The sequence below is a fragment of the Diadema antillarum genome, unplaced genomic scaffold (genome assembly GCF_040938485.1).
Source record: "Diadema antillarum isolate AM-2024a unplaced genomic scaffold, OU_Dant_1.0 seq00001589_RagTag, whole genome shotgun sequence".
NCBI classification, from domain to species: Eukaryota; Metazoa; Echinodermata; class Echinoidea; order Diadematoida; family Diadematidae; genus Diadema; species Diadema antillarum.
This window is the reverse complement of record NW_027272306.1, coordinates 31104-103192: the sequence shown is the minus strand read 5'-3', so window position 1 is coordinate 103192 and position 72089 is coordinate 31104. Positions and strand designations below refer to the sequence as shown.

The 72089-nt window shown below is 39.8% G+C and overlaps 4 protein-coding genes across 4 annotated transcripts; 1 reads left to right on the top strand and 3 right to left on the bottom strand.

The window, feature by feature from the left end:
- Positions 1–22700: 22700 nt before the first annotated feature.
- Positions 22701–23825, bottom strand: LOC139710930 (ras-related protein Rap-2b-like). Its single transcript, XM_071622855.1, has one exon. It carries the CDS (start codon positions 23416–23418, stop codon positions 22861–22863), a length of 558 nt encoding a protein of 185 aa, XP_071478956.1. The 5' UTR covers positions 23419–23825; the 3' UTR covers positions 22701–22860.
- Positions 23826–28900: 5075 nt separating this feature from the next.
- Positions 28901–39706, bottom strand: LOC139710933 (uncharacterized). Its single transcript, XM_071622858.1, has 5 exons — positions 39643–39706; positions 33134–33288; positions 31577–31849; positions 29374–29664; positions 28901–29101 (listed from the first exon to the last, which is right to left on the bottom strand). Exons 1-5 carry the CDS (start codon positions 39704–39706, stop codon positions 28901–28903), a joined length of 984 nt encoding a protein of 327 aa, XP_071478959.1.
- A 2173-nt stretch (positions 39707–41879) lies between these two features.
- On the top strand, positions 41880–44538 carry LOC139710931 (centrosomal protein of 19 kDa-like). Its single transcript, XM_071622856.1, has 2 exons — positions 41880–41929; positions 43806–44538. Exon 2 carries the CDS (start codon positions 43899–43901, stop codon positions 44397–44399), a length of 501 nt encoding a protein of 166 aa, XP_071478957.1. The 5' UTR covers positions 41880–41929; positions 43806–43898; the 3' UTR covers positions 44400–44538.
- Positions 44539–56679: 12141 nt separating this feature from the next.
- On the bottom strand, positions 56680–69684 carry LOC139710932 (retinol dehydrogenase 11-like). Its single transcript, XM_071622857.1, has 6 exons — positions 69458–69684; positions 64014–64160; positions 61399–61590; positions 59657–59935; positions 58391–58592; positions 56680–56806 (listed from the first exon to the last, which is right to left on the bottom strand). The coding sequence occupies exons 1-6, from the start codon at positions 69498–69500 to the stop codon at positions 56707–56709; spliced, it is 963 nt and encodes a 320-aa protein (XP_071478958.1). The 5' UTR covers positions 69501–69684; the 3' UTR covers positions 56680–56706.
- Positions 69685–72089: the final 2405 nt, after the last annotated feature.

Here is a 72089-nt window from a genome sequence, read left to right as displayed (position 1 = left end):
TGCACTTCTTTTCTTCTCTCTTTTTCCCTTTCTCTCTCTCTTCCTTCTCTTTTCGTCTCTTCTCTCTGTCAATAATTGTATGCGATAGACGAGTTTTCTAAAGATCAGTTTTAAACATACACTATGGTCAGCTTAAAGGGATCATAATAATTATAGTTTTGGTTGAGACCTACAAGCTGTAACTTCAGGCTTCTAACATTTTTCGGTGAGATAATTTGAAACCTCATATGTAATATGAAAGAGCATGTAATTCCAAGACGGATTTAATGTTTATTTGAAGAAAACTGGTTTTTGAAATGGCTGAGAAGTCCAAAATGTCATTTCAGAGCAATCCTAATGAAAGGTGGGACCCACTTTTTAATAGAATCACTTTGTTTTACTTTGTTTTTGGATGTCTCAGCCATTCCAAAACTGATTCACATCAAATAAACTTTGAATTCCCCATAGAATGGTATGCTCTGTACTATTTCTCGAAGTGGTTGTTTCTTAACATCTCACAAAAAGTTTAAAGCCCAATATTCATATCCATCCATATGTATACCATCCCTTTAAGATTCGAATTTTCCCAGCAACTATACCTTCACAACTACAAATTGTAAGGTAGTAGAGTTCACAACCAGAATGGTTGTCTAGGACTAGCCTAACAATGAGAGTATTAAAACTGATTCCATCCATCAAAATGCATTGAGTAGTCACAGACAGATGGAACAGCTCGTTATCGGAAAAAGTATTCAGTAAATTTATAGAATACAACAACGGAGGTGCCTCTTGAGGCTATTGAGTACTTGGCACAATTCTTTGAGTGAAACTGAAAAATCATCTTCGCTGCACTGTAAGTGGTGTGTGCAATCTGAGCAGCTTGGGATGCCATTTACTTCCAAGAAATACAAACTGTACGAGAAGGCCTACAGTACATGTACTATCATACTAAACCTGTTTCGTACATCGAAGGAATAGGAGTCACCTAACATGCTTTTCACAGATTGAAAGGAATGCTCATTTGCAGCAGGCACTCTTGATTTTGTCTCGTTTAAAAAATACAAATAAAAATCTAACGATAAAAGGAAATGATATACATGGTACAGTAGTAATTACAATCTTGTACATCATTTGATTTGATTTCACATCACCAAACTAATTGATACTCCACGTGTACATATTATGTAGATTAAGGTCAGACATATTTAGAAGTCATATATAAAAGATTTACAAAGTTGGTAGAATCAGATGTTGCAAGTCTCTGTATGGTACTTGTAATGTTGTATACAGAAATCTTGGGCCAAATACTGTACAGTGGGCCATATGGCAGAGCATTCTTTGCTACATGATCGGTGTTTTTATGTGGGGGAGATTGCCTATTATATAGCAAAGAAAAACAATTGTAGCAACTTCCAGTGGTTACATACAATGCCATTATATGTAGGCCTATAATTAAAAGGGCATTCGAGATGGTTTACATAATTTCACATTATGTAGTAAATTCATACACGTACAAGTCATACAATACAAACATTTGTGGAATTTATTGCTTTCCTTGAGCAGATAAACCAATACTCTGAAAAATCTCAAACATAATAAACTAAACAAGGTTGATGACATACATTGTAGGAGGCTCACATATTCCACGAAAGTAGCAATGTCATTCCATTACAATACCACTAGCTTTTTATTATGTTCACCCGAGTAGAATTTATGCATGCTCTCTTCTTTTGTTCTGCTTCCTTGAGCACCCAATCATGCATTCTGATGTGAAGCTGCTACAGTACATGTATGTCATCATCCTTGTTCGCTGTCATTTCTTTTGAATTTTGAAAACATTTTTGAATATTCCTAAGCCCAATCACTATAAATTCTGAAACTCTGTGTTACCCTGTATAACCAAACTTTATACAGTAGCTGTTCAGATGCAAACATCTAAAATTCATCTCCAGGTCTCCTATGATGCACACCAAGTTCCTGATAAGGAAGCATTACTTGCATTAAATCGGAACCCTACACCACTTGAAACAATCTCCCATGCAACTGAGTATAATCCTGGCATGAGGACACAATACAACATGCAATGGGGAGTATCCAGTACAAAGGCACCGAGTGTACCCGACCAAGAATGTTGCAGTTTTTTGCAATAGAGTCTTCCGCGGATTGATGTGTGCATTCAAAAATTGCGCTGTACCTTTGCCAATTACACTGTTTTCCATGCTTAATTCAGAGACGCTGAGAATATCTGCCCCACTACGACCACGTTATCAGTCAGTTCTCTGCTAAAGAAAGACACTGTGCCGCAACCGACATTTCTGTCATATCCAGTTGATGTCAAACGCATGTCCAATTATGTGCGTACAATGCCCCTTTGTACCGCCCAGAGATTGGGTGATAAAAAACAACACAGAGTCAGTACGCCACTTCAAGAATACATTGTACCATGGCCACTGTCGACTAGCTTTCATACTCGATGTCCGACACAAAAAGGGCTGTATGTATACACTACACATACAGTGAGCGTCCCCAGTCAAAACATGCCAGAGCCGACATTTCTGTAATGCCTGCCGCATGGGAAGTCACTTTTGTCACTTTATTGTCACCTCGTAAGCGAACACAGCAGTCCTGAGTGAGCGAGTATCTCTGAAAATGAGGCTGAGGTGGGGCTGAGGCTATAACAGAGACAGCTACCAATACTATTATGTGCAAACACCAGGGACCCGTTGAGCAGAGGAATGGAACTCTATAAATAATCCATGCAGGACACACTTTCAGGAGAGAAGGCTAATATCAACTCTAGGGAAATAGAGAGAGCAGGGTACTAGAATAGAGAACCACAGGGATAACAAAAGTGACCATTGGATCTTCTAAGCAATATAAATGAGCATTTGCTGGTTCACAAGTAAAAAAATGTATGGGGCACTTGCTCAAATACCCACCAGAGCAAATGGAAGAATATAGGCCTATAATGTAATGCCCTGCATTGGAAGCACAGCCTGTTGGAGAGTGTGAACACATCCTTCCACAGTTAATTTTGTAGTAGGTACATGTAAGTGTGAATTCAGCACTCCATTGCCACTAATGCCAGAGCAATACAAGATTAAAGGACAAGTTCACCTTCACAGACATGTGGGTTGAGTGAATGCAGCAATATTAGTAGAACACATCAATGAGAGTTTGAGGAAAATCGGACAATCCGTTCAAAAGTTACGAATTTTTGAAGTCTTTGCTCAGTCAAGGCTGGATGAGAAGACTACTATAGCTTGTGATGTCATTATGAGTACATCGATATATAAAGAAAGTATAAAGAAAATTCAAGATATTCTCACTTTTCTCACAAAACAAAAGAACACTAGACTTCTCTCTTTCAGAAGTCAGGGGGAATAATATTACCCCAAACATACATCAGTAACAAGTCGAAGAAATGCGTACTTTATTCAAAAAGTCAAGTTTGTGAAATTCTCTTTTCATTTTCCTTATATCGTTGTACGCATCTGACATCATACACTGTGGTAGTCTTCTCATCCAGCAGTGATTGCGCAGATACTTTTAAATTTCGTAACTTTTGAACGGATTGTCGGATTTTCACCAAACTTTCACTGATGTGTTCTACTAATATTGTTGCATTCACTCAATCCACATGTATATGAAGGTGAACTTGTCCTTTAAAGGGCGGGAACAGCTGCGGAACGGAGAGAGATTCAGAGACTGAAATTAAAACACAAGCTGGCATTTTGAAATAGGATAAGATATATAGGAAAATTATAATACTTGTAGACCAAGTAATTGATAATGAGAATAATCAGATTAGAAGTACAGTTTACAAATGCGGAATTCAATTACGCAAAGAGAATATGGAAGAGAAACATCATAATGATCGACAACACCTTATCATTAAAATCTTCTAATGTGATGGGACTTGTAATTAGCCATCATGGCTTTGCAGATCAATAAACAAACTGTACACATGTACACACACAAATCAATGCTCTTATGTGAATCCAAATTGCAGTTGACACACAGCACAGTAATGAGTTTAATGCTGGATAATAGTCAATTACGGAAAGCAAGCTGCCACTACGCATTATATTGAAGATGATTTTGAGACAGCAAACAACCAGTAGAAGATGCACTTTGCCTTTGTCGGGTGGAAATAAACACACTTAGAAGATGAAGAGTTATAAAACAATGTTTTGATTACGCTCTAAAAGCAACGTACAATATAGAAATGATTCTACATGTAGATGTACCTTCCAAGCTCATTTCACGAGCTGCAATCATTTTGCATGTTGTGTTAAAAGCTGTGACAACAGCTTGTACATGTACAGCGAATCGCCCTGGCTTGCATTCGTCCGACGAGAGCTCCTCTAAACTTTCCCTTGGAAATTCTTGCATCCAACACACACACACACACACACACACACACACACACACACACACACACACACACACACACTATGGCATGGGGGGGGGGGGGGGGTATTGCATTCCGCTGCGACTTTATGCCCTGCATACTGGCAGCCCAGATTAGAAAGTTCCGCGTGTCATGGATGGTAAAGGAGGACACGGCGGAGAGCGTAGAGCGTAAAGGAGTCAGTGACTCCATCTAAGATGGCAGATGATGAGGGGAGGGGGGATGGGGAGGGGGGACGGGGAGGGGGGCAGGCAGAAGGAGGGAGAGGGCAAGAGGTACTGACTTCCTGTACGGCGTTTAAATTTACCCATCAAGCATGAGGCCGCTCACTTCAGCCTTCACCCATGTCTCTGCAACTACTCGCCCGGGTAATGGAATTCTTTGGGTAATTACCTCAATACCAGCACTACTGCCTAATACAGTTGTGCGCTCTGGCGCTTTTATCGCAAACGTTCGACAAATTGATTACAGTTTATCAGTCCTAAATCACAAGCCGCTTAAATCACACACAGTTAAAACAATCCAGTGTATTCTCACCATTTACAAATTAATGTGTACAGCAGGAGATTGCAGAGTATCCCTTCCATAGAGTTATAAATGTATTGCATGTCAATTTTGAGTTTCTACCATTGTGCACCACCACAAAGAATGTAAAAATTTACAATCGGGTCCTACATGTTCATTGCATCATTTAACATTGATAGCATTCTGTAGGCCTATGCCTACAATCAAACCAAAATATCACTGTACACCTGCCATACAGCAATACAGCACATTGACTCTTTTCGCGGGTATTGTGTACCTGCTGTGTGTGCTCTGTACAGTGATGGTTAAATGTGCAAATGTACAGGGACATCCGCAGCCAAGACTAAGCAAACAAGTCCTTGAATTAGCTTTGCCATTGATGTCTGTGGCAAATTACAATTGTATAGAGGGAGATAAAACAGTAAGTAAATGGACTATATAAATATTCTATCCTGCACAGTAGTAAGACTGAGAGTGAACAGATACACTACCATGCTCTTACAATCTTGTTGTTAAAACTACAAGGACCGTAATGCATGAGTGATTACATTGACCAGAAAACCCGACTGGTTTCAGGTTACACAGTACCAGCATGAATAGCAAAGCTTTTTAATATTTAATAGCTTTGGACTAAACTTGAGGTCACTTCCACAGAAAATCTCCCAGAAAAAGTTGTCAACTGCCATGAAGGTTCTCTTGCAATTTGCAATGTGCCCCTACAATTCTCAGGACATTATGAATGCAAAATTTACAATCCCCCAAATATTAATAAAGTTATGACATTTCACTGTTCAAACCCCTCCCCCCCCCCCCCAAAAAGAAAAAAAGAAAAAAAAAGGGAATGAAAATGTGGTCATGATGAACAAAGTACAATTTTCCATGCATCGTTTAATAATGCAGCCAAATATGGATAATTTGTATAAACTTGAAAGCATATCATTCAACAGTTTTGGGTCTTCACGGTTTGATAACTTCAGTTACTATAGCAGCACAACTTGAAAACACCCAATCAGTTCATGAGCATTTATAACGTTGTAGCCAGGTTACTGCATTCTTGCAAATTGCAATTCAACTGCCAGCACTCGAGCCATACCACTTGCACGCCTACATGTACTGTATGGAATGGGCCCAAAATTTCTCATACTACATCATTCCTAATTAATGAAATGATAAATGTGTGATGATTGTTCAGTATTCTCTCAGGCAAACACACACACACACATACACACACACACACACACACATGCAAAACAAACAAACAAACAAACAAACAAACAAACAAACAAACAAAAATGAAAAAATTGACATGCTCTTTAATTCATGTCCATAAAAAAATATTTCATGATGTCGTAAATCCCAAAAGCTCTATACAGAAAATAACAACCAATATTCGACTAGGTTTAGAGTTCCTCAAACGAGGTACTTCTTTACACATTTTACATGTACACACTCTGTGCCAGCACCTGGGAAAATGGGAAAAATACAAAATAAGCAAATAAAGATTATGGACAATAAAGAGCACATTAAAAGCTGTTTGAATATCCTAATATTACATCCATCAAACACGCACAAATTTGATATTTCCATGCCTGCAAGAATCAGTCATACATCTTCACAGTCTTGACACATATATGTAAGTCAAGCACTCAAAACGACTATACTTGTAGGTAAGAGGGCAAAGGTCAAAATGGAATAGTCAAAAGTTATCTCAGTTGTCGTCACCACCCACTGACCTGAAACTCCCCCATCACAATTTTGTAGACACAAGGTGGGTGACACATGAACTTGAAGGCAAATTTAACCCACTGCAAATACTGTTTTGAATGAAAGCACTAAGGTACAGCCATTCATACATGTAGATAAAAATAAATGGAGATTACAAAAGAAGAACAGTTGGTAGCCCCTCCCCTCCCCACTCGTTCCCCCCCCCCCAAAAAAAAAAAGCATATTAAAGTTTACAGCAAGTCATGGAAATGATACTATAAAAAAGAGATAGGACAGTAAAAGTCATTGTAAAAATAGCTTTAAAGACCACATGGTAGTCATGTGAAACTTGATATAGATTTTTTTTTTTATAGTCAAGAGTACATTTTGCATCATCACGCACGGCACAATGTGCCGTACACTCCTAGTAACATTCAGTGTCAGTACTCAGTGTGTCAAGCTCAACGAGCAAGATTTTGCAATTTCCCTCATTTTTAGCCTGCTCATATAATCCATTTCACAGCTTTATGCTGTATCATCATGATTTTAGAATATTCCAAATTGCAATGATAAAAAAAAAAATAGAGGGATTGTCATTGTAATTGGGGGTGTGAACAACTCTTTAGAATATTCTTCTGTCTGTGTCGTGAGGCGTCTTGGAAACTCTTGAAAAAAAGGGTGAATTGGACCAGTGGTTGATGCCCACTGCAGAGTCACTGAGGGAGTCCAACAAATGGAGTGTCGAAGATACGGCAAAGGTACGTTTCATTTAACATGAAAGCAGCATGAGAGGAAGCGGCCAAGCAGGAAGACTTCATCTGCAGCTCACGAGAACTCATGCATAATTCAGACGCAAAACGCACTGCAGATCTGTATGCGTGACGGCATCCCTGCTATCACGACAACTGATCTTCCACTCGGGAACGCACACACGGGGCCGCGGCGGGACGCCTCCGGTCCACAAGCATTTGCGTCAACGCAGATGGGAGAGCCAGACCTATTTACAAAACACATTTTCCAAAGGCACGCAATTTGATAATGAACCCCGTGCCCTGAATATCGGCACTGCCACAGCCCGCCGTATTGATTGCGTAAGCTGTGACGCATGTCCTAATGCTGGTAATTGAGACAAATGCACCTGGAATTGGGTGAACGTCAAAAAATATAAACTTTTGCTAAAAAAGAGTTTTTGATTTGTGATCCTAAAATCTTAAGATGCAGAATTCAAAAGAGATTTATGGACAGTCAATATCCTTCTCAATTCAACTCAACAGGCCATATTCATTGCGTATGAGGTTTCCAAACACATTGCCATGGCAACCAAACTGCTCACAGCAGTCTCTCAAGTCAAAATTGCATCCGGGTTGGACGAAGTAAATTGCCACTTTCACTGAAGAGTTCTTGATTTTCCAACAAGATGTAGAATCCACATTTCTCCATTGAGGAAAGGCGGTAATCTTTCCTAATATTTATTGAGTTTAATAACTAGTAACAGGTCACTTTATTTAATGCAAGTTTCAAACATATTGTCATGGTAACTGAAGATCTTGCAAGGAGCTTTAATTCTTCCAGCTTATCAACCTAAGTATAGCAACACCTACATGTAAATAGCTAGTTTCATCCCATGACAAGGGGTGAAAATAATCACACAAAAAAAGAAGAACATAAGTGGGATTCACACTGTCGTGAGTTAGTGAGATACAAATCTCAACATTTGCATCATGAATTTGCATTTGCAGCAAAAATGGCTAAATCAGCATTGCCATCCAAATCTGGAGAAATCTCTTTATTATTTAGGAATAATCCTAATATTTTGGCAAATAGCACAATAATTTGCATTGTGGCAAGTGTGTGAATGCTGGAGCTGGATGCTGAATTTATTTTCACATCAATCAAACAATTCACAAACACAGAGGCTATGGTCATCATCGGATAGATTTCAGGCCTGCCTAGTTTGGTCCACAAATTATCGTGATCAGCAATTAGGCAGATATTTCTGTCTGGCTGAACAGCCAGGTGCAAAAAATCTCGGTATTTGGATGGTGATTGATCTTCTGCTTTTTTGTCTGTGTGATTGACACAAATTTATGATGTCTCGGGTCTCCCAGGAATATCAAGAATTGAAATCATCTTGAGGATTTGAAATTGGATAAATTGACTAGCTAAACACTCAGGATTTCATGGCTTTATATTGTGTAACACCATGATTGTATCTCTGAAACTCCCAGATTTTCGCTTGCAGGGGTTGCATGGGACGATAAGAAAATGGAATGCAAATCTTATACCACATGACAGTTCATGTGCGCAAGGCAATCGCGGAAAAACAGATTACCCGCTCGCTTGCATTACCGCTCGCATCACTTGTGAAGAGCAGAAAATGGCAGAGAGTGACACGCAGTGGCAAATAAAATGACTGCAGTTCGATAATTGGGTTGCATTGGGGGGGATCGGTGTCACCACCTTGGCGTCTGTTCCTGTCCAGAGTAACTCCACGCGAGAGCGACACCGCGGGGTCGTCGCAGTCGAGCCACTGTGCGAGGCGTCCAACGAGCCCGAACGAAACGTTTTGGGGGACTCAATTATTGAAGCCCGACCTATTCGGCTTGTCTCCCTCGCCTGCCTTGAGGCCATCACGGCCGAGCTCTAACCCCCCAGGGGGGCCCACGGTGTCTCTCCTTGAAGCATCCCGTAACTGACCAAGGCATTAATTCAAATATCACTATTTGTCTATGAGGTCGCCACAGGATAGTCCATTGAGACTAAATTCCAAAAAAGATGTAACACCTCCACAGACGAGGCACATAGGAAATTGTACACCTAAACTCAACAACGACGACAACAAGAGCAGGCTTGCCGCGTGCTGCTGCAGAAAATGTGAAAGCCATGCATCTTGTTTTTGTCAGCGCAATACACAAAGATAATTAATTTTCAGTCTTTCGGGGATACTTGCAATCAACAAGAAACGAATGCAATTCACTTGAATACTGCGAGGCAAGTTACATATTGTACATGTACATACATTTGTAGATGTTGTTAGGCTGGTACCAATGCAGGACAAAGTACTGTACCATCATTTACCATTCTCCTCTCTCTATTAACAGACAAATCTTGAATGGTTTTCTTTTTGTTTTCTTTTTTTGCTGCATGAATAAAAAAAAAGAAATCTTGTGACCTTTGCCTTCTAATGTTTGTTGAAATAATAATCTACAAATGACAACCTTTTTTTTGGGGGGGGGGGGGGAGGGGAGTGAAACAATGTTAGCTACTATACAGAATTCTCAACCCAAAACACGGCATTCTGTGCGAGAACAAATGGGGGAGTTGGAAGTTAATTATATCACCACCTCAGCTAATTGTTGTATGCAAGAGAGGTTTCAACAAATCCCCCATTGCTGTTTGATACAGTAAAAACAAAATGTGCACCTTTAAATTTCAACGACTTCATTATTGTTTTTCTGATTTTCATGACACATTCAACATTCTAATTTGTTCAAATTTTTTTCGGTAGAGTCATTTTCATCAACTTGATCACGACACGGGATTGCACTTTGGCAAATGCCCATCACACACACAGCACAATGTCAATATGTGTGTGGCCCCGCCAATCGTTGGGGAAACTCCCAATGGCAATAAGCCAGTCTGTCACCATCTCACAGTAATGTCTGTGTGTGTGTCTGTGTGTGTGTATCTGTGTGTCTGTGCATTGCATTGCTTAGTCCCACACAGCAAGATATTCGTTTGTGTCAAGAGGGTGACGGACAACAGTGTTCAAACCCAGCACAAAAACCATGGAACAGCTTGCCCCAATGACTTGGCTCATTGCTCTAAATCTCTCCCTCTCTTCTTGCTTGGCAGGGAAGCAGGGAGGGTGGGGCTGGGGGGGGGGGGGGGGGGGGGAGGGGAGGAGGAAGACCAGACAGCCAGACAACCATGACAGAATTAAAAAAGGCAAGGGCCATGTTTTTGCTTGCAATACCATAGGCCCCTCAATGTGGAATAGTTTTTCTATACATTTATTTTTGCATATTTTGCGTAATGTGATAATAGCATGAAAAATATACATCATGTGCCCGTATTTTCCTTTTACTGTGCTTTATCCTTATGAATTTACAAAATGTCAAGAAGCAGAAAGATTAAAGACATTTTCAACATTTCAGAAATGCATTTCTAAACCATAATCAAAACAGCTTTGAGTTTATCAACTACCCAAAACTCCCTGAAAGATGTTTAGAAACCTTAATTCTACACCAGAAGCTGTAAGTTGATAAACGCACATACATGTTTTTGTGGAGACCTAAAACATCGTGTAGAGAAACAATACTTGAGAGCCTGAAGGACAGGCTAATAATAACACCAAGAGATACATTTTATGACAATGCCATCAAAACAAACCCCAACACCAGCAACAAGAAGACCCCATATGTTTCATGGGATGTGTGTGTAGGGGGGGGGGGGGGATGGGAGTGGCTGTGGACACTGAAGTGCACAAAACCTTGAACACATTAAATATACTGCTTTGCAAAATAGAGTAAGGAAGTATTTTTGTAAAGAGTCTAAGAGGTCACTTGATTTCCATGAATCAGGATACCAGTACAAACCTTCTAAACATCCAGTTTTTAGACTGCTCCACGTAGGCCTATACCACAGGTAATGCCTGAAAGAAATTGTTCCATCATACAGAGGTCAAGGCCTTTGAAAGCATCAGGTACAGTATTGTAGCAAAGGGAGAGGGGGTGGGATGGGTGGGGTCCAAGGCAAGGTCACTTTCCGAAACCAGCAGGTGAGGAAAGGAGGGTGCCAGTTCTAGGCCATGTTTATCGACTTTCCCATGCTTTAAACTAACAAAAGGCGTTTGCAATATCGGCCCTATGCCTTTTAGATTGCATTTATCAATTCTGTCGTGAGTTGACTAGGAGGCCTTGCCACTGCACAGCTCTATTGCGCAGTTTGTCCCCAGGATCGGGATATCAGTACAAACCTTCAATCATCCGGTTTTAACACTGCTACAATATCGTGTGGGCAGGTCTGAGCAACAGTATAAATTGTTGCATTTCAAAATGACTTTGCATAAACTTGTCAACTCTACAGAGTTGTGCTTGTGCCTAAAATGTGCCTGTGATCACACCTTTATTCGGTGTTTCAGAAATGCGTTGCACATTGTACCATCCCTGTAATCAAAACAGCTCTGTGTCTGCAAGCACTCTGGGTTTTAATAATATGTCATAGACCCACAATTGATCTTTTACTTCTCTATAACCATCACTCCTCAGAATTGTATGTAATGAACAGTGCATAATATACAGTTGTAGGCCTACTGTACACTGAAAATCCAAAGCATTTATAAGCCAGACTGGGTTAATTCATGAATGAACTGAAAGAAATCAATAAACATGAAGGAGAAACAAAAGTGTGTAATGTGTGTGTGTGTGTGTGTTTGTGTGTGTGTATGTGTGTGTACAAGGCGAGGTGAAGAACTATAAAAAAGAAGGGGGAGGCTCAGGGTTGCAAAGGGAGTGCACACAAATTTATATGGGTACGAAAGGTTCAAGAGGCTTGTTGCTGGCAGAAGTAATGAAATTCCATCGTCTTCTTCGGCCTACCCAATCTGAGACCATTGCCGCAGACATGTTCAGACGTGCACATCTCTCTCTTTTATAGTGTGGATCTCCCTTTTTTTTCTCTAGACATCACAATCTACTGGAAGAATGTCTTCATGTTTGCCCTCAATGACTGGTTAATCCTCTTCCCTATTTTCTTTCTTCTAGGACCACTGGACTTGCTTTGCATATCTCACAAAAAGGTAGAGATCCATATGGTTTCTTACAAGTAGGAACCCTACTCTGTAGGGCCTACACATTGTACATCCTCTTCAAAAAGCATCACAAAAAGAAAGAAGTATAAATATAAAGTGAAAATATTCTACTAAAATATCATACAACAAAAAACACATACACAGAAACACACAAATTTATAAGACCAAAAACCTTTAATCTAAAACAGAATCTCTATATATATGCAAAATCTGTGTTTAGTTGGGGGAAGGGGGAACAAACTTAAAATGTGTTGAGGAAACAAGAGAAGCATCTTTACAAATTCAAGGGAGCTATAAAAACTTCAGAACAAAACAGAGAGAAAAAAATAGATAGTAACAAGCTCCGAGAAGAAAAAATCCTATATAATTACCTATCCTACTAAACCATATGAACAACAATTTGAAGTTAGAGCTAAAATATAAAAAAGACATTTTAATGTACCAATTGTACATGTACACGTGTATGTACGCTGTATGGTGAAATGTTCTATGCAGGCCTGCATACACATGTAGATCAGTTAACGATGTACAATATGCTGTACACTGTGTGTGATGTCATTCTATTTTTATATGAAGTTGTGAAGAAAACTGAAAATTCATTTTTCATTAACATACAATGTATATTATTTTATTCCAGTGTACCGGTTATCTGGTATGTAGGCCCCATGAAATCCTCCAGCCACCCCCCCCCCCCCCCCCCTCCCCCTTGGTAGTACAATGTTCAACACAGCTCATCTTCACTATTCTGTTATTCAGAAGTGATCAAACCCTTGCTTTATACAATGATGATAGAGCATAATGGAAAGAAAACTGTCCTTAATAATTTGGGGGGGGGGGGTGCCAGAAGGTACACAGGTATTCCCTAATAAAAATGCCAAAGGATGAGTGTTCTAATAGCATATAAACAGTTAGATTTGTGTAATGTCTATCATACAGTACCTGTCTGTGAACTCTGATTATCAGCGGGTGATACAAATTATCCAAATATTAAAGTTCAATGAGACTCCTGCGCCATAGCACATTCCTCATGTCTGAAGAGCGAGGGGGCCTACTACATGTACCTACCCGTTTAAATATGATTGTGGTGCTATGTGCAAACATGATACATGTAAGCCAACACACTGCATGATGTGTACTGTATACACAAAGAGAGTCTGGAAAATGTCATCATTTCCGGCATTTGACCCGAATATCGTCCTCCAGTGCAGGATGTGACCTCCGGTGAACCAAAGTTGACACGTTCATCTGCTTGACTGTGGCAGGCATGTGGGATGTGGATGACATGGATACTGCCCTGCCCACCGTCTCCGATGTTATAAAAGCACCACTGCTGGGGGGAAACTTCGTCTGAGGTTTCACTTCAGCTTCCACGAATATCAGAAAAAGGGGACGGAAATCGATGACGGGGAGGGGGACTGCACAGGGAGTGATATTATGTTTCTCTTCTGTAGGCAAGGTGTCATGGAATCAAAGCCACACTGTGTACTTCACAGCCAGTATTATGTGCGGCAAGACAGTGCAATACCCTTAACTGTCGGGGGAACATTTTCCCTTGTTCCAATCTGTAAAACTCTGGTAGCCAATTAAACATTACACCTCTGAATCGTAATTACTGGCAGGGAGCTACAGATCACATCTAGACAGGGACAGACAAAAGAGATAAAGAGATTGAGAGAATAAAACAACGACATTATGAACACACACGCACTCATGAAGCAAACTCTGCCAATCTGTTGTCAAAATTCTTCAGAGCACGAAGGGGAAATTAGCCATGAAATATATCTCATACTGCTCCCAAATGACGGCTTCATAAAAACACAGGCTGTGACCGTGCATAATGCATGGCCGAGTTCTGTACATCATGGGCCTCCCGGGGTCCGAACAAAATTTGTCGCGGCTTGAAGCAAGCCAGCCGGGCCTGCCGTCATCAAGCCTGTAGATGATGATTATGTGTTAGTTCATGCACTTTAGATGACCCACTGCACCTCATCACCAGTCACTAATCACCAATCAATATTACGAACCCCTTGTCCCTTGGCTTCACTTTAAAAGCATTAAGACAGCTAAAGTCATGTCATCCTCATGTCTTCATTACATTTAACCATTAAGAATTCTTACTGAATGCAGAAAAGGTGGCCACTTGTCCTTTTAGTACCAAAGTCTTGATGCAAGCAACTGGGATTTCAGTGTTCTAGTGTATTAGGGTGCTTCAAACGAACACACTCAACCACTAGCCCAGGGCAACAAAAAGTCTTTACTGCTGGACAAGGAAAATGACTGGGAAATTGCTTGTTATTACTGTATGGGGCCCTTTTCTCCCCTTGCATATTTGGGCAAGAGGGGAAAATAGTTTCATAGTGCCCTTACCACACACATTAAAAAAAATGCTAAAAGCCTACTAGAATATCCCATTCGTGTAGGGACCATACAAAAAAAAATGAAGTGTCCGTTCCTGCCTTTTGAAAGGACGTTGAGTGCTCAGAATTTTAGACCATAATTCTACTATTCTGGTAGTTTCTCCCTGGTTTTAGGTTTTTACAATGAAGAAAGAAAGATCCAACATCATTGCACATTTGCAGCATTACTTGCACCGAATCATAACACAAGTACACTTGTGCAATCAATCATATTTGAAGTGAATTCAACTGCATGAATTGTACGTGTACGTACATGTCAATTCTTGCGTAGGGCCTATTGATATGGTACATTTGTGTGTAAGTATTGATCATGAAGTGTGTACATGTATAATTCTGTTTTTGTGACATCTATTAAAATGAGTGTGTAGACAGTACATGCTGTGCCTACATACAACAGCTACTCATGTAGCTCAGTTGACTGGATTTTTTTATCACATCAAACATTCACAAACAATCCATGGTCATGTTGCCACGGAGACATTCCTTGGTGCAGAGCTCTGATGTCAGAAACAATAATCTAGGTACACTGTTGTACATGTTGTGATTCAATGATAACAAGTGCGGGAGGATAGTTTCACTACAAGCCACCCAAGTGCATCGTTGATACAGCCCTGGGGTTATTCCTTCTCTTGTGTTGTGCTAATAAATCAATGTCTCATTTTCCAAACACATCTCCTCGTCAGTTGTCAAGATTATGAGCTTCCTTTTCTTCTTCTTGCAGTCTGTGAGTCGGCAAAAACTGTCTAGTGCTGTGGTCACAGAAAGCATCAGTCTGGTTTGATCTGCAAATAGACTCTCCTATAGTGGCATCAATTATGTGCAGGTAGACAATAAGTATCCTAAAATATGCAGTTTTAAATAAAGGTGTCAACAATGGGGATTATTCTGGACAGTAAGGGAGGCCTTTCAAAGGGGCATTATTCCTACTGCAGCTCCATTTGCAAGACAACAACGTACATTACACATTGGCTCGGAAAGCCCACACAGCGAGGAAACCCTCTCTCGCTCAAGACATGGTAGGGGAAAATATATGATGAGTTGACCTGGGTCATGGGGGCTCCGCCAGACAGCTGTCAGGAGACCAGCAGTGAGCAATGGACCAGGTCCTAGCCTTCCTTCAAGACGCTACTTTCATTAAAACTCCCCCCCCCCCCCCCCCTCTGTTTCCCCTACAATGCACACACACACACATTTTCTTTTGATGCTGAGTGTGGGAGAGAGAGGTTTCCTGTTTCTACAGAGAAAGACAAGGCCCCTTCAATTATCTCACGAACAACTTTTGTAACTTACAGATTACATAAATTTGTACTGTACAGTATGTGTTGCATAAACACCAAATGCAAACTCCATTTCAATTTTAATAGAAATGAAATTCCTCTGTTACATACGTGTAGAAATACCCAAGCCTCCATAGAATGAAAATTACTGGGTTGCATTCATTTATGACCTTGATTTTCCATACTGCACATCTACTGCAGTGCAGACCATCGTACACCAGGAAATGCAAGTTTGGGAAAGTCTCCAGCAAGGTTTTGGGTTACTGCCAGTTATCCAGCATGGTTGGCATAGTGTACAAAATGTCCTATGCCTCACTGCTTGTGCAGAATAAAACTTTCCCTGTGGTAACACAGAGTTCAAATATGAATCATTGTTCATACAGACTTCTGAGCAGTGTCACATGAAAAGAAAAGAAAAGAAAAAATAAGCCACAAAGTTTACAGTAGTACATCTGGCTTTGTCAAGCTGCATACAGGACAATTACCCTGTAATTGTGACTATGCAAACATCTGAGAAGAGGCTAGGCCATCATATTCATTTGTCATTTATGCCATTGTACGTGATGGGAGCCACCCAAAGATAACGGCACATAGCCGAGGGCCAAACTGTACGCGGGGTAAGACTTCAGTGCCAGTGACTGAGCCTGTGTGTGGCGGTGACTTCCCGAATAGTTGCACTTTGAGTCACTGGAGTCGACTTCCACTTGGAAAACAATCTCACGCTACCCTTGTGTGACTAATTCTCTTGTTTAAGGCCAACACTTTGTATCTGAGGCGCACAGGAGTCGTGCTGTGCAGCACCAAGATAAGTTACAGGGAAAATGTACAGCTGTACTACAGAGCCACTAGCTTCGCTTGTTGGCAATGTCCACACCCACATTCACTGGAAATCACTAGGTGCACAATGCATACCTTTCCTATTATGCAAACAAACAGCAACTAAAAACTTATTTGTGTTTCATCCTAAAGTGTGGTAGGAGACTCACCGAGGCTAGTGCAGAAGTACAATTGTACACATTCTGTCACACAACTGTGCCCGTTTTATTTCAATGTGCAAGATACAGTACATAAAAGTAAAAATTGCATCCCACACAAGTGTAAAGTGTACAGTTTGTACGTGGGCATCCTATTTTTCCCTCATTGGCAACTGCAGTGGTGAGACAATGGTACTTTCGCACACAAAGACATTGTGCTCACTGGAATGTCTGATGTTTTCCACGCAAAATAAACATGTGATAATTTGAGGTACTACAATGTATACAAATTAGGTATGTTCATTACTATGTGTACACCACGCAGGCCCATCTATATATTCTTCCTGAATACCACTGAATTCCTTCCTGTATGAGTGGGCACCTCCTTTATCCTGGTAGCAGTAAGTGCATTATTCTGAGCATGAACATGAAGTTGGCCCATATACAACGTACATGTAATTTGTGAAAAGCGTGCATGGTTTTATGTACTGTAACTCCATGGTTTCATACTGCATCATACAAGTTGAACTTGTGTGCCAAGAGAAATTAACAATGGCTATTATTTAAAAAACTTATGACAATATACATTTTTGTACAACTTGTATGGCAAAATAATGACCTTGACCCACTCTAAGAACCTGCATAAAACTGAAGTACCCTGCAAATTGTGCTCCAATAAACTAGTTTTAATCTCATGAAATAAAAAAAATAAAAATTGAAGCATGCATTCAGAGGTTAAAGATGAGTTGTATACAAGTTTGTACACCACTGAGCGACTACATACACTCGTACATGTAGTATAAATTATGATCTCTCACAGTGTAGGCAGCAGCTGAAGTTGCCATAATCCCACAATGACATTCCCTCGTGTGTGTTTGTTTCTTTGTTTATTTCTTTAATGCATCTTCCTTTTGTAATACAAGCATTACTCATTAGCAAAGTGAAAAACCCCTGCTTAGGATCTGACAGACATGCTGTCACCCCATCAATGTGTTGATTAACCCACTGCCTGCGACATTCATCTCCTGTCCATTACAACTGTATGTTTGTTTGTGAAATTTGTGCACATTTGACTCATTACAAAACATTTATTGGAAACCTTTGTCTGGATTGATGACAATGGATTGAAGAAATATTCTAATTTTTCTGTATACCTGTCCATCTTACAAAAGCACAATATGAACCAGCCGCCCTTACAAACTGCAGAAATTAATGTACTGATTGAATCATAAGTGTCAAATACAATATACTGCCAGGTGTCCCATTGATGCAACATATTGATGTGTAATGTTCATGTACATTGTAGGCCTACACCATGAACTTTACCGTGTCTGGCACTCATTTTCAACACTTAAATACACTTAAAAACATAATTTGGTGTAGGCCTACAATATGTAACTACATTGTATTAAACCCATGACCTTCTTAAAGTTGTGTGTGATTTGATATAATCTGATCTGTGATTTTCCACACAATGGCTGGAATGTGCATTAATCAAAGGAGTACATGAGTAGGTCCTATACTTTTCACAGGCAAGTGCTAATACTAGTTACCGCCCAACAGTGAGATCAAGTTGCCTTGAACAAGCAGACAAGTTGGTTTGCAGTGCTCAATGAGTGATACTAATTTAATACAGTACTACAATTTTAGAATGTTTTAACCACTATGCATGCCTGACTCTGTGTTCATTTTAGAGTACGCATAGACCCCGTTTACAGTGCGAGGCTCGGCCGCGGCCGAGCCCACCTTCATTTCAGTGTAAACACGCAAAAGGCCAAATGCGAGGCCAAAATTGGCCTCGCATTTGGCCTCGCTCTGGAGGTGGTCTCGGCCGCGGCTCGGCCGCGGCCAAGCCCGGCCTTTTCTCAGTGTAAACGTAAACTGGGCCAAATGCGCGGCCAATTTTAGTCTGGCTTCCAAACCCTCTGCCTGTACTCTTTCGCTGTTCAGGATATTAACCCTCTCAATGTCGAAAACTAGTATAGTTTAAGGTGGTTTCGTCCTGCAAAGGATTTTTTCCTTCGGCAAAGGCCTTTGCCCGAACGGCGACTTCGTCGCCACGGAATTCATCGGGCAAAGGGTCTGAAAACCAGACAATACCAAATTGCGTTTGTTTACAAGCAGAGCGCCACTACGACAAAATATTGAAAGGTTTGAATTAAAAGCGCGGCAGAGCCCAGCAGTGTAAACGGACAAAATTGCGAGGCTTGGCAGCGCAATTGAGGCCGGGCTCGGCCGCGGCCGAGCCTGGCCCCGCACTGTAAACGGGGTCCTAGTGTACAAACTAATATGCTAATACACTACGTAAACTACATGCTAATACACATTGTATAATGTTCCACGTACATGTACCCACTCTGGCACTTGGTTTACAGTGCACCGATAGCAATACATACATGTAGACAATGTACATTAGGTGAAATGTTCTGTGGGTAAACTAATTCATTAGTTTTGCTTCAGAAAAAAAAAAAAGAACCTCACTCTATCGGATGAGCATCTCAGGACTAGACATAAAACTGAAAGCACACTGGAGTTTTTGAGGCTTCAATCTCAATAAGGTGGTTCGTAATGAAATCTACTTGTACATTGTCGTACACGGCCACTTGCATACTGACAATGCAAACAAAAGTACGGTATACAGAGAGTAAAAACAATATAGAGTGTACACTTGTACATCCAGAATGTACAATGTATTACAATCGCAAATCATACATTCATGGACAGACAATTTATACTGCAGGGTAACTATTCCAACCCCTTAACCCCCCAATCTTTGTTTTTCCTCACAAAGTACGAATAAACAACCTCAACACAAAGTACAGTATTGGGATATTGTCTGACCTTCAAGCAGGAGGGTTTAGTATCAATCAAACACTATACACTCAAGTACATGTACGCCTATAGCATGAGCATTGATCAAACTGATTGGTTGAATGATCATGGTCACATGACCTTGGCATCAACTAGTCTCTCTCCAGTCATATTGTCACATGCTTGCTGACACTCCAATAGTGGCACATTTTCTTTTGACTATACTATGAGTACAGTCAAGGGATTATCTTTTCCCATAATCACCCGAGGTGTACAGGCCTACAGTAATGCTTTTTTAAAATGTCTGGACACAATAAATGTTTTCAATTTTTGTGCAGATGTATTGGCCTACAATTTACATGTAGGTACAGTGTACATGTATACTGTAATGACAGTCTATGGATTTTGTAAGGAAATTCTTTTTTTTCTTCTTCTTCTTCTTCTCAACTTTCTATTTGCTATACATTGTACATTGTATGTTGGTTTCAACATGTTATACAAATATTACAGGAAGACAATGACCTGTATATTGGTATCATAACCTATAAACATGAGAGGTCTGAACAAGACTGATATTTAAGAAGTGTGAATGTTTTCAGGTGGATAATCCCCCCCCCCCACCCCACGAAAGGCAGAGCATTTTCTGTTGAAAGAAATTTTGCATCGCTAAAATTAATGAGGCAAGTTCTACATGGCTGCTGTTGTGGGTGTGTACAATTGTAGGCCCTCTATTGCATTGGGCATTAGCCAATACTGCCTGCGTGCACAGAAGTAAATAAGGAGAAGAGGTCAATGTTTATCCAAGCTGTTTTTTTCTACACTGGCTTACCCCAACAGAGGTCAAATTATGAACTCAAAATGCAGGACTGTATAAACTATAAATCATTGCAGTGTACATAACAAACCTGTTTACTTTTTGGCTCTTCACGCATAAATGTACAGTATCAGTATCACAATGAATTTTTGTAGGAAACAGTCTGCACTTGAAGTACCGGGTATTTAAAGTGTTTGTATTGGATACTAAATTCATGTTCATGCTTGCTTGAGTAATTGAAAGTAACCCATCTACATAGAGAATACATTCTCATCAGTTAAAGGATTTGCATTGTTCATGGATACAGTACATGCTGATTAGTTGACCTCCACTCAAATGACCCTACACGACCTTGCTTTATAGTACAGTACATGTGAGAACAGCCCTGGCTATAACAAATTAATTCAAATTTTGCTGAAAAATGTTTGCTAAAAATTACTGATTCAAATCTAGACATGTGAGACATGTACAAGCTTATTTTCCTGAAAAAAACCCAGTAACTTTATAATTCACATGTTAAAAAGTTACGTAACAGCACTGATATTTATTGCCTGAGCTCCATTCTTGCACTGTGACATCTTATATTACAGCAAGTTTCATAATCTTTCACCCAATCATATATCAAGGTGATACATTGTACACAAACTCTTTCAAGACTCTAGTAGGGCAATGAAGCAAACAGCCACAGAAGCTACAAATGTAATGGATGATTACAAAAATAAAAAATAGAAGCCACAAGCACTAGATACCTTTAATACATGTACCCATGTCATGTGCTTTCCAGACTTCATAAAGAGAGAATAGGAATTGAGATGTCAGAACGTGACCAAAGGATTAAGCAGCAAGCGCATGTACAATGTACACGGCATGTTATCCTGGGAGCCCTAAAAAGGCTTCGTGTCTGTAATGACAATGCCTAAGACTAAGAGTCTCTGCAGTATTTTTCTTCTTTCTGTTTAAATTTTACTCTGTCAAATGTGCATGGGGCTGGCTGGTTCACCTCCCCCCCCCCCCCCCCCCATACATGTGCAAACATGAAATATCCCTCATTTTATAGCATGTTGAGACAAAGTCACCCTCAATCAAAAAGCACTGTATAATACACTCTTCTTTTGTTGACTTCCTCCAGTCCTGGAGAACTGCGTTTGATTCAGAGAAAGAAATTTTAGCGATACACTTGTCGTCATGTACTAATGTGGTCAGGAGTCAAGCCAAAGACAACAGACAAGAACTAAAAGAAAACAAAAGCAAAGAGCAGAAGAGATGAGGAAGACAGGAGTTTGATCATGTAGCAGGTATAAAGAGGTTTAAAAGTCATAGATGATCTGTAAGACTACAAACACATTTTTATGTGTGTCATTCAGTGGCAATGTTTCCAATGACCTGCAATCTGACTGTTTCTCTGTGATTTCTCGACTATTAAATTGGGAATACCAGCTTGTTGACATGTCTCTTTTAAATGATAATTCTATGATTGTACATGTTCGTGCATCTGTGCATAAAGCAGATAAGCTAATATTAAGGGTCAGGTAGTGAACAGTGGCAAGGAAAAAATGGGGGGGGGGGGGGAACAGGCATAATGAAGTGTTTCCATAGTCTTAGATTGATATGTTTCAGTAATTCTCCAGTGCTATAATTTACATTGTACATACGGGGTAGTTCAGAAAGTAATTCATGTTAACATTTTGTTGTGAAACAGTAGTCCACAGCCTGGTCCTTTTCATTAGTCAACCATCCTTGCTGGGATAGCAATATTACCGTCATTCACTGCACTGTAATGGGAAATTTATTTCATATCTGTATGAAAAAACTCGCACCAAGGTTTGACCTCCACCTCCAGTGCCAAAATTTGACTGCACGCAAACGCAGCATGTAGAGTTCTAGCTACATAGCCGGTGGTCAAATTTTGATTGAATTACAGGCGGCTTGCTTGCATTACAAGAGAGCTTTTATAATTAATAACAACCTTTCATTCAAAATTCAATCATAAATTAGACCTCTCTAAAAATTTTTCCTTCATTTTGCTGTTTGTCTTTTTTGTTGGTACGTACAGACAAATGAAATATTTCAGATCTAGAGGTTGATTAAAAAAGCTCACATTTTGAAACTTACCTATCATTTGTGATTCCAAAATCACAAAATAACACACTTTGAACAGCACCCTCCACTGCTTGGTTTGTGTGGAGCAAGTATATGCATGATCTCCACAACACAGTCTGCGAATACATCGTTTACATTCAACGTGCTCTTAGCGGAGCTCTCATAGAACGGCACGCCCCATCGGTTGGCGAGGATCATCCCTTCGCTGGTGGGCACCTGACGCTCGTGCTCCAAGTCCGCCTTATTTCCAACAAGAACCATGGGGACCCTGTCTGTTCCTTTCACCCTCACTATCTGCTCCCGAATATTGAGAACATCTCCAAAGGATTGTTTACTCGTAACACTGTAAACAACAAGAAAACCCTGTCCATTTCTGATGTATAAATCTCTCATCGACGCGAACTGTTCCGTTCCAGCCGTATCCAAGATTTCCAAAATCGCCATTGTATTTTCGACCTCAATGGCTTTGCGGTAGAAATCCTCGATTGTGGGGTCGTATTTCTCCACAAAATTGCCCGAGACAAACTGGACAGTTAGGGCACTTTTGCCCACACCTCCACTGCCAAGAACCACAACTTTGTATTCACGCATTTTGGATTAAATCCTTGCCCGAGACGAGAGGAAAGTAGGATAGATAGCGTGCGACAAGGGAAAGGCACGCCAAGTATACACAAGCTCGCTGATGTTTATAGTGTTGAAATGCCCGTGAGATTGCACAGCTGTACGTGGAAGCTCCTCACACAGTAGGCGGCTGTACAAGGCGATGGGCAAAGTTAGTGAACTGTAGCGATTGTCCCTCCAGAGTGCAAAGTGAAACTTTTTATGAAGAAGCTGCTGATGATATAAAGTTCCACGAATATAATCCACAGGAAAGTAATATCGCAGTTGATACTTTCTTCATTTGTTATTAACTGTCCTGATTTCGGTAATGTTGTCTGTAAAATTCCGCCATAATTTAGTAGAAACGGCACTTTCAGATCCGGAAATCACGGCAACCCAGTCACATTCTTTGGGACATACGTACGAACGCACGGCCACGGTATTCACACTGAAAGCATGCAAGCATAGCGCGAGCGAGGCTGCGAAATGCACAATGCGTACGTTCTGGAACCGTATTGAATGAATGTTGTGCATGCAGCAGACAGTTTCGTGCCGAGTTTTAGCTGCAGAGCACAGAAAGCCGCCTATGTGTTTACAGTATGTGTATTATACATACGCTGGTCGCGCGTGTGATCCTTTGCCCTCAGTCAACACGGTGGTACATGGAGTATACGTCGCATGCATGCAAGGCATATCAAGAGCAGGGAGGTGGCACGTCCCAAATCACAGACAGGCATGGTGTATTTCTCTGTGTCGTTACAATGAAGCCATACTAAAAGAATTTATCATGCCTAAATGAAATGAATTATATCGGGTGTTTCTGTCGCTCTGAAGAGTGAGAATTAAAACAGGCAAATAATATATTCATATTATGTATTTGTTTTCCGTTTTCTTGTAGCCGGATTTGCTTTGCTTATCGTGACGAGGACTTTCTCTATCAAAGTGGAGCTAGTGAATGTGAAATGAAGTACGAGTAAACTTTAACTTTGAATATCATAGACCATTGTGCAAATTAAGTGTAGACAGTTTTTGCATGGGTATGTAATAGCCGTCTGACGGTAAATTTACTTCCAAATATTGGGCATCTACTGAGTTGTAACCATTCATGATTGCGCCAAAATAAGGCGAAAATCAGAGGGTTCCCCTCCTTATCATTATTTTGGGAACTTTCTGTCGCGATGCGACATCCCTTTTGTTAGAGGGCGCTGTGCAATTTTCTGCTGTGATGAGACATCGAGTTTGGCTCTCCACCACACTGACCGAACTCCCTGGATGTACACATGACGTGAGTTCGTCCGCTAACGCCCGAAATTTTACGAATCGAGGAGTGGTTTGAGTGGGGTCCGAAACAGAACACGTCACGAGACAGAACAAACAAACAACCTCTAAGATGACAAGTCATTTTGGGATAATGTTAAGTCATTCAAATCGTGGTACTAATCTCAGTCGTTTGACATTCAACCTGCTGTATTCATGCCAAACGCAATGGGAGACGCTATGACTTCGCCCTACTGGGTGACGACAGCAATGACGGATAATAAAAGGTCACGTCTGTTCGTATCACCCACAACTCCCTTGGTTTCACAAGAATAAGCGATGAGAAAGATAGTCTCAAATAACTCAGTTCAATATTCAGGGCAAATCATCTTGTCCCAGTTTGATTTACAAGTAATTTGTCTGTGAATTAGCTTCCTCCGTGCTAATGTAGACCTACTTGAAGTTCAGAAATAGGTAAGATGCAACCCTTATTATTACATTGTAGTCTCATTGGCACAATAAATGTACATTGATAAAGTACCTACCATTTTCTCTTCCTTTCTGCAATATGAAGCTCCACCCGTAAGTACATGTATAACTAAATTTTACCAGGGAGCTCAACATCGGCACCCTCTCGGCTTATTGCAGGTCGTGGTTCCAAATCTCAGGTGACGAGAACAACTGGCTGCCTTCGTCCACAATCAAGCCAATTTTGGAACCGACTAGGATAAGGCATAATTGTTCTCTGTATACGCTCCGGAAAAAACAAAGAGTCCTTTTCAACGGTGTCTCTTGCTTTCGTTCAAGAATAAAAAGTCGAAATGCTCTTGTAGTGTCTTGAAAGCGCGGAGCACTGCACAAAATACACCTATCAATCGCTTGTCTATTTTTATGGCCTACTGTCTTGGAGTTGGTTATATTGGTTGGTTATATTCTCTAACCGTCATTCAGGTCGTACAAAGTGATGTAGCAAGGTGTGGAATACATACCGCGTTTATAATGCATTCGATAATGAAGGCATAATTAGCATTCCATGTCTCACTAATGACAACCTTAAACCTGTCGGAGATTTGCCTGGCATGGCGACATGTGATAACTGTCATACCACTCATTCAGATGGTTTAAACTTTGTGGATGTCTGTTATAAGGCTGCATTCACATAGAAGTATTCGCTATTCGCTATTCGCTATTCGCTATTCGAGCACCGAATACACCATCACCCGCACCGTTAACTCACCATCCCATGCAGTGAGGATTTCTTCCTCCTACATCCCAGCAAATCTTATTAACAATTTCTAAACCGCATCAGAATGTCAGTCTACATGCTTATTTTTGCTAAAGGGCAAATCCAGACCAAAAGTGTCATTATTTCATAAACGAGTGACGGTATACGCTGCAAGAAAATCGAACAAGCTCGATTCCCACTTTGCTATACTTTTCGCAGCTATTCGTACTTTCGAATAGTGCCCTCCTATGTGAACCGGTGTGAGGAAATCCTATTGTTCGATTCAAGCTATTCGCGTGCCCTCGAAAAACGAGCCCGAATACCCGAAAAGTATACAATTGTACTTCTATGTGAACGCAGCCTAAGAGATGAGAAAAATGACACATTGGCTGGCTTTAGTCGCCTTGAAACGTGCATATAATATTCTAGATTAGATATGAATGTATCAATAATTTTGTTTGATGTATAGAAGTATTGTTGTTCCGTCCTACCAGGGAGGTGGGATGCCATCATTGCTTGTAATTGTATACGATTGTGTATGTCTTTCTGGACAGTTGCGTGAGACACACTTCATACACACAGAGAGGTGGGGGAACCTAGAGGGGGATGTGGGGGATGTGTGGGGTGTGTGTGTGTGGGGGGGGGGGGGCTATACTGCGTCATTTGGATGTTTGTTGGTGTAAAACTATGATGTTTACACGGTATTGCTCTTTGCCATCCAAATCTAACGACTGGGCAATTCTTCTTTCTTTCTTCTTCTTTTTTAAAGAGTGTGAAAAACTGCCAATTTTCCGTCACAGATGTTCCCAACACCGACAGTCATCACTCAATACTCACTCTGTTTTTCTTTCAATATCACAGCTCCGAGACGAACTAGCTAGGTTTTGAATCCGTTCGATCTCAAAACTCCTTGGCCTATAGAGCGCCAGAGACGGTCAAGCACAGCAGCCTTCTTGGTGGTGCAAAATATCCCATCTGGCTACTTAAGACGCAAAGACATTTCAAGGTATTTTCAAGATAATACATGTAAACAATATTGTCAGTAACTCCACGCTTTCAATAACATTTCTGTAAAAACGTGTATGGGGGCGGCTACTACTACTCTGTCTTGCTTTGCTGTTGTGGACCACATTGCCCCGAGGAGCGGAGGAGTGTATAATACTATCTGCAATAATTATGTACTGTCTTTGTGTATGGTGTACTGGTAGTATGGTTCGTAATCACTGATCTCGAAAGGGAATTCGATATCAGTGTTCGTAATGCTCCATGTGAAGCATTTTGATGAACTATGGAACGCGAAGTTCGTAAACCGAAGAATATGATACATTCTCTTGATTGTAAGCCACGCTCTAAAATAATTGTGTATTTTGAAGATTCATGACCTACATATCCTTCATACTGCAAAACTTGGATTTTTTATATTCAAAACTCATTATCTGTGAATGTATCAGAGACGTTTGGTATAAACAGTAGTATTCACCATTATAACACCCGCATATGTAATTATTTTCATTTGTTCAAAGTTAATTTATTTCGGCTTACACAAAAAGATCTCTTCGTTTTAGCTTTCCCATTGTTTGGAATTCCATAACAAGTACGTTCATGCTCAAACTTACGATTATTCAAAAAAATCTCTCAAAATTCCCTCTTGCTTGATTAAATACTGATTGTCTGATGTTTTCACCATTTTCTCCAGTAGTGCGTGATATGATGTGTGTTCTGTATAATTTAGATTTGTTGATTGTGCCTATATTATGCTGTCTGGATGGTTTTTCCCCCACACGGCCTCTTGAGACTTTTTGTTATGTTCTTGGTTTATTTCACATTTCACATCGACTTTAAACAGAGGCGTAATTCAGATTGTAAGAAAAAGATGATTAAGTGTATTGAATGCATTGTATTTGTTGTATGTTTTTGTTATTTGAAATGGAAATAAATAAACGAAACGAAACGAAACGTAAACGAAACGAAACATCGACACACACACACACACACACACACAAGCACACACACAAACGCACACACAATTAGTATTACCGGTCGGTAGATCATGCAAAATAAATGACTTGAGGTTTCAAAAAAAAAAATGGATTTATTTTTTTCTCATCGTAGACATATTACACATTGTATCACTAAGGCCAAACTAAAAATAAGGCACATTGCTGATTGATTGACATGATTTTGGGCATTCCAGCCTAAAAAGGCCTTCATACATTGATAAATCTGTCCTGAAGTCTACATAGGGCCTAATACAATCCGTTTCACCACAGCATCAGCTGTTACTATGGCAACAGTGTTATTATCTGAAGGCGTATACATCCTACATTATAACTACATTAAAGCACTGATCTGAAAGAAATTATTCACGACCCGTAGTTTCGTATCAGCTCTCGGTCTGTTGGCAATCGACAATCATTCATCGGCTGTTGTTGTCGTTGTTTTATTTCCAATGCTCGTCATCGTCATCCTCGTCATCCACGAGTACAAAGTTTCAACACATGACCCATGTCATGCCGATGTCATTATCATAATGAGTGTTGAACGAAGCAAAAACTGTCATAGTTTATCAAATCAAAACCCATTACGAAGAAGTGCATGTCCGCTGACGTCTTAAACTAAAAGAACTGGATGGTAGTATACATGACAATCTAACATCTTTAAAGGAAGCACCACAATGTGCGTTGCAAACGTCGTCTCCTCGTGTAATACTGCGTGAAAGCCTATTGCAACGTTGGGAGTATATTGCCATTATTGATGCGATGTACGAAGGAGAAAACACAAATCGTAGGGCTTTTGCTATGACATCATCATGTACCAATCCATACTACGATGACGTGACGTCTGAAATTGTCTTTGTTTCGTTCCGTGACATCACAATGAGACTTTGTCCATCACTCGTAAGACGGCATTCACGGCATTCACGAGCATGAACTATTCATCAGAGTCAATACCACAACGCCACGGCGGATTTCTTCGGCGAGTGGTTCTCTGCTATACTAGCTTCAGTGCAGTTAATGACAGAGCTAGGGCCATGGTTGCTAGAAGTGCACTCGGCGCTGTGGACCGACCTACCCGGTTGCACAAGTTTCCTTCGCAGCAGTACGTGCACGACCCGAACATCCGGCAGCCTGGTTCGCAATCCCTGAAGTTATGAACACACGACCTCTCGATCGACGAACCCGACACCACTTTCTATACATGGGACGAGGAAATATAATTCAGGAAGAAAAAAAAAGTGAAAGAAGATGATGTGAATATGGCAATGACAATGAAGAAGGTTAAGTAAAAAAAGAATGAGGAGAATAAGAACAATAATGGCAAATACAAAGAAGACGACGAAGAAGAAGTAGGAGAAGAAGAAGAAGAAGAAAGAAAGAAAGAAAAAGAAGAAGAAGAAGGAAAAAGAAGAAGAAGAAGAAACTTCTCTACGGAATTCAAAACAATGGTTTTAAAATTCAATGTACCTTACACATCCCCGAGCACTGGACGAGCACAACCCCCACGCCGCTGGGGTCGAAATCCGTGCCGCAAGCTCCACTATCGGCCACCTCGAAGGCGTTGGGGCTGTAGTAGCACGAGTAGCAGTCCTGCGTCAGATTGGACTGGCGCGCAATGACATCGGGCGGAGCGTCGTTGCAGTACGATCCCTCGCAGCAGAACGTGCAGTCCTCCTTGTCGTCGCAGTCGTTGCAGTCTTCCTCGCTGAGGGCGCACCCTCGCATGACTGTCGTCTGCTCCGAAATGTAGACATTCATCTGTGACGGAAAACAGAACAATCAAAACTATTAGCGATGATGGTGGTAATGATGATGAGGATGAAGATGATGATGATGATGAGGATGATGATGATGATGATGATGATGATAATGATGATGATGATGATGATGATGAACAGCATTTGGGGACATTATCTTTGGAACATTCAAAGGTGCCCGGCACCCATGTCTTCAGTTCAGAAAACTATTATTGCTTTTTGTTTTGTTTTGTTTGTTTCGTTTAATAGTGTTGCTTTTGTTTTTAGATAGATAATTATTTCCCCTTTCTTTAAAGACAACAAATTTCCCTAGATTCAAATCGTAAGCGCAAGCGCACGCGCGAGCACACGCGCGAGCACACACACACACACACACACACACGCACAAAAACCTCAAAAACTTCATCAACACGTCCGGTAAGCATGTCTCAATTATCAACACGTTTGGTTGCAAGTGTTCCAAATCCAAACACACACAAAACTAAAAGAAAACAACTAATTTTTCAAGTCCAGACTGGTAGAAAGATAGTCTCGTTGGTAGGTTGTCACAGATTTTGTTTCTTCTGATAGTAGTAAATCTATGGTCGGGTAATGACTTCTCTCATTTAGACTTGATTGTTGCCAAACACTACACACATTGTTTGCAAAGCCCCGAGTGCCTCGTCATAAACACCAAGAAGGTATAATACCTCCATGGGTATATTTTTTTTCATGGATAGGGCACACAACACAACTGCCTACGATAATCTTCAGACGTAAGGACGTAATTGACTGACGAGTAATCCATCTATACACGGAGTAACTATGTTCAGCATTATTACTGTATTATATTATTTTGTTAAGCCCCGTGTACTTCATTGATCATTATCTGTATGACATGAGGCACTAACCCATCAAACACAATGAACACAGACTTCAGTCTATTAGTTTAGTAAAGGTGAGTCACATCGGAGACAAGATGTTTACAACAAATAAACTGAGTTACACGGCACAAGTATCGAACAAGATCACAACAGTTTGAAAAACGTCACCAAGCATGGCCCCATTCATGTGCACCTCAAAATAAACGTCTTGGTCAGGTGACAATAACGTCATATCCGCAAACACCATGCAGTGACAGGAAATGACCTTTTCTCTCTTAAATACATGCATAGGGAAAGTAACTCCTGTATCACGTTGAAGACATGTATGTACTCACAACCCTATGCATAGATTCCCCTATCTCATAGACGTGAAGAAAGCCTTCTTCTAATATAATTGTATTGGTATTAATGACGGGAATTGCGCATGAGCCGTCCAAATCACGTAACCAAGAAAATCCTTTTGGTATTCACTGAATGTTTGCTACATGAATTACCGACAATGTCAAATAGTCGTAAATCTCCTAAAAAGTGCTGAATTTGTTAGATTGTGCTCAAGGCTCAAGGTCTTTTTAGTGGGTCCCTCCATTTTTTCGAATTTTGCATATTGTTTACTTCCCTCTGATCACTTGAGTTTTACGACAATGTATAATTATCGTAAGGTTATAAACTCTTTTCATCTTACATAGTTTTACGCACCGTATTTTCTGTTACCAAAAAAGTGATGTCTATATGTTTTTGTCGAAAAATGAAAATAAATTGAATTGCATTGGATTGAATCGAAGGCTCCACTAAACCGTCGACCTAGAATCAATACTTTCATTGCTTATATAGTTGCTGTGTGATTGCGTCTTTCATTTTTATTGACAGTATTAAAATTTGTGTGTTTTTTAAAAACATTATCATGAAGTGAGGAATTCAGATACTCTCTGCCGTTCAAGATTTTTGATAAACCACTGCTACATTTTGTGATCTCCTCTGGGTACATGCCCTCCATCAAATGGATGCATTGATGATGACACCACCACGACCGACAACGAGTGACCAACTGACCTCGCACCTCGTGTCACACGTCGTCCGGACGGTCTTCTCCGGCGACGGGTCGACGCAGTCGCTGTCGTAGCTGCCGCAGTCGTAGCACCACGTGCTGTCCTCGAAGGTCTCCTCGGGAGCGACGTCGTTGCAGAGATCGTCGTCGCAGCAGTGCGTGCAGGCCTCCCATCCGACCACGGGATCGATGACGCACATGTCGGGGCAGAACTCATCCTTGTAGCAGCCGCGGCTGATCTTCGTGGACTCGACAGTCCCGGAAGAGTAGTTTGAAACCTTTGTTTGGTTTTGTTTGACGAGAATAAGGTAGAGGAGAATGAGGTAGGAGGAGAGAATGGGATAGGGGTGGAATGGGTAGGGGAGAATGGGGTAGGGGTGGAATGGGGTAGGGGGAGAATGGGGTAGTGAGAAAATGGGGTAGGAGAGAATGGGGATGAAGAGAATGGGATAGGGGGGTGGAATGATAAGGAGAGAATGGGGTAGGGAGAAAATGGGTTAGGGGAGAATAGGGTAGCGGGAGAATGGGGTAGGGGAGAAAGGGGAGGGGAGGAATGGGTATACAGGAAAGAATGGGGTAGGGAGAAAATGGGCTAGGGGAGAATGGGGTAGCGGGAGAATGGGGTAGGGAGAAAATGGGGTAGGGGAGAAAGGGGTAGGAGAGGAATGGGTATACAGGAGAGAATGGGGTAAGGGAAAAATGGGTTAGGGGAGAATGGGGTAGCGGAAGAATTGGATAGGGGAGAAAGGGGTAGAGGAGGATGGGTAGGGGAGAATGGGACAGCGGGTGAATGGGGTACAGGAAGAATGGGGTAGCGGGAGAATGGGGTAAGGGAATGGGAACAGGGGGGGGGACGTGGTGGACGGCATACGAAAGGAGAGGACCAAAATGGGAGCGAAAGGAGAAGGAAAGTTATGAGGGGAAGGGAAGGATAACAAAGAACAACAGAGAGGAATTGCTAAGAACTGACCAACTGTATTTCCGAAACGACACACTCTTTCTTCCTCCTGCGATGTCATTTTCGATCAACTACTATGACTAACAACGACCTGTCAGCATTCGCCTTTTACACCAACTGTCGAGCATCTGTTTCTCACTTTAGAGCAAGTACCAGTGAAACCTTGCTTTAAGACAAGTCAAGAGTATTAGCGCAAGGACAGTTTAATGTGAAGAAAACGCTAAAATACTCATTGAAGCGTGACCACTGTATACCCCATATCTTTTTATGGTAGATAAGTTTGAAGGCAAGTTAACAGAGAGCTCTAAAAGGTGGTCATTTTGTGTTCACTATTTTCATTCATTCATTCATTTTCCATCACTAACAAAAGCATAAATATGATTTTTTTTAAATAAGTGTGCATGCATGTAACATTGTAGAGTGCTGCAAACGAAATTCATAAGTTTGTATTCAAATATTTTGAATATACAATAATGCTGGAAATGGGGAGGAATACCAAAGAAGCAATGCTTGTATAGGTTGCATCCATCAAACATAATTATACGAATTACATTACTATATATTACACATTAGAAGTGGAATCTTCGCGCGCTCATCAACTTACAAAGCAGGCGTGTTCACACTCCACGATCTCCATGCCATCAGACCATGCCGAAGAGGATGACGTCTCACCCGGGTGTAAACACGACAGGTCGGTGCTATTGCTTGGCCAAAACTCGCACTTGAAGCACTGAGTGGCAACGGACATGTGCATGACACCTGATGGAATATATCAAGAAAGAGGTGGTAGGAAATAATGGTGAAAATAATGATGATAATAGCAATAATGATAAAAGCCATAACAACAACAACAACAACAACAACAACAATAACGATGCCGATGATTATAACGATACTATGCTGCTATGATGATGACGATGATCATGATAATAATGATAATAATAATAATAATAATAATAATAACAATAATAATAATGATAATAATAAAATGATAACGATAAAAATGATGATAATTATGGTGATATGATAATAATAATAATAATGACAATAATAATAATGATAATAACAATGATAATAATAATAATCATGATAATAATGATAATGACAATGGTGAAAAATAATAGTAATAACTTTATCCTTTACAAAGAGAAAATCATAAATATCAGGACACTACCCCTACTGGATAGCGTTTCTTAGTGCTACGCCATCGAGTAGGATATGCAGCATATAGGTATGATGTAGTCAATAGCAAGATATAAAGGCATATACTAGGAGATAAGATAAAGTCAAAGGTGAGACACATGGGCGCATAATATTACTCATTTCTGGTAAATTTATGTTGCATACCAGGAAGTCAGAACATGGCGATAATTTCGCAGCGTAAAGTTTGGAAGCGAGGCTACAGCAGACTTTCTCCCATTTAAAGGGATGGTATCGTTTCGGTTGAGATGGGGCTTCCGGTTTCCAACCTTCTTATATGATGATTTTTGGAGATAATGAGAAACCGCTTATGGAATATGAAAGAGCATGATTATAATTCCAAGAGGAAGTCAAAGTTTACTTGGTGAAAATTGGGTTTGAAATGGCTAAGATATCCAAAACAAAGACATCCTAATGAAAGGCTTTTATCAGGATCGCTTTATTTTACTTTATTTTTGGATATCTCAGTGTCTGTTTTTTCAAAACTGATCTTTATCAAATGAACATTGAATTCTTCTTAGATTGTATGCTCTCTAAAATTTCATGCAGTGGTTTTTAACTATCTCGCAAAAAGCTAAAAGCTGAATTCTCAGCTCAACCAATACTATACCATCCCTTTAAAGTGTAGCAAGACGACAATACACCTTCTCCTTCCGAATTACGGGTAAGGTTGACGAACGTAACCAAGCACAAGTTTGTGACTCAGACGTTCGGACACCTGTCTCACTAAACTTAGAAGTCCCCTCGCGCGTAGTCCATGTAGTGCACCATTCGTGCATGCAGGCACATTATACACAAAGTAAAGAAGATGTACAGTAAACTTCCCTATAAGAGGAGTCTATATACTTGTCTTCACGTTGAGATCCATCAAAAGATAAAGCGTGACTGTTATACTTTGTGTGTGATCTTCTTCTTTTGGATTGAGTAGATAAGTAAAAGTCTCTGTCTCGTAGCGCGTTCATGAATGGTTTGTGCTAACGAATAAAACTGAATTTACTGTCAAATTATTATACTGACATAAATAAAATCGATGACTCGTTTATTTTTCCTTACCTTTTCGTTGTGTTTATTGATTAAAAAATAGCTACCTAATGAAAAATTAAGGTGCACCTTAACGCTGGAGGGATTTTTGTCACTTTTGTGGGGAATACCATCAGGAGTAACCCTACATTATTTTGCTTATCTGTGAAAAGGTAATACATAATTTGCTTTAAGTTTAATACAAAAATTGTATTCAAATTACAGGAATACATTTACATTTTGTTAAGCGTTATACACACATAGGCCCCATATGTATAGAGATACACGTTAGGAATATATCATAAATGTAGGCTACATAAACATGATAGATGAACTTTTATTGACGTTGATATCATATTATATTTCACACTATTATACAATTGAAATAACTTTGCGTTTAGGGACAAAAATGACATACACGCAGTCTTTTTGTTGTTGCTGTTGTTTTATTCAAAATTGTCCTTTCTTATCTTTGTATTTAAAAAGTGTTCAATGTGCTTCAGATCGAGAATAAAGTATTATTGCAGGCATGTCAAGTCCACAGTGAAATAAAGCTTCATCTTTGAAGGGCGAAATAAATTGCAACAAAGGAGAATGAAGGAATAAGAAAGAAAATATTGTAAAAACCCAAACAATTTGAAGCCTCCGATTCACAATAAGAATCGCAATCCATCCATTTATAAGAACCATGGGAATGTGAAATATTGTCTGGCTTTAGAATGGTGAGAAACTTTATAGATCAAAACAATGCGCAATATACAATTTTAGCACAATCGACAGCACATTGTATGCAGAATATGATATGCGAGTGAATGTATAATGGCTTCGACTCAAAATACCGATGTCCTTTCACAAATCACATTGTGAATGTATATGTATATAATGGACAATGACAGTGCAGACTATCATCAAGCAAAATGTGTCCTCAGAGGAAACAAGCTTATCAAAAATCATTGCTTGGCTCTTTTTGTGTCTGGATTTCTTGTGTGTGTGTGTGTGTGTGTGTGCGTGTGTTTGTTGCTGTAGTGGCTGTTGTTTTTTTATTTTGTTTTGTTTTGTTTTTGGATCCGCTGGCGCTTGAAATGACAGCGCAGCAAAATGCTATATATTGCAGCTACAAGTTGTATCATGTACTGTCGGCTGTACAACAGGGTTATGGAACATGGTTTATTGTTGAAAGTATATGCATCTCAAATTGTTTCTCACAACCCCTCATGATAATAATAATGATATTGCAAAACACTACATATTGGAAAATTTTCGCTTCATCATGATCATGTGGGAGAAAGTGCATGGGACACTGTGCCATATAGTGGATAAGACTCTCGACTTTCAATTCCGAGATGCCGATTTCGAATCCCGCCAAGTGCTTGTACGTCCTTGGACAAGATGCTTTTACCCACCTCATCCCTCTCTAGTCATACCTATAAATGGGTAATACCTGGCAACGCTAATGATAATAATGACAGAACCCTCTCGCAGGCCAGTGATAACACATCCAGGTAGCATCTGATACTACCTGGATGAGTCGGATGACCATAAATACCATCCTCATTAATATTATCTTAAGTAATATACAAGAACGAAGCTTTCTTCCTGTCACTATTTTTATTCGCAGGGGAAAGTCTGGAGAAGAATCGAAATCGATAGGGGATTGATAAACTTTGACAGAAGACAATGTCTGAGGGTCATTCTACAATCAACTCTCATTTCCTAGGAGACAATACTTTAATAATCATCTTCCAATATCTCTGTGATTATTATAATTTTCAGCAGATCAGTTTTCCCGATTGAAAGAAAAAAAGATGACGCGGAAACTTGATACCGTGACTATTACGTTACTTGCGTATATTATACAATATTAATTTATTGTTTGCAAAACTGCCAATCTGGTACGTTGGCAAAACATCAGCAATGCTTGGGTGGGCCTACTTATCTCGTAATACTCATGGAAAGCGACATTTTACGTCGATGTAGGTCAATTTGTCAATTAGTTGCAATAAAAGTGACACTTTGTTGGAAGATTTCAACACTGCCAGTTTGACTTGTGCGCACAACTGACATAGAGGTCTATTTGGGCCAATCTTTCTTTCTCGCAATAGCAGCGGGTATACATTATTCACTTTATCATTCCAAACATTATCTCAATGCTGATGGCACCCAGTATAACAGCATGATTTCGATTCTAGTTCACGAAAACTGCGTGATATTTGCATATATCTGTACATTTTTGCCATCAGAGTCACACACATAAAAAGGTAACATTCAACCCATAAAACTTTCACTGATAATGATTGACGTATGGTATATATTTGCGGAAAGATTCCAAGGATGCTGTTTTTTGAAATAGACATCTATTGTTTTAAGAAGCAAGATTAATGACGTAAGTAACGAGAATAATATATTGAGTCATTCAATGAGTTCAAAGGGGGTGTCGTGGGCAAGATCTGGTAAGGCCCTATTTTCTATTTCCTTTTTTTTTTTGATAACTCAGCATTTTCCCTCTTTAGTACACATCACGGAAGAATAGTGATTGTATTTTTGTTGTTCTAGGAAAGGAGTGTTTAACAGTTACATATTGTCAGCTTTTGTTGTTTTCTGCAAACTTTTTTTTTCTGCTGCCTTGGAACTGATTAGAAGACATAGCTGTTCAGATTAGTTCTAAAATAACTCATAATATTTCATCCGCCTTGAACGAAATCTTCTTCGTTTTCTATTTTTAATCATGGTACATTGTATCAATCAGCTAAGAAATTAGAATATAAGGCAAGCTACAATTATATGTATTAGGTCTCGCAGCGGTAGCATTGTACAAAGCTGCAACATAATTTCTTCCATAGAAGAGGAGTCAAAGACTGCCAAAATACAGAATCTATATTATATTTCATTAAATTAATTGGCTAAAATGCATGAATATTTTGCTTTGATCTAAGCGTATAGCGTGATGATTGCTTGTAGAAGTCGTGCTATTCAGCATTCAAGTGATATTGCGAGTCGATTTCTGACCGAAATTGGGTCACAACGCCATCGGGGAATGAAAACAACAACAAAAAAGAGTGCACTGGGAGTTTCTTATGCTTTTAGGTGAGCAAACCTGCCTTAGCGGCCATGTGCCATATGCGGCCACTAAAAAGAAAAGAAAAATCCCTCTATACATAAAAGAGACAAAAGCCATGCTAAAGGCCCTGTCTATAACGGTCACTTTTTCGTCTCCCTTTGGGTGGCGGCTATAGACAGGTTCGACTGTATATTGTACCCGTGTAGTATAATCTTCCGCATCCTAATACAGTATAGCAGCATGATGGGAGAATCGTTAAGTTTGTTATACCGCCGTGCTTATATGCTCCCACGTTCTAACCTTGCACTAATCAATGACAGGATAAAGACTCTCCAATTGACCCACTTACCATAGCATCTGACAGATTCGTTTATGAAATGTTACAGTGTCAAATATTACATAATATTGAGACCCTTTGGAGACATCCACAGTTTTGAAGTTTCACGTATTTATGTTATAAAATGTTTATGATCATCAATAAATAAGCTTACCGGCAGCGGCAGATACAAAGTTGCAACAACTCACTACAATCATCTAACATTAGGAACACTGTCACAGAAAATGCAAATTCACAAAACAGCCCACTTTATGATCTGACATCGAGCTTTTCTTTTGATAAAAAGTTAACAAGGATAGATATCCTTACTTACCTTTATTGCCTAATCTATTGTTTTTCATATTTCTCAAAGACTGCCTTTTGTTAAGACTATATAATCATGATAATAAGCACACGTAGCACTGATGATGATTATAATTATCAAACACGGAAAATATACGTCCCAAAAAATGTAACACAACCATATATGACCTATGAGACAATAATGTCTTGTTATAACAAGTCAAGTTAAAAAAAAATGATAGCTAAACGTGATTGAATCCACCTAACAGCGAACTCAATGGTTGTGCAGTATATACATACTGCAGAATAATATTGAGTGAAAAGAAAAATTAAAGAAACAGCAATATACCCACGTTTTCCTTCTCTTTTATGTCACTCTTTTTTTCGCCTAACCTGGCGATGAGTCATGATAGTGAGTTATCAGTTCTACCGCGATATCGATATTATCTCTATAACAGCCATGAGAAATCAAGTATGATAAATTGTTAATAAAATATTACTAGGGAAACTGCACCGATGATAGAACAATTTATTATCATTTTACAAATTAGGCCCTTGATACTTTTTAATTCACAAAATGTCGTCAACGGAAAGGGAGTTATATAGAGGCATATTATAATCACGTTGACAATTTCTTCGGATTCAAACCATGCTTGCATGACGTACACTGTAAAGATAATCAGAGTGTAATATGGCCATGTACTGCGTGCCTGTAGACAACCGAGTCTTTCTCAATTAAAAAGCTAGGTGGTGTATGGATTCAATGTAGGCCACAGCCAAATGTCAGCTGTGGGAAATGAGTTCGAAATCGTCTTGAGCTGCCCATAAGCGAGAGGAAAAGAGTGATTACTACGACAAGCTCCCATGGCCGACCGTGATAATCTACTTGCCCCTATATCACCGCGGTGTGCTTTCGTGTCTGCAAGATTGACTACCCCCGGCCACGTCCCTATGCTTATCACCTACCTTGCTGAAAAATCCACAAAGTAATTAAGCGCGAACTTCCAGTCCGCAAAAACTTCGCGCGGAAAAGGTCAATAAAATACGACAATGTAACTAATAGCAACATTAAGATACGAAGCAGCGAACATGTTTTGAAGGAACCTCTCCCTGTGTCAGGGGGAAGAGTTTCAAAATTATTTTTCTGAGTTCGTTATTTTTTTTCCCTCACTATTTCTTGATCGTGACAGCGTGCTCCTCTGGAGGGCTCACTTACCGGATAACATGATTCCTGTCCAGATTAACGCTGCTGCTGCGTACTTCCCAGATTTCGGATCCATTTTTGGACTGCGAACGGTGGTGATTCAGCCGATGGCAGGGGGCCTTGCCTCGCTACCCCCTCTCTCTCTGTCGCAGTCGGTTGTGGGACAGAAGTTCGTGCAAAGGGCGGAATACATGTCATTGACGTCACATTTGGGGCAATCCACTTACTTCCACAGCCGGAGAGCAGCCAGATCTCTGACATTTACTTGTCGCCAGCAGTTTAATTACTTGTAGTTGCGGGAAGAGTTCACGAGGGCTTCGACAACTCGAGATTTCTGGACAGTGCATCTTCAGAGGAGCGGGTCATCGTGTGCTCCGCACGTAGAAAATTATTTTCTCGATCATCCTGCGCTGAAAATCAGTGTGAGACGCGGGGTTTACATGGACTTCTTATAAAACATGCAAACCACCATCAACACTGGGTCATATGCGTCAATCAGAAACTTTATCTTGTAGGCTTGTCGCCATGCATCCGCAAGTGTTGTAAGAAGCGAAATGGCACTTTTCCTGTGTTGAGGGAAAGGGGTAACGCCGTTGGGGAGTATCCCCTTTCCGAGTCGAGTGTGTAGACTCTGCCGTCCAGGCGTTGCTTTGATAATCTTTCATTCTCACTTCATTCGAGTGTTCATGCTAGTCTGCAAATACTGCAAAAAACGACATGCCGCACCGGCCAGATAATACCCTTCTTTTGCTATTAATAGTTCAGTTTGTTGATTCCTAACGCAGGTCTTTGTGTAGCTGTCGTTTTCCGACTGAAAATAGCGATGACTTCAAGAGATTCTATTTTGACTTCAGACCGACTCGTAGAAATTTTATTACACTCATTGTTCTACCACAGTACGAACTGAATTGTCTTCAGATTATTAATACATTCATATCCACACGGTGTGTGAGTAATCCTACAATATTTCTAAATAAAGTTATTCATCGTAAAACAACTCGTGCACAAGTTTGTCTCGATCCGTTCTTTGAGTGTGTGAACATTCGTCGAAGGAAACGGGGCGAAGTGCGATCGTACTACGGCATAGGTTTCTTTGACACAATGTGCTTAGGATGCCGCTATAATGACACGTAATAATATTATTATTCTTAACCTGTCTTGTTCAAAACAGAGCGAAAATAAATGTCTGCAAAAAGTACTTTAAAAAGTGCATTTAGGAACTTTTCATAATTCGACTTGTTAAATGTGTCTGCTGTACTGAGCATTCCATGTAATTTACCTGATTTGAAAACCAAATCATGAAAATAGATTTGAAGTACTAGACCTGAAGACGTTGCGATTACGGAGTGAGAGAGATATGATGTGCAGCGTGAAAATTCGTGTGTAAATAAATTAATGTAGGCAACATACACGCATACAGTACACGCACGGACACAGATACGCCCATAATATAAACATGTGTATAATCAATCGATTGTTTAGGCATCTAACTGTATCATGAATTCATGTCCATAATATGTGTAGGGAGCCTAAGTGTCTAAATATCCATGAAACTTTGGAGTGATGAACAACTACTCGTATACAGTAACTGTTGTCCATTGATGAAAGCTATTATGTAATAAAAACACGTATTTTCCTTGCAAGTAATGTTACCTAGTTTCCCTGCAATGTTTTTGTTAATCGTATTACTAAAATAGAAACATGCAAATCATACTCGGGTTCGGGAAGGTGCATTCTATAATGTCTTTTATTATTCATATCAGAACTTTGGCAATGATTGACAGATGATAATACAATGTACTGACAGAATCTTGGTTTGGAAGGATTTTATGCGATGGTGTTATCCAAGTACTCTGAAGAAAAATTGTAGAAAACGCTGTTTTAAGATATGTGGCACGTATTTAGATAATCATTTCTTCTTCTTCTTCTGATTAAGTCTGCCTCCTTCAATAGACTGAAGATTCTTGCAGACTGAAATAAATTTGGCCATAATAAAATGATTATTCAAACGTTTAGGGTACCATGATTCAACATAATCAGTCAAGTCAACATTATGCATCTGAAGTATTTCATTCGTAACAACAGATGGCGCTCTGTCTCGCTTGACCATTTCCCATTTATTCTAAGTAATATTGACCACACAATATGCAGTAGGTTGATCACTTGGCGTACCATAGTCTGCCACTCAATTTGAATGAACAACATAATAGATGGAAACTGATCTTTTAATAGTTATACCTATAGAACAGAGCAAATTCGTCAACGAAGACCCCTACATCGTGTTTGCAAATATTTCCAGGTAGGTGGGATACCTCTTATGATATCAATGTATCGTATATGATCGGTTAAACCCTTGTAAAATGACTCGTGTGTAGGTCTTGTGCACATGCAGTGGCCTTTTTTTTTTCTTGCGTATCTCATGCCCCACATATTCAATATCGTGTCAGGAGAAAGTTTGCGCAAATAACATTGCACATGACATGAATAACAATTTAAATGAAGGAGGCATACGCTGTCTTAAAAGTCTTGATATGCCAGACAGCCTGACGCCGCTTTTTGAAAATCATACGTTGTACTTGACGTAACCTGGTCCTAACTAGAATCTAGTAAATATTAAGTTTCTATTCTATAGTCATATAGACACACAGCTGAGCTGCGTAGTGCTAGCTGCTACATGCTACGTACAGGCACAGCCCAGTCGCTCGGTGTATAGAAATTATAATAGATCTAGACCCTATTATAATTCTAAATAGCGGTACGTGCTACGCACGTACGGCGTCTGGTCGGGCTAACCTGGTCCCACAATAAATTTACTTGGCTCAATTGAGTATGCAGTGTAATGAATGAGGCCGTAGATGATAAATTGTGAATTGTGTGTGTTGTCCTCACTGTTCGTCCCCTAGCGCGCCGGCAGCCTAGGCCAAGGACGTAAAAAAGGAGTACAATCAAAATGTAGTAGTGGCATGCAATAGTCATCATGGTCATGGGCCCCACTGCACTGCACCGCCACCCACTGGCCGGCCCCACTGCACTGATCTCGACTCTAACGTTAGGAGTTGTCTAAAGAGGTCTAACATTAAACATTACAAAGATCAGTGACAGTGTCCCCACTTAAGTGATTGCAATTCTCCTGCCTGCTCTATGACTATGTACTAACATGTTACATAGAATGTCGTGTAGAATTGAAGGAACTGTGAGAAGACTAGAACTTCCAGCTGTTGTGAAGTGCAACGGGGCATCTTGAAACTTGAAAAAGTAATCCCTGTTGCAGCTTTTTGTAGGAAGCTATACAGGGATGATACACATACACGTAACCGCACCAGCGACCCCAACCCGTACCGAGTCGGGTTACAGCGCCCCGTGCCGGGGTTAACTTACACGGTGACATCAAAAGGCCAACGGACGGAGTGTATTTACAAATATGCCATATGCAAAATGTATTTCAGTTATATACAAACTCTATTAAAATTTGCTAGGTGGAAGTAAAGACCAAGCCGGTGGATTTTTGCGGCATCCTGGATCCTACTGGGGGATGTACACTTTTTTTTCACCTTCAGAGACAAGACAGCATCTTTGAATTTCAACTTGAGTTTTACATGTCAATAATGATTATAAAGATATCACAGTTCAGGGTGGAGACCATTTCTTTATCATGTGTGCAAATACTGCATGCAACTGTTGTCTGGCTTTTTACTGTGAAAAACTTGTTTAAAAAAGTGGGAAAAGGTTTGTCATCTTGGAGTTTTATGCACAGATGATTCTCACAAAGAAAGGAAAAAGAAATTTCTACCAGAAAGTAAGTACTTCAGAAGGGTGTTGTATGATTTCTTGCAAAACTTAATCTGCATTTCATTTTAAATCATGTTGTAAATCAACTTAAGAAGAGCTAAGTAGAGGTGCTGCTTCAGAGAGCTCTATTTGCAATAACATTATTATATAAAGTTTATACACTTAAGTTATCATCTGTAACTTTGCTAGATATACTTTGAAGCTGAGCCACTGTTTTAGCCAGGTCTGGTATCTGAGGGACCACATCAAGTCCAGATTGCCTTAAAATTGGTACGTATTCATTTTTGTACATATCATAATCACTGGGACCCCCCCCCCCACCCCCCCCGAATGTTTGATTGTACTGCTAAAGTTATAAAACTATCTTCTCACTTGCTTATTTTCAGATGCCAGAGTCTTCATTTTGATGACTTGGCTGCAGAAGGCTTATCTGGAGATTCTTAGATCAGTCACCCGCAACCCAAGAATTTCTATCAATAATGGCACTAATGCCAAAGAAGTGTGGGATCAGGGTTGATCCGCCAACACTGATCGTGACTTACATCGAAGAGCGGTCTGGCAAGAAGCGGCAGCGTTCGCTCCCTCTGCGCAAGTTCAACAAGCACTCCAACATCAAGAGCACCATCGAGGAGCTGAGCTCCAACCCCAAGCACCGGGAGCTCATTCAGCAGATCAGTCCACGCCAGCTGGAGAAGCTCCTCCGCGTCATCCAGGAGCGGCAGGGTGGGATGCGCCTCGACGACGCCCTCAACAAGATCGGCGCCGACATGGGCATCGACCCCGACGAGAACCTCAACAAGCTGGACGACCGGGCGCTGAAGGAAAAGAAGGCCATTATGGACGAGACGTTTGAAAAGAACAGAAGGAAGCCCGGAGACCCCGATTTCCAATACGAAGTCGAGGTCGATTTCGACAAGGATGGTCCTCCGATTGAATCTAGCGGATGGGACTCGGAGGAGGATTCTGATCCTATGTTTTAGACATTGCTCATATCGCAGGCACCAGCTGATCAGCTGAAGAAAACAAATTGCAAAAAGAGTTGATATTATTTGCATAATTTGTATTTCCATTGCAATAAGGTGCAGGTATTCTTACGCGGTGCTCAGCCACATGTGAAAAGTCGGCAGTGATGTGAATTCTGAAATAATGCCAGATCATCATTGACTTTCTTTGATTCTATCATACAGATAACAAGCTTCGCACTCTCTCTAGTATTTGAAGGCAGGTACATATTTTGAAGCCTATACTGCACAGAATGCAGCTTTTGTGTCTGATAACCAATCCTAAACCAGCTGTCATCTGTTAATTGCAAAGAAGAGAGGGAATCAGCATCTTGCTGCTTGTGGACATTCCAAGTACATGACATCCTTGTGCTATTCATATTTTCTTTTAGTACAATGTAATTAGTAATAAAAATATCATAGATGTATCAAATGGAGTGCCAAACTTGCATTACTACTCAGTCAGGGGAGAATGAAAGTTTACAAGCCACCAAGCAAGATGGCTGAAATTATTTGCAAATTATAAATATGTGTTTTAGATTATTACAACAAGGTGCATAGATCTTTAAAATTCAGTCTGTTTTTTTGACTGTTTTTACCTACCCTCTCATTGCATGAAGAAGCTGCTTATGAAATGAACTTTCAACTCACCCAAAACTGGTGCTTTTTGTTCTTGATGCTGATGCAACCACAGTTCCAATCCTTTCCCAAATACTATATGATATTGGTAAATGATTATTAGTTCTGAAGCCAAACTTTCAAAAGTTGGCATGATCACACTCAAAAACACCTTCCTTTTGATTTTTGCCATATTTTATACTGTTTTATAGTTTTTCAAAATATGAAATAGTGTCCAAAAAGGAATTTAAAAAAAAAAACTTCGTTTTTCTATTTTTGTTTATATGCTGTATATTTGTATTTTCTTTAAATGTTACCTTGCAATTGAGTTTGCCATGCATTGTAGATTATTGATTCAGGTATAATGATACAATGTATAAGTTGAGTTGAATAGAAGGATTCTAGTATGTACATGTATTAACATACACTGTATCTACATGTAGTACACATGAGTTGAGGTTTAACTTGAATTACATAGCCATACGCATGTCTGTCCAAATGAAAATGTGTCTTTGAGCACTTGTGTTAGTATCAGTATGGTCACAAGCTGAAATAGGCACAGTGTACTTAGAATCATTCCAAGGGCCCATTTTCACATATGGACAGTATAGACATCGATCATTGTATGTTAAATGGTATCATCAGGAAATTGATACCACGGTACAGAGAAACCACTTTGGTGATATGACAATGTTTATGCCAGAAGCGTATAAGGATCTGAAGTTCAATAGAGTGTTGTTGCCAAAAGATGATTTGAATACCCTGTAAGTGAATTAATGGACAAGTGAGTTTATATGACAACATGTCATTAACAGATGAAATTCCTCTTATTGGTTTGGAAATATCACTTTTGTGTGTGTGTGTCCAAAATCTATGGTGAACAGGAAATTGCACAAAGTCCTAATATTTTCTGGAATTGAACAAAAGTACACAAAATCAGCTGCAGATTATGAATGCTACATGTAAAACTATGATTAAACTAAATTCGACTTTTGCCTGTGGGTTTAGCAATAATGTGTGCAATGTCTTTATGCTTGCACAAAATATCATTTGTTAAGAAAGAGGATAGTCAGAATGCTTCTCATACAACTATTTTCTAACTTCAAGTCATTGCCAAGTGGTACACATCACCTGCTGGTTTCTCTTGACAATGACTCTGTATTGAGAGCAAAATGTTTGTAAAATGTTCTGGTGAATATCCAGAATTCTTACAGGGTTTGAGGAAATTTGATTGTGAGCACCTCTAGGTTTGACATTGGACAAACATTTTTGTTGAATGTCAATCATATTTTGTGTATTTGATACATGTATGAAATTGAACACACATGTGCATTGTTAACTTCCACCCAGTACACAGCCCCAATATTCTAAGTGTGTTTGTGTATGTTCAAGCCATGTATTGCATCTCTAAGTATACAGTAGGCCTACATGAGGAACATCACAGTATGTTAAGGACAATCATTTGCCTGCTCCGGCATTGCCTTTTTCTTTGCACCTCTAGTTCCCAATATCTATCAAAAAAAGCATCTAGTTTTGTTTTTATGTAATACTGGCTGTACTTCAAAATTCTAATTGGGTTACAGATGCAACATTTACTATAATATTTTAAAATGTTATTGATATTATTGTTGTTAGTATTATTATTATTATCATCATCATCATCATCATTTACAGCTAGAGAACCATTCTAAAATGCAGTATGTACAGTTGAACCTCTCGTATCCGGACAAGTCGGGACCGGGGCTCATCCGGATAAGGGATTTGGCCGGATACGGGGGACTCAATGCTTTAGACACGTACATATACACTTTGTACATACACATGTACTGATGTAGCCCATTGTAGTACCACATGTAGTAATGTGTATACTGCAACCTTTTCATTGTTACACTCAGTAACAGACCCCAAAATAGAGGTTCGTGTTTGCAAGAATGAAATCATTTTCTTTTATAAATTCTTGGGATGATTTACCTAAATAATTATTAAGAAATGTATCAAGTACATGTAATTCATGTGTGTTTGTGTAGGAGTTCTCAAGGAGTTGGGAATCCCCCTTTCCTCCCGTAATTATTATTTAAAAAAATCACGGCGAGATTGCATCTGTATAATAGAGAGATCCGGATAAAGGGAGGCCGGATAAGAGAGGTTCAACTGTACCTAATTTTATCACTGCTGCTAGTTCAGAGAAGTAAATAGTATGATAAACTATGGCTTGTTTTTTTATCTGATTTAAAAAGATTCATGGGATATAAAAACAGTTATTCTTTTGAGCACAGTACTGCAGATAGGCACATTTATTCATGAGGGAATAGTTCATGTTTTGTTTGCATGTAATCAATGCTTTGTACATGCTATACAATACAATACTTTTTTGAGGAAGTGAGCACTCAGTAGCCTATGATGATGTAAATGCAAATCTCCTCTGTACCAAATGTCATGTTACCAGATATACATGTATTTTGCATACTATAATTGTAAGCAAATCACTAGATATTGTTTGTTCATGAGGAGTACAACGTACATGTACTCATTTACCACCTGTGTGAATGTACCATTCCTGCTTTGAATGGTACTCGTGTGCAGGGATGTTTCCAGTGTAAGATAATTTGTACAAATGAGACATTGCCATGTATGTTGAAGAAAAGTGCAATAATGTGTAAATGTATTATAGGAGAGAATGTTATCATCTCTTGAACCTCATTGAGATATTGTACAAGTAAAGATGTGTGCCATACAAGCATCAGTGACTTTTTGTGTGAAGCGAAACACCAGGTATAAACAGTGTTCATTAGATAACTCGATCGATCTGGTCCTCTGGACTTAAATTGAAACTATTAAAGTAGCAGATCGTTTTATGTCTCATTACAGTCACTTGAGCTCTGACTGACTGATAGATGACGTTAATCCATAGCCTCCTAGAAGTGCTGAGTCCAAGGGGGATTAAACATAGCGACCAGGTCGCCAGTAGGAGAGGGTTAATTCCCCAGTTGTCAAGATTGATTGGTAACTCAATAAAAGAGAACAAAGAACTGTATGTATCAGATGATTTGATATCCAGGAATTAAAGGAGACTTCCGGCTGATTTTTGGACTTCGGTGCTTGAACATCTATAAATTGGTCATGCTGGGTATAATGGTACAGAGGTTCAGAATTCATAGTGATATGTTACAAAAAAAAAAAATGTTTTGGGGTCATCAGAGAATTGGTTTATCTGCTCTAAAACCACAATAAATTCCACAAGCTATACAGATGGCACTATCGATTTATGTCCTACATGATGTGAAATGAGAAAAATCATCTGGATTGTCCCTTTAAGCATACATTTTATTATTGCTAAGAGCATTGGTGACTTAAAATGGTTATTGTGTCTAAAAAAAGATAAAAAAATCAAAGGCCACTTAATGTAATGCTAATCCTTTTTATGCCTCCGCCACGAAGTGGTGCCGGAGGCATTATGTTTTCGGGTTGTCCGTCCGTCCGTACGTACGTCCGTACGTCTGTACGTCCGTACGTCCTTACGTCCGTACGTCCGTCCGCTTTCGTTTACGCGATAACTTGAGTAATATTGACTTGAATTTTGCCAAACTTGGTCCAAGTATAAAGTATGATGGGGCAATTAGTTGATTAGATTTTGGGTGAAATCTGCCAAAGGTCAAAGGTCAAGGTCAAATCATGAAATTGTATCCGTTTACGTGATAACTCAAGACTGGATGGAGCAAATTTCACCAAACTTTGTCGGAGGATGATGTATGATTGGACAATTACTTGATTAGTTTTTTAGTGAAATCGGACTGAGGTCAAAGGTCAAAGATCAAGGTCAAATCCTGAAATTTATCTGTTTACGTGATAACTCAAAACTGGATGAAGCAGCTTTCACCAAACTTGGTCCAAGGATGATGTATGATGGGACAATTAGTTGAGTAGATTTTAGTGACATTGGCAAGAGGTCAAAGGTCAAAAGGTCAAGGTCAAATGCTAAAAATGTTGCTATTTCCCCAATATCTATGCAATGCCCTAAGGTATTTTCTTGAAACTTGGTGTAGACATGTACTACTGCATAAAGATTCTCCAGAGAGAGTTTCATGTCATAAGGTCAAAGGTCAAAAGGTCAAAGGTTAGGTGAAAATGTTGTAATATCACTTTTCTCACAAATGGTTCAATGTATCTTCGTGGAACTTGGTACATACGCATGTACTGACTGGCAGAGATTATCTAGGGAATTGAGGGGTCATAGGTTAATAGTCTTGGGGTCAAAGGTCAAGGTCAACTCCTCAATATTTTAGTATTTCCCTCATACACTAGTATATGAAATGCTTGCATTATTAGTTTTCAAACTTAATATATACATGCAGTACCTAATGGAGATTCTCCAGGAAATTTCCAGCCAGAATGTCAAAGGTCAAAGGTTAAGGGTCAAAGGCCGGTTTCAATGCCCCCCCCCCCCCCAAAAAAAAAAAAAAAAAAAAATCTATTTTGTACTGTAATTGCACTCTTTCTTCATACCTTGGAAATTATTCAATCAATGCATAAACTTATAAAAGGGTCCGTCAGAATTCAAGTAAAAATTCTCAATTCCCCAAATATGTGTACCTGCACTCTTCGACAATTATAGCAAACCCAGTTCAAGGAAAGTGAACATTCAAGTCATTTCTGACAAACCTGTCATATCAATATTTTGCCAGTTATGTGAAACTGTCATGGATCACACATTGTGAAGACATTGTACTATATGCCTATTGGGAGAATCATGCATTATGGCGGAGGCATCAGGCGCCATAGCGACATTTCTAGTTTCACTTCTGTTGTGGGGAAAAAAAATGAAGTGACAGCACGGTCTAGTAGTGAAAAATGTAATCACCTGAACTGTCATTGACCGACATTCACACTGACTAGGTGCTGTTCATTTTAAGTAAAGTGCAAAATAATGTGTAATGTGGTATATTTGCTCTCTTTGGGATTACATTTTTTTAATGCATTTTTTTTTTTTGCTATTATGAAATATTTGGTCATGTTTGTTGTGTTTGTATTCTGATATGATATTCAAATTTGCAGTGGAACCAAATCCTTGCTTATTGTGTTGCACACACCTTATGCCATACTGGAAGCATTTAGGAGTTTACCGTTCTGAGTGTATTGTGTTCTAGAGTGGAACACATGTTACTCTTTGGTGTTTGATGCAATGATATAAAATTTTCTGTTTTGATTGTATTCAGTGTTGATCATCCAGTATTTTCTCCCCAGGCACCTTGTATAAAGAAATACTCCTTAGCCTTTCCTTTTTGTACCCGGAGCAAATAGTTCGAAGTGATATTTTTATTTCTGATGAAATATAAACGCAAAAGATGCAGTAGCTACTGGATTTTCCTGTCTCTTTCTTAGCTAACTCAAGTGGTTGGATAGTCTTCTGTTTAGGTGTAGTTATGCGCATGAGGGCTGATGACCGATGTATGCTCTGTGTGTGTGTGTGTGTGTGTGTGTTTGTGTGTGTGTGAGTGTGTTTCTGTGTGTGTGTGTGTGTGTGTGTGTGTGTGTGTGTGTGTGTGTGTGTGTGTGTGTGTGTGTGTGTGTGTGTGTGTGTGTGTGCGTGTGTGCGTGTGTGTGTATGTGTATGTGTGTTTGTGTCTGATTTGACAAATGGATAAGTGAATGACTGCTAGACGAACAGACTCCGGGAAGGGGTCTGTATACACAAGCTAACATACATGGTGTACTAGTACTCCATGCAAGATGTAATATGATGTACATAATAATCATGAACATGTAGGAAATATACAATGGAAATTTAACACAGAGTCGTTTGACTTGCATAAACAACGATATGAAAGAAAATTAATGATATGATATACAATATGCATGTCTATGCAGCAGTGATTACAATAACAATTGTAGCTAAGAAACGATTATGTAGAAGGCCGCCATTATAAGCATTGCTTGAAAAGATGGCCGGCCCGAGGAAAAGATAGGGACGTACTAGATTCGTAACAATACAAATTCTGTAGAATTTATATGTAATTAATAACAAATTTATTTAATTCAATTTAATATAGCATTTATATATAATTTATATCAAATTCTGTAGAATGTATATGTAGAAGCTCTTGCTGCAAACGCATGCATTTTATTTGGCATTTCATTTGACATTGTCATTAATCAGGGATGAAAGATTTGCAGCGAAGCATCAATAAAATGGCCCGATACAATGACAATTTTGGCAGTCACAGAGCAGTTAAGGTTCACACAACATACCACTGTACTTGATACAATCATGTAGGTAAATATGTGCAATGTCACCCTGTTGCTAAATATTTGATTACAGCACCAAAAAAAAAAGTGTACATCGTACAGTCCAGTGAAATTCTACATACTGTAAAGCAGTTTCCTGGAAGGCAATACTCGACAACAAAAGGATGTGTGTACATGTGTGTGTTGTCCATCTTAGTGCAAGTATCACAATTTAATTATTTTGACTTCACAGATTGTTGTATACCGGTAGTTCCTATAGGATGGCTGGAGAGGGCAGCATACATGTATCTGTCCTGCGATTGACAATGTTTGCATGAAAGTACATGTATAGACACAGATTCAACACATCCTTGACCAACACATGCATCACATGATAGTGTTTGTAATACAATGTAGTATGTAATAATCTAACAAGGAATCCAATGAGCACCTTGTAATGCTTGGACCAGTCATATGATTGTGATGTGTCACACATCTTTTATTGTTTGTTTTTGGTGTTTAGTTTTGTTTTGCTTTTTTTGCTTCTTGCACACACACACACAAAAAAAAAAACATAAGAAGCAACAATTTACATTAAATGTTAACATAATGTTTCCCTTCTTATTATAAACACCTGTAAGGGAGGGAGGGGAGTTACCTCAGTCAGTCAGAATTTTCAGTTAATTTAAGGAAGCAGACTTGACCAGAAGAAGAAATACTGACAGGGTGTCTCCTTTGTCTTAGATGTCATGCTAGATTATCATATACAACTGCACTTGCTACAACTGTATTACATGTATTTTCATACTTTCACAGGTAACACGGGTAATGAGCATACAGTAAGATCTCCCTCTCTCTCTCTCTCGTGAAGTATAGCCATATTTCACGGCATCTTTATCACATGGCCATGAACAAGAAATATTTTAAATTGTCTTGGGACTCAGGATACCTCATGATATTATACTGGAACCGTCCAACATTCAAATGTTGATTAATTTCTGTCGTTATCAAGAACCGTTTGAATAGTAATAACTTTCGGGTCTATTTTCACACTCTCCCTGTCTACATTGCCTTAATGTAGTCTATCAATGAACAACTCACCTCGGGGGTACACAGTATCATTCATTAAAGGCACCTGGTCCCCTTGGTTTAGTAAACTGCATATGTGGGCGCAAAACTTGTTTCCTATAGAGACCTATGTTATCGACTCCTCTTTAGCATTTACGCTGTGACCTATTTCACTGAGTCCGAAGAAGTCCAATCCACTGTAGTCAGTGGTTCAATCACAGTTCGGCTCATGATTCGACTGAGGGGGATGGCAGCTTTAGCAAACTTCTTTTGGGATGTCATACTAAGAAGCACATATGCACGCACCCCGACTTTACTAAATCCATGTACTGTGTGATGCGCAGAGAAGACAACGAAGGCAACGTTTCCTAGCAACACCTACGCGCTTTACTCTTGACAGCTCAACTTCAGCATCTACGTATCAGTGCTAATGGTGATTGGCACTATTATTCAAAAGCACCCTCTACACTACTGGGACCATGTGCCTTTAAGATTCATCTTCCTTTCCCTGACAATAAAACTAAACTAGTCTACAAAAGTCACAATTGACAACATTTCTGATGCTGACAAATCATTCAATTTAATCAATCAGATACAGAGGCACAATCATAAAGATCATAAAGGCATACACACATAACTTCATAAACATATGATCCAATACATGTATCCCACGTAAGTGCACATATATATTTTTCTGTGTAGTACTGCGAATTTGCGTTTCCACTAAAGACTAGATGTAGGTGCTCAGTGACCTCTGATATACTTTGAAAGATCTTGGCAATGTAATTTGTCTTGCCTCTATCCCTATTGCCCTACACAATTTTCAAGAACTGAAGCTGCAACACAGTATGCACTGTAGTACAAACATGACATAACATAGAAAGTTCTGTATTTCATGTGATAGACATAATACAATTTGAAATATAACTTGCTCTTTCATTAAACTGCGGTCATGATACAACCAAGGGACTCAAGAAATAAAAATTCCACAGAGTCAATGCCATACAGTAAGATAAACAGGCAGACTGTTTCAACAAGCAACAGCATTCTTTTGATAGGAAAATAAAAAGAGAACATTTGCCAAGGTGCAGAATCACTGGTATGTATCAAGTTGAACAAAAGAAATTCACATGTGACTTGAAATATTTCCTTTATTTCTGGAGCAATACTGTAAAAGTTGTTAATTTCATAAATGTTGTACTGTTGGGCTGCAAACTTAACATGCAAAAATATTGGGAATGTACAGGAATTTGTGCACTAGGCTTGCGATAGCTTAACCCGCTGAGGACAATTCCCAATATAATTGGGCAGGTGTCTATGAGCGTTGTAGCAAATCAGCCCGTCTCAACGGGCTAGGTGTCAAATCACGAAAGAACATCTGGCAAAAATGTCTGTGGCCCCTTCATTTGCACAAATATCAGTATGCAAAAATAACAGCTTTTACACTACTTCTCCAACAATGTATTGCTGAGTTTACATAGTAAAATCACAGTTCGTTTTTATTCTGTATTCATTCATCTCCAACACCAAGTCTAAGATTCCTACATAAGGTTTCACATGGTGTCTCTAATTTGCTTTGAATTAACTATGATGCAACGTAGCAGTTTGCATACAAGTCTGGTCCCTAAGCTTAAAACAAGAGAAACCAGCTCACACAAACTATAAGAGACTAGCAATGCTGGTATGTAGTTTACCAATAAAAGAAGTAAACATGGAGGGCAAAAAGATGTTTGGTTTCCTTTGCTTTGCGGGTTCGCTTATGTTTAGATCACATATCATTTCAGTTATTGAAAGTTGAGCCCTATAATCCTCTGCACCTCACGGAGTATGCTATACCTTTCCTGCATAAACATGTACATGTACCATGTAATATCTCCTTTTTAATTACCAATACAGATGGAATAGTACCATACTTCAAGTGCTGTACAGAAGTGTAGTGTAAAAAACAAAACAAAAACACACTCAAAACAAAATAGATGATGAAATGAGTGTCACTATACCGCTGCCAATACATGTATGACATAAGTACTCCATCTACCCTGCAGTACCCTAGAGAGGGGGAAAGAAGACTACTAAAGTTTGTGATGTCACATCTGAAGAACTATAAAAGGAAAATATACAGAAAATTCAACACATTTTCACTTTTCTTGCAGAATGAAATGGACATCCATGTCATAAAGTATAGCTTTAGAAAACAACCAAAAACAACTTGGATTTGGGATCGTTACAGGTAAAATGAATCACATGCTTATCAGCCTACTGCTTTAATGCTATCTCGGACCATGCATGAACACATGAAACAATGCTGAAGAAAGACCTCTTTAAAACACAAAAACATGAACTTGTAGACAAAATGGAATTACACATTGACACTACAAATACAGTTCAATCAGAGGCAGATGTGTCGAAAATGGTGTCAAAGAAGGAGTTTATGAAAGTCTTTGAGCCAATTATACATGCATACCACTCACTTCCGACATAGAATGAAATAAAAAGAGACCAGGGCCCTGTTTTATCAAAAGATATAATCGATTTTAAATTTCCTTAACACACAGGCTGCCAAAGGCTTATGATAAAAATCAACTTTATAATCATAATTCATAAAACAATGGCCTGTTCTTGGAAATATCTGCAAAATTCCAGAAAATTAACAAAACCAGAACTACTAAAGCTTACAGCATGTCATTCTGAGTTTATTGGGGTAAAAGAGAAATGAGAATTCCAAAATGTGCAACTACTAGTACTTAAATACCATGAAAACATAAATAAATTCGGTGGGGCTGATTAAGGAAGGCTGTGGTCCGTGCTTATGTGAATGAAACCTCAAATTCCCCTGAACGTGACATCACCCCACTAGGTACAGTAATAAATCAATCTGTCATTGCCATATCACCTGACAGTGAGGCTTCTCACTACTACTGAGATGAGGGAGCTTTCGCAATGCAACACAGCGAGCTGTGTGACGTGGGAATCAACCAACGGAAAGCAACAAATCTTATTCTTTGAGCTGTCGTGCCTTTTTCCGAGCACTTTCACAGATACATGATGCGATAACTCAATTGAGTTGCAAATTTCCCAGATGCAAAGGTGTGTATGACATCCCAATCCTTCATCTAAATTAGAGGTTCTACCACAGCCCTAGTTTGGGCGACTATGATTGCCGAATCAAGGAGGTGTAGAAGTTCAAGCTCATTACCATTACAACTCCCAAAATTTACGCACCATGTACACAATCTAAAGTCAGGGCTACCACTGCGAAATCTCCCTCTGAAAACACCAAGTACAGGAGGGCATTTCATGAAGCGTTTAGGTCGGATAATTTTCTGACAAACTGTTATAAGCTACTGAAATCCTTGCATCTGATTGGCTGAGAGCAATTATGTCCGACAAGTTTGTCGGACAAAATGCTTCATGAAATGCCCCCCAGGATGAATACGCTCCATTTTGGGCACTACAATCTGGAATGGCACACATGCACCAGGGAGGTGGAAGAGGCTCCCTGCATGCACACTTTCTGGCTAGAGATATGAGTATACTCTTGCTCAGAGTTGGCAAAGATTTAGTTTGGATATTTTGTGGCGCTGGGATGCACGTGTTGCATGACCATCTGAACAGGTTTGCTGAGAACAGATCGCGGCCCCCCTTTTCCTGGAGATGGCTCTGTGATCTCATGACGTTTGCCTTTCTCCATCAACTTCTCTACTTTTTCTTTCACCACACGCCAGGTAGCCCAAGAATCCACCTGAACCTTGTGGACTCCAGTAATCTTAGTTGTATCTGTGACCTTCTTTTCAATACTAAAGTAGCAATAAAATTTTTGTTTCAAATGATGGCAATATCAATGATGATGCTAGTAATGATGACAGAGTACAGGAAGGATTGAATAAAAAATTCCCGTCTACCTTGCTTTAGTTTACCATATGCTAGTGAACATCATACATGTATCACCTAAAGCTCTTGATTTTCCCTTTTATACAGGGGGATAGGAAATATGAAATGTCCACGAAAACATATCAAATGAGATTGACTTCATATATGTTATACGTCTTTGGACAAATTATCCTACATGCCATATGCTAGTGAACATACATGTATCACCTAGAGCTCTTGATTTTCCCTTTTATACAGGGGATAGGAAATATGAAATGTCCACTAAAACATGTGTTTGAAGAGAAAAATGCTTCAGAAAAAGGTGAAATCTTCATCGAATCTATTTTAATGTCTTGACATAATCACATGATCCCATCCTCCTACCATTCTGAATCCTACAACTCCTCCTCTTCCAATACACACCCCTATCTACTCAATCAAAATATTACTTCTCCTTTTACAGTACTATTCCTCCATCACGTCTTCCTCTTCTCACTGTCCTCTCCTCCTACTCATTCAAGCCTACAAGTTTCAGGCTCAGATCCCACAGCTTCCTGGCATCGTCATCATTCTGAGCAGCTTTGGAAGGCACCTTGACGGCACAGTCACTGAAAGAAAGCAAGCACAGACAGAGATAGCATATTAGACGATAAGGCCTGAATTCACAATGGTGGTACAATCTTTGTCCATGGTTTAAACCATTGACAAAGACCGTACTTTTGTATTGGGTGCCGATTGTCGCATGGCCTATTTGTTACAAAATCAGTCATTTCGTCGACGAAATGTTAACATTTCGCAACGAAATAGGCCATGCGACACTTGGCGCCCCATACAAAACTACGGTCTTTGTCCATGGTTTGAACCTGAATGTCAGCATGGCCACTGGTATGCTTCCACAGGGGCGGATCCAGCTTTTTGCTAAGGAAGGGGGGAGGGGGTTCATCCAATCACAATGGGTCATGATATGCAAACAAAAACAAAGAAACTAAAAATGACTGGTATGCCTTGGCCATAATGCATTCAAGATTCTCCTAATAGGTCTATAGTGCACTGTACGTCTTGACAATGTGTGATGACAAGTTTCACACAATTGGGAAAATATCAAAATGATGTGTTTGTCACAAACGTGTTGAATGTTCACTTTCCTTGAAATAGGTTTGATTGGATGAATGGCTATCTTTTCTAAGAGAGCATGTTTTTGGGCATTTGAGGATTTTTAATTGACTTTTGACCATTTTATAGGTTTACGCATTGAGTAATTTTCAAGGTATGGAGAAAAAGTATTAAATAGTAAATTGTTAGCATTTTAACCTGGCCTTTGACCCTTGCCCTTTGACCCTATGACCCTACATAATAATATGCATTATTGTCGACAAAAACTGTTGTCTATTTGTTAGGTAACTCTAAACCACTCCAAGGCCTTTCCATGGAAGAGTGGAGAGGGAGAAGATTAATGAGATGACTACTCACAAACAGGAGACTTTACTGCACAGAAAATCAGGTCAAAAGCTACCAGTGACAACAGATTTTATGACAATCATCATATCTAGTAAGCTGTCCTACTAGAAAGATTACTCTTGCAAAGAAACACAATGCAAATTGTCAAATTATTGTGGCATACTATTCTGTCAACCAACCAACCAACCAACCAACCAAATATTTCGTATTGAGATCTTAAGTTTAACATCAATTTCAGAATAGAAATATATTGGGGGACAAAACTGTAGAGACCTCATTAAAATCGTTGTGACAATAGGGAAGTTATGGAGTGGTGAAGTTTCATGTTGCTACGAAACAAAGACAGTACGGTACACGTTGGAAGCTTTTGAGTGCTCCTCTGGCGTGGGTACAGCAAAGTGTGGCATACCGTAAAAACGAGGAATGTTCACGTACACTTTAATTTCGCGAATTTTGTGAGAGCCAAGATTCGCAAAATTAGAATTCATGCGAAAGCTCTTTATCACACTATATGCACTGAATGGTAGAGGCAACTCGCGAAAATTTCATGTCGCCAAAAAAGACCGTTGGCTCCAATGCACAAAAATTTTATGCAGCAAAAATATTGTGTTTTACAGTACGGTACTTTGAGCGTTCTAACAATTTTCTAACATGCCTCTGGAACGGGCACAGCACTATGGTACGATAAAAGAATGGGCTCGTTCAAACCCAGTGCCCCAGATGTGGGCTCTCACCTGTAGTAGAGGCCTGTTTCCCCGTCAGTCTTCTCATCCACACAGCAGTAGATGCTGGTTTGGGCCCCTTGCTCTGAGGTCTTGGAAAACAGCCGTACGATGGGATGCAAGGGCTTGAAGAACACTGTGTAGGTGCCGAGGTGGCGGGCCAGATCCGTGTCAACTCCTCCAGGATGAACAGCATACGATGTGACTCCAGTCCCTTGAATTGCATTGGGAAGAATCAGGAAAGCAGAGTCCACACAAACAATATTTAAGGGATACACCATAAAAATACACTAACATTTCTGAATGAACTACAGTAAATGTCTTTATCTTCATAGGATATTTAGAACTGAGTCACATAATAAAAAGAAAAAGAAATAGCAAAATTTTAGAATTACACCACACAATTGCTGACTCACATGTGTTCATCCAATCCACTAGAAAAGACAGAATTAGATTTGACATTTCTAAGCATAAAAGTCTATGTACTGCCTGATTGCCCTGAAATTCAAACATAAATTTATGTAACAATTAAATTTTGAAGAGTAAACAGACTTGCAAAAATCTTGTAAACTGTTCATCAGATTTTGCCAGTAACATCAGCTACAAAGTAGCTGTTAGCCAACTATTGCCAGACCCAGAACCAAGTTAGGATAGCCATGCACTGCACGATTGTACTGTGCGCATAGCACCTGTGTGCATAGCATCCCATAGTGGAGCTACTACACTTCGGGTATACAATTCAACCCCTTCAAAATGTGCACAGCATATCGTAAAGATACTGTCACAAGTTTTAGAACAGTGGAAAAATGAGAAAAGAAAATGGGATTCCATCTGGAATTTTTAGAATACACGCCAGTCAGAGTAGATAGAAATCAATTAAAATATCTGTCAGATACCGACTATGAAATGACTTAGATTCATGTCATATAGATTCAAAAAATAGATATCAAAAAGCAAAACATTTTGCAAAAAATATTGCCAGCAAACAAAAGCATCATATCCCCCTTCACATATAAAGAAACTGACAATCTACAAATGACCGTTATATTCAAGTCCGTTCAGTCATAACATTTGTATTCAAAGATTTAAATACCAATAATATATACATGTGGGAGCACACAGCTTCAGTTAAGTTAATATTTGACTTGCATTGCATCTTTTGTTTGATGTGAGTTCTGGGGTGGGGGTATATATTTGAATATCTATGAATTCATCCCAATCCCCAGTCAGAGAGTTATGAAAGCTGAGAATTTTACGAGCTAAGACCAAGTGACCTACCAGCAAGACGTCTTGCCAGCTCCCTCGTGAAGAGGACGTTGGCGAGCTTGCTCCGGCCGTAGGCGGCCATCGCCTCGTAGTTCTTCGTCATCATCATGTCGTCGAAGTCCATCCTGCCGAACTGGTGGCCGAGGGAGGAGACGTTGATGATGCGGGACGGGGCAGAGGCCTTGAGGAGGTCCAGGAGGAGGAGGGTCAGCAGGAAGTGGCCCAGGTGGTTGACCCCAAACTGCATCTCGAATCCATCCTCCGTCTCCCACTGTGGACACATCATGATGCCTGAGGGTCAGGTAAGACATAACACCAGACAACAGATTGGAAGAATGGCTCGGACGGGATTGTATACAAAATAATAATGGTGAATGCATTATATTGAAATCCTTATAAAAGCATGATTATGCACCAACCTCATTTCTGTGTTTTCTAGTACTTAAAAGGTCCTGTTTACCTTTGGGAACAGCAATTTTTTAAATGTTCAAGATATCACATTTGATGCATATGTGTGGTCAGTTGTATCACAAAACATCCTACAATATAAAAAATTCGCCCTAAAGCCCAAAATACAAGGAATATATCACTGTTTTTCCTCAATACACCATAACAGTAGATGGTTTACTCTGGAAACATTTTTATTATAACTATTGTTCACATTATGTATGCTTAACAATACTTAACATCGACAAATATGAATAACATTTTTACATTGGTTGTTTCTATCCCTAACTCACATTTTAGAACTATTTTGAAGAACTACAGTAATACTGGGTTTTTGTTTCATCTGCAAATGGTAGATTATGCCTTTAACACTTAAGCGGGTCTTAAGAATAGAAACGTCAACCAGCATACAAAAGCAGAGGCGATTTTGTCCTACTTAATAACGTTAATATGCACATGGTGTGGAATTTCACTTCACAATTTGAGTGCTTTGAGTGGCGAGTGGCGAAGAAAATCCCATGGCATTGGACAAAGTGTCCCAACTCACTGGGACAAAAAGGCTTAAATGCTAAGATAAACATGCCATCAATTCATTCAATGACCCAACCCCTGTCCTAAAGACCCTTACGCCATCCTATTGGGAGATGGAGAGAGAGAGAGGTTAGGCCTAAATTGAATTATATTATAATATATTATATTATATCATATCATATTGTATTATATTATATTGTATTATATTATATAATATTATATCATATCATCTCATATCTTTTCGTATCGTATCGTATCGTATCGTATCGTATCGTATCGTATCGTATTATATTATATTATATTATATAATATTATATCATATCATATCATATTATAATATATTAAATCATATTATATACATTGTCATGAATATGCATTTGTACAAAGTGGGTGTGGCCTATTCAGCCCAAACTGCGAAAAAGATGGATCGAGACTGGGAAGATTTCGCTTGAGGCGAGGGAAGAATAAAGTTTTCCTGTTACTTTAAGTTCAATTGATATCATTGGTGGTGGTGATTTGTTTTGTTGTCAGCAAGACTTAGAGTGACAGGTTGTTGCACCACCAGTATTTCCCTCCCTTCTGTAATAATATGAATATATATCTGAGAAATATCATCGACAAAGTTTACTCCAGTGATCAATTATGGAGATCTTACAGAAAATCTAGGATCAAAGAAGAAGGATGTAGAGTAGTTAAAGTTTGCTGGCCGGACAACCACTGGAAGAATTCATTGAAGTTTAAGAACAAGGGAAATGCGGTCATTCCACCATACGTACCAGCATTATTGAGGAGGATCTCAACATGCTTCTCCTCCCTCAAGATCTCCTCAGCAAATTGCCGGATTGATTTCATAGAGGCAAGGTCCAGCTTCTTGACCACCACATCCTTGTTCCCGGATTCTTTGATGACCCACAGCTGAGCTTCTTCTGCCTTCTTGAGGTCACGGCAAGCCATGATAACTCGGGCACCTGGTGCAAATATTGAGGGGGGGGGGGAGGGGAGTAAGAAAAAAAACTTGTAATCTTTGCATTGTCATGGTAACAAGATTAAAATACAATATTTTGATCTAATTGTAGCCTTTCTAGTAACTACTACACCAATCTAACTGATTGACTAATGACAGATTTAAACAAAATCCATCTGTGTACTCAAATCAAATCTACCAATCAAATTCATGGATTAACATCTTGACAATCTTTCAAGAAAATACCCTCTTATATGAACTGGTCGGAACTTGTCAGTATGGGTATACAATCACAGAGAATTACTACTGATATTCAGCTCAGTAACTAAAAGGACTAACAGCACATACTAGTACAAATGAAGTCACAATCAATGACAATGCCTATAACACAGGGCTTGCACACATGAACAGTGTACACAGAAATATTTGAGTATACTACAAGTGGCTCCTACAACAAAGTAATTTGGGAACATACTGTTTCTGGAAAAACTGACCTATTAGAATAGCTATACAAAGACCAAAAAAAAAAAAAAGCAGCATAAAATAGCAAATGTACACTGAAAATAGTTTCTGAGCACTTGGATGGATAATTCTTACCAATATTACATCCAAAAATTGTAAGATTTTAGTGAGGGAGCTCTCACTCTTTAGATGTTTGTATATTACCACCCCCCCCCCCCCCCAAAAAAAAAAAAAACATGTCTCACATTCTATAACACTTCAAGTCATTGTTGATGCCAGGGCCCCGATTTATCAAAAGATATAATCGACTATAAATTTCCTTATACCACACAGGCTGCCATAGACTTACCATCAAAATCAACTACAATCAATTATAACTCTTAATAAAACAGTGCCCAGATGCTGGACGAAGAGAGGCCGACTCCAGCCCCTAAGACCATTACACAGCTCAATCACAAAAGTTTATAAAATAAAATGCAGATTAATTAATCCTGCGAAACATTCAGATAACATGAATGCTAGATATTAAACACCCTGCAGAAAGGGAATCCGAGGGGTGGGAAGGCTGGCCAAGCTCCGATATAGTAAGCAAATAATCAACATTGGTGAAGGTGATGGGACAAACTATCACTTCCGAGGCGATCTGGATGTAGCTATCTTTCCGAAGCGCAGCTGAGGAAAGATAGCTTACACATTCAGATCGCCGAGGAAGTGATAGTTTGTCTCATTGCCTGAAACTAAAAGTTGATTATTTGCTTTATATTCCACATCTAGGGTCCTAGAAATTCCCATTTTATTCCACATCTGAAACCGTTTTAGCTGTCTTTAGGTATCATTAGGGCTTAGGCTACGTGTGCGCGTAGATGACAAAACAATGAAGTTGCTGCGCGCACCGCGCGGCACCAAAGTGAAAGTGCGTTGCACTGTGTACTATCAAGTGACCTAGGTCACATGATAGTCCACAGTGCAACGCACTTTTATTTCGCGCGTACTCATCTTGCGTTAGGACTATGTGGACTGTGTGGAGATCAGCGAAAGAAAAGGGACTATCAACATAGAGTGTAACGAACTTTTCTTCTCAGGTGATGGGTGATGGGCAAAACTACGCTTCATCACGTGATCAGCTCTGGACCAATCATATTGCAACATTCTTAGTATGCGGAATATAATTAAGATTACCTGTACTGTGGTCACTGATCTCTGTTCAAGTACACACACAGCCAAAAAAAAAAAAATCTCAACTGGAGTGAACTGTTATGGATGAGCATGATGCACATATTTTCTGACCAGTGCTATTTGTGATTTTCAAATGTATCCCGGTGGGCAGCGAGTGAATAGGGCCACCCATGAATCTCCATTCTACCTGGTCCTTAAAGGACAAGTCCACCTTCTGTGTGTGGATTGAGTGAATGCAGCAATATTAGGAGAACATATCAGTGAAAGTTTGGGGAAAATCGGACAATCCGTGCAACAGTGATGAATGTTAAAAGCATCTGTGCAGTCACTGCTGGATGAGAAGACCAATACAGTGTATGATGTCACATACGTAGAATGATGTACAGAAAATATAATGAGAATTTCACAAAGTTTTATTTTTTGACAAAAGTGCACATTTCCTCGACATGTCACTGACATATTATGTGTTAAGGGTGATATTAATCCCCCTGCCTTCTGAAAGTCAAGCATTCTTCTATTATGCAAGAAAAGTGAAAATATTTTGAATTTTCTGTTTATATATCATTCTAAACATGTGACATCACAAGCTGTAGTACATTAATGGTCCTCTCATCCAGCAGCGACTGAGCAAGTGCTTAAAAAAAAATCATAAGTGTTTCAAGAACAGATTGTCTGATTTTCCTCAAACTCTCACTCAATGTGTTCTACTAATATTGCTGCATTCACCCAATCCACATGTCTGTGAAGGTGGACTTGTCCTTTAATCTGAAAGTAGGGCTCAATGCTTACCTCTTTGTGCTAGGTCCTTTGCACTCTCCTTCCCTATGCCTGTGTTGCAGCCGGTGATTATGACTGTCTTGCCATCGAGTCGTGCCTTGCTGTAACAGCGCCCTCCTTGGAGCCATCGCCTCAGTATCAATCCCAAGACCACAAGACCTACATGAAGTAGAACCCAGTGGCCGAGAACTATGATTAGTCCTATCCATTTATAACAATGAATACCAGCTTGGCCAACAACATAAAAAATACCCTCATCTGTCTAACTATCAAGGCAACATTTGTGTCCCATTGCACGAAATAATGACAGTAACTGTACAATTAACAGTAACTTTGCAATTAATGGTAACCACTGATAGTTTTTTTGCTTCAATTGGATATGGAATAGTGTTGCTTGAAGCAGTTACCATTATTATTATTATCATCATCATCATCATCATCATCATTATTATTATTACTATTATTATCATTATTATTTAGGGTGGCCCCGTCAGTAAACAAGTACTGTTTTCCAGGGGGCCCTGTAAATTGTAGAGTTATTCTTGATTATGCATCAATTGTTACCTGGATTTAATGCAATGGGGCCCTGATTTTCAGAACCATAAAATAAAGATCTGGAGGTGTACTTCAAGAGAGCAGCTACCTCCACCCAGCACTGCCAGCAGCCGCCATTTTGTAGGCAATTTCTCCAATTCACAAAGAGGTATGTGAGACATCTACACAATACATTTGGTGAAAATCTGACCATCTACTGCTGAGTTACTTGCAGACTAAGATCATTTTATGTTCTTTACTTTTTTTATGTTTCTTGACCTTTCACCTCATGACCCAAAATTTAATTGTTCCTTTCTTACTTCATTATGAACACAGCCTGCACGTGAGGTAAAAATTTGATCATCCGTTCTTATTTGGAGATTAAGCTTTAATCTGTTCTTTATGACCCAATGACCTTTGACGGGAATTACCTCATAACCCTCAAACAGAAGTATCTCAATCTTTTTTCTATTTCATTATAAACACACAGCACATCCTGCAAGTTTGGTGAAAATCTGATCATCTATTCTCGAGTTATTGGGAAATTATGCTTATTTGTCCTATATGACTCCTATCAACTTTGACCTCGTGACCCCCAACATTTTATATCTTTTTCTTTCCTCATGATGAACAAATCCTGCTGAAAATCTATTCTTCCATTCTCTAACTAGTAGTTATCATGTACAAATCAGACAAACAAACAAATGGAACCAAAAACATTAACCTCCGCTGGCCACAGGTTTCATTCACCTACTCATTGGCAATCAATCAATATTCAATGGCTTGTTAGTGAGGCCATCAAATTACTCATTAATTTGTATTGACAAAATTAAATGACCATTGAAACATAACCATGTCAAACATGCATATCGACTGTGAGCTAGGTGGATTTTACATCTAATATGCAGCACTCATCATGATCATCTACTATGTAAGCATTACACTTCACTGCCGGCGCCTCGTTCTCAAAAGTTATCTTTGCGCGTTTCAAGACCTAACAAGCAAACAAAAAAAGGTCTTCAGCACAACTTTTGGTGCCACTTCAGGGTTTCTTCAGCTGACAAGCGAAAAAAAAAAGAAAGAAAAAGGTCTTCAGCGCAAGAACAAAGCCTTAATGCGTTCACACTTCAAGGTCTCTATTCATTTCTTTCTAGTGCCATTTACATGCTTCCAGGTTAAAAAAAAAAAGTGTGGGGGGGGGGCTCAAAGTGGTGACATCTTACGTACGCCTTTGTGTGGTGCAAAAAATGGTGCCCCCCCCCCCCCCCCCCGGTTCCGCCCTCCATCTACAAGGATTATGTGTGCACTTGTAAAACTTTTCTTTTTTCTCGCTTATATCAAGTTTGGTATCATAAATGTTATGCTGTAGATGTGTAACTGTAAAACCAGTTTTTTTTTTCTTGAGGGTTAACACTGGCGGATCCAGGCAGGGGCGCACCAAGCGCCTGCCCCTCTTTATTATTTTTTAAAAACAAAAGAATTAATAAGAAAAAGAATGGGGGGGGGGGGGGTGAGGGGGGGGGGGTGCGAGCCTCCTTTAATTTTGTAAAGGTGCCCCCCCCCCCCTCTTCCCACTTTACGGAATTCCTGGTTTCACAAAATGTGAAAAAAAAACGCCCCTTGATCTCAATCGCATTAAGTTTATGCCAAGGTATAAGTGCACCAGCCTCAGTGTAAAACTGCACAAACATCTTGCCAAAATGTCTGTGACCTCGTCACTCCCCGAAAATATCTGTTTTCAAGTAGATTCTAGATACATGATACACTGTAGATACTGTACATCTACATACACATATTAGCCCGACCAGCCGCCGCGCAAAGCACAAGCACAGCTGCAGTGTCCCCATGCGGCAGCACAGGACGCCGCTACTTGTGTACAGCGCGTGGTTATGAACAGCGCGCAAGGTTATGTCACTTAACGTGTTATAATGATGTAACACAGGCCTGTCTACGACGGGACCTGTTCCCCAGACCCGTTTCTTTCAGCGCCCGCTACGGCGTTGCCGTTGTGTGCAACAAATAATATAGGCCCTATATATAGATCCATATATAGCATGTTGATATCTGGCTGTAATCTCAGCCCCAGGCTAGCTCTAGAACCCCTGGATGGATTGCCTCAGCTAGGCACAGTCAAACCTACTAGCGGCCACCTGTCTATAGCGGCCACTGAAAAATCCCCCCAAGAGAAATGCCCTGTTATAAGACCCTAGCTGTTATTAGCAGCCACCCGTCTATCGTGGCCAGTGGTCACAAATTTTGTTTCCCGTGGTAGATTTTAACCTGTCTAACAATGTGTACCGTAGTTATGGGTAAACTAGGCCTAGCGGATAAAGTCGGCCCCCAGTGCGCGCATTACAAGTAGTACTTGTTGTACTGTGCGCGCGACATAACCCGCTAGGCCGAGTTTACCCATATAACTACGATGGTATAGATTTCTAGCAGCCAAAGACCCAATGGAGCGGATAATTCAGCGTGTTTTGCTGCTTTGTAGCCGTGCCAGCTATTCCTGGGCAATGTTCAGTGATAGCCACAGCTTCAGTCATCACTCATTCAGAGATAACAATTTCTTCAGATTTCAGAAAGTTAATTGTACACACATGGTATTATTGGTAGGCCCCTACTGTGCAACAATTTCATAATGACCGGCATTGTTCAATGTATGCACTATGAAACACACGTCCATGTATCATTACGTGTAGGGTATGCACAAAGTTGGATAACCTGTCTATAGCGGCCACCTGTCTATAACGGCCACTTTTTTCGGGTCCCTTGGGTGGCTTGACTGTGAATGTATTTAGGCCTATTGAACCCTGGAATGCTGGATTGGGCTTAACCCTGGCCTTGGGACTCCCCTGTAAGGCTGTACACGGTAACTTGTCAGGGCCTAACCGTTTGGCGTCAGTGGACTCGATCTGGGCACGAAAGAGATAATAAGCACTTAAGTTATAAATTTAAGGCTCATATTGTTAACACTCACAACAGTAATTTCGAGGTCCCGTCGGAACGTAATAAATAACCAGCTCGTAAAGCATGCAAAGAGTAGTAGTTACGAATACAATATCGGTTCATAAAAAAACAATTAACGTTAGGGCCTGGTCGTGTAACGTTAGGGAGATCCTCAAAACTTCAAGCCAATCGTTTGGCCCCGTTGGCGTTAGTTCTAACATGACATTAGTACAGTAGCCTGACTAGTAACCGCTCACTTTGATACTTTATTGTGAATAACTTTACCAAATTATCTCCTTCCCGATTCAATCATGTGAAACGTGGTTTGCGATATTGCTCTTTCTTATGTATGTTACCAACATCTGTTCACGAAGTCCAATAATGGAATAATTGCGCGACACTTCGTCGTTACATCCTGTTTCATAAAGCTGTTCGTAAAGTTACGAACAACTTACGAGCGACTGGTGATCAGTTCTGATGTGCTATACTTATCAGAATTTCCATAATTCAGCACAAGAACTGATCACCAGTCGCTCGTAAGTTGTTCGTAAGTTTACGAACAGCTTTATGAAACACCCCCAACTAGTAGCTGCTCACCCCTGCCTAGTAGCCGCTCACTTATAAGTTATACTGAGCATGAAGATGGCGCACGCACATTATGATGTATGGCTCTGAGGAATCATTTACACAGTCCCTTCCTGAATGATGCTAAGGGCATGCCTGCTAATACCACGACACGTGTGCCGAGGCTGAGATAAACAGAAATTTTCGACCGTAAACGGTGTTGTGCATATTCTATTTAGTACTTACCTGTGGTATGGTTGGGGCACCACCTATCGACAGGGCACCTTCCCATCGACACCCTGCGTATCATGGCTGTTTGCGTATAGAACAAAAAAGTACGCGCGGGATTAAGTGTCATTAGCTATAAAAACAATAAAAACGAAGAAACGAAAATCAAACTCAAACAAACCAAGCTAAAAATTACACATCCGATCAGTAACGACGCATGGCTGTGAAATTCACGTGTATTACCTATGGCCTGTGAAATTCACGTGTATACCTATGCTGTGAAATTCACGTGTATACCTATGGAGGAGAGGGGGTGTCGATCGCAAGGTTCCCTTTTTAGCTGCGCGAAGAAAACGGAACGCACGCACTAAAATTGCGCTATTTTAAAACGGAGATTCATAATCAACGAGACGGTCACGACATTCAAAACTGCAGTATTTATGGCATATTTGAGGTAAGAATTAGGCGGATTTGTATTATATTTTTAGAATAAACAAGCTACAGATCCTTAGGGTGTCGATACGTGGTACCCCCAACCCTACATTCAATTTCCATGTCTGAATAAAAAATATCTAACATTACATTAATTTTGCTTTGATGCCTTTCACTAATCATTATTTTTTTTTATCGTGAAGGTATCCTGCATTTTGTGTCATAATTATCATTATGTGGAATTATGGAAGACGGGTCTCGTTATTAAATTTTATAGTTGCAAAAATAGAATTATATCTAACGTTACAAGTTGAAATAGCCATTCTTCGTATTAATAATTATATATTGAACTGAATGATTCATGAGGTCTTTACGCATAACAGAATAGATCTAGACCTATATACTGCAAATAGATTCAGGTGCATATGCACTCCACTATTTTATGCTATTATTCCTTTTCTTCTTTCTTTTTCTTTTTTTTTCCCATTTCTGTTTAACCTCTTAATTTAACCTCTTATACCAAAAAAATGTGATTGCCTGAGTGTCATGGAAGTAAACCAAGCCCTTTATTAACCTGGCCCCCTTATAAAGCCTTCAAATCAATCACAAGTCCCCAAATCAATCGCAACTTGCATTGAAGCTCACATAAAACTTGTGATTGATTTCTATCACAAGTCTTTATAAGACAGGCCCCAGGGCAGGCTTTTGTTTTACCCATATTCATAGTAACTAAGTTTATAGGTTCTACTCACTGACGAGGACAGCTATGGTGGTCATCAGGCAGCACTCGACCATGATGAAGGAGACGGTATGTAGTGTTAGACTAAGCAGGGAATTATCGAAACAGGTACAGAGATAGGCAGCCTGCAGCGATAGAAGTGGCGATCAGGAGTCGGTCGAAGTCGCTGAACGAACCCGTCGTCCGATCGTGATCGTCAAGGTCCGTCCCGGTTTACACCAGCAGCTACAGCCTCCACGTACACACTCACCTTATCCCACTACTACTATTACTAAACGTGAAGCTAGCTAGCTGGAGCACTATACTTCATGCACTGATGATGGGGGCGCGATTTCATTTTTTTACAGAGCGGGTTGATATTAACCCGCTCTGATTTTTTATACGTTGCGTCGTCCACCACTGAACTCTTGCAGTGTTTTGCCCCAGTCACACAGTGCTTTACGGTGGATTACGTCCGCCGCGGATAGATACGAATGAGTGGACGCAGGGGGACGCAGCGTGGACGCAGGCATCCGCAGGGACGTATGTAGACGTAACTGCCCGTAACTCATCCGTAAAGAAACGCAAAATGACGTCGCCGAACCTGCGAAATTTTGAAATTTTCAAATGTTCAAAATTTCGCAGAGGGACGCCACGGACGCAAACTTACGCAAGTAACCGTAACCAAACGTAACTATCCGTAACTCTACGTAACTACCCGTGGCTTGGACGCAGACCATCCGCAAAAAAATTACCTCCCGTCCGTTTGCGTTCGCTTACGTCCGCCGTAAGTATCCGAAATTAACCGCAAGTTAACGTATCACAACAGTTTCGTCCGCTTACGGATATTTACGGACAGCTACGGATGTTGCGGGCAATTACGTCCTTCGACGTTTTCCGTTTTCCATTCGCATGGGAACACAGAGACTCGTAGGAAGGCACACTACTCCTGTTGCCAAGCTGCAGCGCCTTTACCTGAAGGAATGCTACAACACAGTCGGAGCGGTGGAGAGGCAGAACTGCACGGTCAAATTATGAAATTTCTCCCACAATTAATGGTCATTTTAAGTGGCACTCATATACCATGTATACTCATGACATCGGTTGACTCTTGGTGCTGAACTTTTTTTCTTGTACTCTTCGAATGTATATTTTCACAACTTGTACGTAATTCAATTTCAGTTTTCCCCAGTGTACAATGTAAGACAGTCCAAAATGTGATAACCTTGCTGTCATAATACACTGACTTAGCAGGGATCGTAAGAGAAAACCAAATTGCCATAATTATTCACAGCAATCTGTTACTATCCGTAACTATCCGAAAAATGCGCAACTAGCTCTCCGCAAGTGTTCAGAACTATTATGTGCCAATTCGTAAGAATATCCGCAAGTGGACGCAAGTATTCGCATCTGGTCGTATCTGTCCGTATCGCCCGCATTTTTTGCCCGCATGTTTTGTACAAATTTCTGGTGACGGCAAAGGATCCGCGGGGGTCCGCGGGAAAAAATGATTTTTTTGGACGTAACGCCTGACGCAGAGCATTATGTGACTGGGGCTTTTGAGTTCAGTGGTTGCGTCCACCCGAACTAAGAATCGGTGGTTGGCAGCGTCCTTCAACCGTCACAGGGTTTACCCGCGGGTATAGTAGTAATATGAATGGATTGTTTATGTGGTTGTGCAGATCTTTAGTGACTTATTCCCGAGTGTTGCATAGACTACATTAATGATTATTAGCAGTAAAATTCAGACCACAAACAACAAGGTGACCATTTACAGATGTAACATGTAAAGATACGTGCTTGCACAGATGATATGATATGGTGGCCATTAGTTTTTGCGTTTAATTAAATGCAGATGACCATGTATGCAAAAGCCATATACAGGAATGCTTGAAAGATACAGATATCATAAATGAATTCCTTGACCTCAAAAACATAGATTTAGACATCAGAATTTACTTTCTACGTGTTACGTTCGTAGGGCCATTTCCTAATATGCAAATTAGGCACTGATCCACCACTCAAATTTTAGGGAACTTTTAATATGTTATTTTAATAGCTCTTCCATAAGGTTAAATGCAAGTGGAATCGTTTCTGTTGCAATTAACTGTGGGTTAACCCATGCACTTTTTGTCATGTTTTGACTGGACCTATAGGCCCTATAGCATGCTCAGCCGAGGATTTGTATATTGCTGCGGGGCATTAGTAGGGGGAGGTGGGGAGGGTTGCCGCTGAACTGGCATCGAAGGCTGTCTCTTCCCTGATAAATACATGTAGTTACAGTCAAACCTGTCTATAGCGGCCACCCAAGGGAGACGGAAAAAGGTGGCCGTTATAGACAGGTGGCCACTATGGACAGGTCATCCAATTTTGTGTGCATTCAAGTTGATTTATTTCATTTCCATCAAACAAATAATTAGAAATACAATGAGACACTCGTATACACAGATGTCAGGAAATCAGTACCACAGTGCAATGAAAAGAATAACAATGTAAAAGAGATACAGGTAGATTATCAACAGAGATACAAATAACTGTTACGTCACTGTGGTAAATGCATAAACAATATTGCTGGAAATGGAGGGGACTGCTAAAAAGCAGGGCTTGTAGAATGCAGTCCCCTCATAGAGAAAAAATATAATTGAAAAAACAACAACAACAACAAT

Excerpts from the sequence above, each read along its gene's own strand:
- LOC139710933 (XM_071622858.1), bottom strand. The coding sequence starts at position 39,706 with ATGGATCCGAAATCTGGGAAGTACGCAGCAGCAGCGTTAATCTGGACA. Across the intron at positions 33,289-39,642 it reads GACAGGAATCATGTTATCCG|GTGTCATGCACATGTCCGTT; the intron begins GTAAGTGAGCCC and ends ATATTCCATCAG. Across the intron at positions 31,850-33,133 it reads AGTGTGAACACGCCTGCTTT|GTTTCAAACTACTCTTCCGG; the intron begins GTAAGTTGATGA and ends AACCAAACAAAG.
- LOC139710932 (XM_071622857.1), bottom strand. The coding sequence starts at position 69,500 with ATGGTCGAGTGCTGCCTGATGACCACCATAGCTGTCCTCGTCA. Across the intron at positions 61,591-64,013 it reads AAAGGACCTAGCACAAAGAG|GTGCCCGAGTTATCATGGCT; the intron begins GTAAGCATTGAG and ends TATTTGCACCAG. Across the intron at positions 59,936-61,398 it reads GATCCTCCTCAATAATGCTG|GCATCATGATGTGTCCACAG; the intron begins GTACGTATGGTG and ends CCTGACCCTCAG.
- LOC139710930 (XM_071622855.1), bottom strand. The coding sequence starts at position 23,418 with ATGCGTGAATACAAAGTTGTGGTTCTTGGCAGTGGAGGTGTGGGCAAA.
- LOC139710931 (XM_071622856.1), top strand. The coding sequence starts at position 43,899 with ATGGCACTAATGCCAAAGAAGTGTGGGATCAGGGTTGATCCGCCAACA.